Source organism: Puma concolor, chromosome B1 (assembly GCF_028749965.1).
Source record: "Puma concolor isolate L17-30 chromosome B1, mPumCon1.1.hap2, whole genome shotgun sequence".
Taxonomy (NCBI): domain Eukaryota; kingdom Metazoa; phylum Chordata; class Mammalia; order Carnivora; family Felidae; genus Puma; species Puma concolor.
The window spans coordinates 142,078,601-142,150,689 of NC_141670.1; the positions used below are offsets into that span (position 1 = coordinate 142,078,601).

General features: G+C 36.6%; 1 long non-coding RNA gene across 1 annotated transcript; it reads right to left on the bottom strand.

Annotated features, from left to right (window-relative positions):
- Positions 1 to 29,158: 29,158 nt before the first annotated feature.
- Positions 29,159 to 38,301, bottom strand: LOC147581910 (uncharacterized). Its single transcript, XR_015249786.1, has 2 exons — positions 38,026 to 38,301; positions 29,159 to 29,331 (listed from the first exon to the last, which is right to left on the bottom strand). It is a non-coding gene; the product is annotated as an uncharacterized LOC147581910 (long non-coding RNA).
- Positions 38,302 to 72,089: the final 33,788 nt, after the last annotated feature.

Genomic DNA, 72,089 nt, shown 5'->3' on the forward strand with positions numbered 1-72,089 from the left:
ATTAAAAAAAAATCAGAGTTATGAGGGTTATGGAATTGCTGAAGGTCAAAGAAGAGATGGTGAGACAAACTAGAGATCATTACCAGCAATAGATCATTCTCTGCTAGAGCTAGAGAAACAGAAGGAGGAGGTGGTGTTTCCAGAACCCATAAGCCAGGACCATTCAGCAGAGCTAAAACCATGTGAAGGTTGCCCATTGGGAGCTGGAACCACAAAGAACTCTGTACAGTCAGAAGTGGCACCGTTGAGGAGGACAGACACTTCTGGAAAGGCTTGTGGGGAAAGCCTTGACTTCCCTTTCTCACCTTTCAATCTTCTATCGGATTTGCAAGAGAACAAGAGAGTTTATAAGATAATGTTTCCTGAAATGTAGAGCAGAGAAAGGGTGAAGATTCATCTGAGAGTAGATGAACAGTTGGTCAACTAATTACCTCACTTAAGGATTCTCTTTAACACAAAATTCTGCATTTAAAAAAATCTGTTTAACTTTATTTGCACAAAAAGAAATTGGTCTTAATTTTAATTTTGATTTCTTCCCATCTAGAGTTCATTAGTAGGACTCTGTTTCTTTATGAGTAGCAGTCAGAAAAAATCATTTGGGGAGAGTAGGGAATTTAGTAACATTGGAAGTAAGGGTAAAGGGTAACATAAGCTGAATAGAAGAAATATTTTTGCTATTAACAAGCAGTTTCTTTTTGGGGATCCTGGACTCTCTATTTTCATCTACTTTCATTATTAACAGTTCGCCACTTTTCTTTGGTTTTGTGTAGAGACTCCTTTGAGAATATGATGACATCTTTCTGTATGCACATCCAAAAAAATCTTAAACATTATTTCAAGGGACCCCCTAACCCTGGCCTAAAGCCCCATGATGTATCTCTAGGGGGAAAAAATTGTTGTATTCATGCTAGACTTCCTTTTGTTCTTTGCTGAACTTTGTTACTCTTCTGAGCATCATAAAAGTTCTCCAAGCAAGAGTTAAGGTTATTGCACTTGAAAAATATGGCCCCGGGACACAGAGAAATTGTATGCAAATGATGTTCATGTGTATTTTTCTTAAGGGAATGTTCAAAACCCCCAAAATATTTAGGGACAAGTTTCCAGATGTTCTCCAAGGGACATAAAACGTTTTTGTGTGATAGGCAAGATGACTTTAGGTTGATAGAGTATACAAATACAAACAGTAGAAATATACTAAAGGTAGGAGGAAAAGTTTACATGAATCAATGGGAAATTTCCCTGTTATTGGCTCTTTTGAAGGTGCAACATTGGTTCTTCAAGAGTAGAAACTGAACCTGCCTTGTATTCTATGATGAGTTATGTAGTGGTCTTCATATGCTAGAAGTGAAGCTTCTATGTGGCTTCTTTTTCTACAAAGAAATATAACAAGCAGCCTGTATCTTTCTTTTTCTGAGTTATGATTGTATATATGAATTTTATAAATAAAAGCAATATACTAAGCCACAGTTGTGATCTTTACCATTAAAGATTCATCATGAGGTCATGGAATGTCAGCTTTGGAAGAGACTTTAGAGTTTATCTATTACAACTATTTATTTATACAGGAGGAAACTGAGACCTCAGAAAATATGATTTACCTACCACTAGTCAATTTCATCTATTACGTTCCCAGTTCCTTATATCTGTATCTTAATGGTGTTAGGTTGTCATTTTGCCTATTAGGGTAAATTACAATTGATAAGGATTTTCAATTTTCTACTGAAATTTTTTTTAATGTTTATTTTTGAGAGAGAGAGAGAGAGACAGAGATAGAGACAGAGACAGACAGACAGAATGCGAGCAGGGGAGGGGCAGAAAGACAGGGAGACACAGAGAATTTGAAGCAGCTCCAGGCTCTAAGCTGTCAGCACAGAGCCTGAGGCAGGGCTCAAACCCACAAACTGTGAGACCGTGACCTGAGCCGAAGTCAGACGCCTAACCAACTGAGTCACCCAGGGGCCCCTCTGCTGAACTTTTTGATTAAAGATACTAATTGAGCAAGTTCATAAAGAATGAAATTGCATATCCATCAGTGCATTGTCAATTTTCTGTCTGTACAAAAAGATTTCTGGGAAAGGCCAATTGGTTTCTAACTCTTGGTTTCAAAATCTGTCATGAGGGCCAAATGTGACCAAGGATGTACGGTTGGCAGCTGCCTAGCTTCTTTAGACCTCCTTTTCATTATAGATTTAGGACAATCAGAACACCTACTTCATGGGTCACTGTGGGAAATAAATGAGCAGAAATGCATGGAAAGAATTTAGACTATAAATGGCACATGGTAAGTTCTATTAGTAAATGCTAGCTGTTGTAGTATTAGATACTTTGGAGTCTGGGTTTACTGGGTGCTTACATCTTCCAGAAATAAAACTGAAAGACACTACCTTAATTGTGAGCAAATGGAGGCACTAAACTTTGCAGCTGCTAAAACTTAAAGCTGATTATTGATGGGCAAAAAGAAATTTCCATTTGAGAAATGGTTAAATTGAGTTATGAGACAAGAGCCTGGTGACTTATCAATGAATAAGTTCATAGTAAGTTTTAAGTGAGTTGCTAGGAACACAGTCCTGAAATAGGAATACACAAAATACCAAACACATAAATTCTTTGAGGCTTATAGACAAAAGCTCAAAGGCTGTCTAGACCAGAAACTTATAAGCATCCCTTTATAGAAGAGTGTAGAGTAACTAAGGTGCTTGGTGGTGCTAGGATAGGAAGGAAAATACCATTTTGTCTTGTTAGAGGCAGAGATCTTATTCAGATCTATTTTTTCCCTTGTATGATAGTTCATGTTATCTTCAGCTTGGCAGAATGTGGTCACAAAGATGCTTATCGCTTCTTCTAGTCTGCCTCTCCTTGCAAGGTTCTCAAAGCTTTAAATCACAAAGAGGAAAACTGTTGAAATTGTTTCTCTCAATTTTGAGATTTTTTAATATTACTTCTGCTTTGGCAAAATGCATTTATTCAAGCACAGTCTCGTCTGCACTCTAGAAAATGTGATACCATTTTGCACTGAATGTTTAAATGCAAAAAAAAAAAAAAAAAACTTGGCCGATTAACAAGTATAACTTCTTGTGATTCTGTTCCAATAATCTTGGAGAATTGTTATACTGTAAACCCAGAAAATTAACATTGCCAGATAAACAGTCTGATTATATCTGGCATGATCAAGGTTTCACAGTGAGAAAATGTAGTTTCCTAAGGCCTCTGACAGAAAACCACTCTCAGACCTTTTCAAAGATTTTCAGAAGTTATGACTTGAGATTAACTATGGCATGAGCAAAAAACAGGAAGTCGTGTTTATAGTTAGCCTGTGGCTCTGAGTTAGCAAGCTCTCTCTTAAATGATCAGTATTTGAGCTCTGGGTGCTAATGAGCGAAGGTTAGCCAGAGGGAATGTGGATGAGGGGAGAAAAGACCAAATCATTCTCCAGGGAGGAGGGAAAGTAAGCATTAAAATAAAATCTGAATAATTTTTAGAAGTCAAATTATGTTTTAATCAATGCCTCTAGAATAAGCCGAAGAAGCCCCACTGACGTTCCCAGCTGTAAGAGTAGAAGTCTGGTTTCACATTTGCATGATTTTGAAGGTCAAATGCCTGCTATCCAAGTCTTACTGATCCATATGGACTAGAAATGCCACAATATGCAATCATCATGAAGGCAGATTGTCTCCTGTAAATCTGTCCTTTCTGTAACACATTCAAAATGTACCGTATTGGCTGGATTATAAATCCTTTCAGGAAATGCATGCACATTTGTAGAAGCAGCTTCACGTTGATGGATGATGGCATTGGTGTTCAGAGAACCCTTAAAATAATTTATCATATGTATAAATCTGGCTCTCCATGTGTCTGGATTTCCTGTGGCCAGGTATATACCTGTAAGACAAAATCCTGTTCCAGAAATGAGTAAAACCATCTCTGGGCTGTTTCCATGTTTTCTATAGAAATGAAATCTAGATTTTGTATTATTCTGGACCCCAACTTTATGTGTTAATAGAAATTTACTTAAAAGAACACTTAAAGTTTGAGAAGGCTTCTATCAAAGGATTATTGTCTATATATTTTATTTCCATTAAATAATTAATTTCTCTAGTATGTTTAAAATATTACTCATTTTATAATTATTTAAATATATATACTATCTTCAGAAACTGAACTATTGTGTAAAAGAGGGAAAATGAATTGGAGGGTGATTCCAAAGCAATCCATTGTATTGTAGAAAATTATTAACTTCTACATACTTAGTTCTGTGGATCTTCTAGTATGTACTAAACATTATTAAACTCAACAACTTCCACTATTCTCTAAGCAACTTACCTCATTTTATTTACAAAAAGTAAAATATCATTCCTTCTGTCTTAGATATCATATACCTTTTATAGCATTGACGGAAGTAACATTTTCCAAGCTCATAAATAGATACATTAGATCTGTTACAATAACTACTTTTCTCAAACACAAACTAAAACAGAACCAATGTTGAGTTCTAATTTTGATTGCTTGAAAATATTATAGGACACCAAAATTAGAAAGGGTTGCTTTCTTTTTTTTAAATTTTTTAAATATGTATTTATTTTTGAAAGAGACAGAGCACAAGTGTGGGAGGGGCAGAGAAAGAGGAGACACAGAATCCAAAGCAGGCTCTAGTCTGTGAGCTGTCAGCACAAAGCCCAACGCAGGGGTTGAACTCAAGAACCGTGAGATCATGACCTGAGTCAAAGTCGGAGGCTTAACCGGCTGAACTACCCAGGTGCCCCAGAAAGGGTTGCTTTCTAAACAAATACACTTATTTGACAAACAGAAAATTTAAGTCCAACTTGGAGTGATCAAATCAAATCAAAAGATGAGTTTGTGGCTGCCTTGGAAGTAAGACTAAAATTTGTGTTGGTTCTCAAACTAGTGTATAAGCATTTCCTACCATGTTACAATGCCTCTCAACCTACTAAACAAGTAACATTTTAGAACAAATATCAGTTGCATTTTATATACTAACAATGAACCATATGAAAAAGAAATGAAGAAAGCAATCCCGTTTACAATAGCATCAAAAGCAATCAAATACTTAAAAACAAACTTAACTAAGAAAGTAAAACATCTATTCACCAAAAACTATAAGGCATTAATAAAATAAATTGAAAAGGACACAAATAAATGGAAAGATATCCCATGTTCATGGATCAGAAGAGTTAATAGTATTAAAATGTAATTACTACATATGCCATTTATAGATTTCAATGTAATCCCTATGAAAATTCGATGGAATTTTTCACAGAAATGGAAAAAAATCTTAAAAATCATATGGAATCATTAAAGACCCCAAGAAGTCCAAACAATCTTTAGAAAGAACAAAGCTGGAGGCATCACACTTCCTGATTTCAAACTATATTACAAAGCTATAGTAATCAAAACAGTATGGTACTGGCATCAAAACTGACACATAAAGCAACGGAACAGAATTGAGAGCCCCAGAACTAAACTCACACATATATGATCAACTAATATTTGAAAAGGGAGCCAAGAATACTCAATGGAGAAATGATAGTCTCTTCAATAAATGCTTCTGGGAAAACTGTATGCTCATGTGCAAAAAAATAAAAATTGGAATCCTATCTTACACCACTCACAAAAATTAGCTCAAAATGGGTTAAAAACTTAGACACAACACCTGAACAGTAAATTCCCAGAAGATAACTGGAAAGAAGCTCCTTAAGAACAATCTTGGCAAAGTATTTTTTGGATATGACACCAAAAGGACAAGCAACAAAAGCAAAGGCAAACACATCAAAGTATAAATCTTCTGCACAGCAAAAGAAATTATCAATACAATAAAATACAACTTATCAAATGGGAGAAAATACTTGCAAACTGTACATCTGATAAAGGGTTAAAACCCCCAAAATATAAGGAGCTCAAAAAACTCAGTACCAAAAAGCAAACAATGCAATTAAAAAATGGGCAGGGACTTGAATAGACATTTTTTTAAAGAAGACACATACAAACAGTCAATGGGTATCTGAAAAGGGGCTAGGGGCGCCTGGGTGGCGCAGTCGGTTAAGCGTCCGACTTCAGCCAGGTCACGATCTCGCGGTCCGTGAGTTCGAGCCCCGCATCAGGCTCTGGGCTGATGGCTCAGAGCCTGGAGCCTGTTTCCGATTCTGTGTCTCCCTCTCTCTCTGACCCTCCCCCGTTCATGCTCTGTCTCTCTCTGTCCCAAAAATAAATAAATGTTGAAAAGGGGCTAAACATCACTAATCATCAAGGGAGATATAAATCAAAACCATGATGAGCTATCACCTCACACTTGTTAGGATGGCTATTACCTGAAACACAAGAGATAACAAATACTGGTGAGGGTGTGGAGAAAAGGAAATCCTGGTGCACTGTTTGTGGGATTGTAAATTGGTGCATACTATTGAAAACAGTATGGAGATTCCTCAAAAAAATTTAAAAAAATAGAGGTACCATATGACCCAACAATTTCATTTGTGGGTATGTATCTGAGGGAGACAAAATCACTCTCAAAGAGACATCTGCACTCCTATGTTCACTGCAGAACTATTCACAATAGTCAAAACATGGAAACAACCTAAGTATCTGTTGATGAATGAATGGATAAAGAAAGTGTGGTATATATATGTACAATGGAATATTATTCAGCCATGAGAAAGAAGGAAATTCTGCCATTAGCAACAACATGGATAGACCTTGATGGTATTATGCTAGGTGAAATAAGTCAGAGAAAGACAAATACTGTATGTCCTCACTTATATATGGAGTCTAAAAATATTGAACTTATAGAAACAGACTAGAATTATGGTTTCCAGGAGCTGAGAGGTAGGAGAAATGGGGAGATATTGGCCAAAGGGTATAAACCTTCAGTTATAAGATGAATAAATTCCAGGGATCTAATGTACAACACGGTGGCTATTGCTAATGGGACTGTATCACACACTTGAATGTTGCTTTGAGAGTAGAAGTTTAATGTCCTCACCATTACAACAGCAATGGTGACAAAATGGTAATCATGTGAGGTGAAGGATGTGGTAAGTAACTTTATTGTCTTTGGTTTGTTTGTTTGTCCTCTTCAACGGAGCATGCAGCTTTGGGAGGGACACGTGTGGAGTGGTGAGGGAGAAAGGGGATACCCACCTAGCCAGCCAGATCAGCCAAATCAACCCCGGCGACCAATGGGGTGACAGATGTCACAGCCAGATCGCCCTCACATCTTGAAGTAACTTTATTGTGGTAAATATTTTGCAATAGATTCACGTATCAGACCACCACACTGTATACCTTAAACTTCCATGATGTTATATGTCAATGATATCTCAATAAAGCTGGAAAAAAAAGAGTAAATGAGACGCTGAATAGATGTTTCACAAGTTGTTTTTTGTTTGTTTGTTTGTTTTGCCCAACTGATGTCTTGTTTTGCACTCTAATTGGTTTACTTATGGCACTTCCCAGAAAGTAAGATATCATTCATTCATTTATTCATTTATTCCACAAACATTTCCTGAGAACTGGATATATGACAGGCACTCTAGTGGGTGATACAAGAGAATTTACAATCTAGTAATATAACCCAGTGTAGAGCGACACAAGCACAGATGCACAAAGGGCTTCTTAATCTAATCCTTGCATTTGTTTCTCCAAAAAACCCTAAAACAAGATGCAAATTCTGGAGCCATACCACCTGGTCTTGATCTCGGCTCCACTACTTTCTAGTTTCTGGCCCTTAGGAAAATTACTAAATCTCTCTCTCTCCATTTCTTAATATGTAAAATTATAATACTTTCCTTATAGAGTTGCTGTCATAATTAACTAATTGGGTGACTAAACTGACATTATGTAAAGATTTTAGAATCATGCCTAATGTATAAGAAGCATTCAATAAACTTTACGTAGAATTATTGTTATTATGGTTATTATTATTATTTTTACAATAATAAAAATCCTCTCCACAGCCTCCAGGCAGCTATGATTTAAACTCCATCTCATATTATTTTAATCCATTCCAATTCCCCTCCTCTTCTTTAATTCCCACAGAGTATCCCATTTTAAGATAGATTTTCATGGCTATTTCTGCAATCAGAACATTTAGCAGTTTGGTGATGAAATCAGGGCAGTTTGAGATGTCACACTCTAACTAGTTACACTGCACAAAGCCTAACAGTTTGCTTTCTGTTTTTAAAGAAGCGTTTCATTTAGCCATACTTGTGGCGGCACATGTAATTGAAAAGAGGCATATGGAGACCAGCATGGAAGCCTAACAAACACTTCAGAGTGGCTTAAAAACTATGCTAATCAGTTTGGGAAACGATGTTTTCATCTTAAAAAAAAAAAAATCAAACTCCTCAAACCTAAGGTGACTTTTAAAGAAATGAAATCATTGTTAATATCATCTAGCACGGATTTATTTCTCTCTGCCCTGAAATACTGAATATAAAACTGAATCATATAAAAAGGAGGAAAGGAAAGCACCCCTGACCGCTAGTTTTATGGCGCAGAAATGAACTTGTAATGGCGGTAAACCAGGACATCGGTCCCATGGTCGGAGTCAGCGTAGACGGCCTCTCCCACGGGACAGGGAGAAGGGACACGGGCTCAACAACACTCCTCCCCCTGCAAGAAAGCGCTGAGCATTACCTGAAAACACGGAAGGCATCAGATGAACAGACCTTTATAACAGAATGTGCATCTGCCAAGACAAAAATACACCACAAGCTTCTGGTGTTGGCACGCTGACAGTATGAGCAAGCTGTCTTAGTAGTGATTTTGCAAATCATTTGAGTTTCAATTCTATATAGGCCGTAGGGCCCCTGGAGCATCACTTTCTATATTTGGCCTCCTCATTTAGCTATGTTTGGAATAAATAGGCTATGGGTAAAAATCATGCCCTTTAAGAGTTTTGCATACACAGACTAGTTCTGCATATATATGGTATGTGAACGGAGTGATTGATGCAAGTCTATGCTTGCACACACACACACACACACACACACGCACACACAGAGGCTTTCTAAATGTATTTTTAAGTTGTTTTCCTATGTGACTTTCTCTCTCTCTTTTTTTAAGTTCAGCTCTCTGGCATTTAGTAACCCACAAGCTGCTGTTTCTTTTTCCAAATAAGTTCAGCTTGATGGTGGGGCCAAGAAAAATGAGCCCAACTGATGATTGCAATCTCGAAAGAAAATATGCTTTTTATCAGAGACCACATGTTGCCAATGCCAATTAAAGTAAAACTGGGAGATTTTATCAGATACCAACCTGGAGAGGAGAAATGATAAGCCAAGTGTAAGAAAGGAAAAGTAAGCGTCAGGTGGAATTGCTGGGATGCCCGCTTAACATGAAATGGAAAAATTTAAGGTGGAGAGTACAGCACACATTGCAGATGGAGCAATCTGTTAGCCATCTAGATAAACAATTGGACAAAGGCAATGTCATGGACTTTGATTTAAGCTGATCTGGTTGAATCCTGGCCCATTGACTACCTGAATCACCTTCACCTCTCACTTACAAAACAAGACTCACAAAATCTTGTTTGGATTTTAAAAAATTAGAATGTGGACTAAAGCACCAGTTTCATAATATTCACTTGATAAATGTTGAAAGAGAGAAATTAATTGATTAATTTGTGGACAAATGCTTCAACAAGATCTTTTTTTTTCTAAAGTGTTATACAACCATTTTGACACATTTGTCTTGTAAATTATGTATTGTGTGCACTATTTTACCGTCCTTCAAAGGTTGGCAAGGAGGACTGTAATTATGTGACATGTTCTTATAGTTTTATTTCTGACATCATTTAATAACATACTCATGAGATCATACGATTGCATTCCGTGGAAAAAGGATCACTTTTCCCACTACTAGGAGGTGCCAGGTATCAAGATTAAAAGCTTACTTAGGAATTTCTCTGCCTTGGTTTCCATCATCCCTAAAATGTTTATGCCACCGTTGAAAATTTATTGTAAGGGTCAAATGAGAGGAACAAGGAGAAACTGCTTGCATCCAGAATATACAGTAAAAGTTACTTCCTTTTTCCTTTTCCTTCGGGGAGTTGAGTAGCTTTTATATTGTTAAGAAGTAGTAGGAATTTGTTAGATGAACGGGCTGAGTCTTTAATCCTGAAAAGTGGGTACAAATGCTGAAATTCTCAGATGGAGGCCTGGTAATATTTTTGCACTCAACAAAGTATTGAACTTAGATATTTTTAGAACTTGGTAAAAATAATTATTTAAAAAGGAACACCATGTCAGATGCAGTAATGATATAAAACAGGTATTGAATATATCTTTTTCATATTAAAACATGTTCTTTCTGTAAACCTACCACTCCTTACTTTTACATCTTTTCAAAGTTCATAGTAAATAGAAGATACTTGTACTAGACTTATCCATGATTTATTTGAATACTGTATTCTGTTAATCCTAAAGTTCCGGAAATTGTTCATCTCTTTTTAGAAAGATTCCTCATGCACATTTATCTGAAGTAAGAGACCAAGAATCCCATACTCAAATAAATTTTCCTTAGTCTCTGTAGGTATATTCTTTACAGCCAATTAAGGAATTTGGAGTTTCAGGAAGCAGATAACCAGGTCATAAATGTACTATTGACAAAGCCTGAGGCAATGTTAAGGTCAATGAAGGAAATGGGTTTGTATTAATGTGTCAATTCCTCATATTTAGATCTAATCATAATAATCATGTGCTTTCTGGCAACTTTCCTGGGTATTCAGCTTTTACACCTGGGGAGTGAATGCAGACTTTAAAAGTTCAGAGAACTAAATATAGTGCAGCTGGACTGTAACTTTTTCTTTTCTTTTCTTTTCTTCTCTTTTCTTTTCTTTTTCCTCTTTCCTTTCCTTTCCTTTCTTTCATTTTCTTTCCTTTTGTTTTTCTTTCTTTCTTTCTTTTTGTAGACTATAACTTTTGTTGAAAAGAACGTCAGTTTCTTGGCCAAGAAGTTCTTCTGTATTTTCCTATTATATAGACCCTTATGAGTATTTTATTCCTCTTCCCACATAGCTCCAGCTTTCTGAAATTACATTAAGACATTGTCAAGAAAACCGTACACATTTCATTTGTACTATTCATCTGAGTTAGTCATGAAAAGAAACAGTTACAGTTGACTCTTGAACAACATGGGTTTGAACTGCATGTGTCCACTTATACATTGATTTTGTTTTTATGAATAGAGTATAGGACTGTAAATGTATTTTCTTTCTTAGGATTTTTAAATAGATATTTTATTTTATTTTATCCTATTTTATTTTATTTTATTTTAAGAGACAGCATGAGCAGAGGGGGAGACAGAGAGAGAGAGACAGAGAGAGAGAATCCCAAGCAGGCCCCATGTTCAGGACATAGCCCAACACAGGGCTTGATTCTACGACCCTGGGATCATGACTTAAGCTGAAATCAGGAGTCAGATGCTCAACCAACTGAGCCACCCATGAATCCTTTCTTAACATTTTCTTTTAGCTAACTTACTTTATTGTAAAAATACAGTGCATAATACATATAGCATACAAAATTTGTGTTAACTGGTAAGGCTTCTGGTCAACAGTAAGCTATTCGTAGTTAAGTTTTGGGGGGGGGTCAAAAATTATATGTGGATTTAACCCCCATGTTTTTAAAGGTTCAACTGTATTTTATTTCTACTAATGTGGATTCAAGTTAGGTACACACAAAGATAATACAATAATGCTCACTTTTCAAGCAACCTGGACGTTGCCATTACCAGCTGCTAAAGCGTTTATCTGAACAGAATGTAATTTGTTTTCACAGGGTGCATATGTATGTGGATCTATCAGTCTATTATTGTTCATCTCGATTGTTACCCTCTGTAGGTGGACTTTGTTAAAAATAATGAAAACACACAGTTAACATAATTATTTATTGTAGAAAAACAAAAAGCAATGTAACTATTCAATACAGTTAAGATGATTATGAAACATTGTATAATATTATTAATATCCAGGTGATTAATGTTTTTAAAATTTGACTTATAAGCAATTGTAAAAATATTATTGGGCTGTACTTCACACCTATTAAATTATCTTTCTGGAAAAGGACGAGATAATCTGCATTTTTAAGAAACAGATCAAGTAACTTTGGAGAATGTTGCACTAGAATGTAAGCTTAATGTGAAAGAAAGGAGTGTTATTGTTTGGCTTGCAACTATAATGCTCTGTACATCATAGGTATTCAATAAATTTATGCTGAACAAATGAATTTGTTATTATTTTTTTTATTTTTTTAATGTTTACTTATTTTTGAGAGACACAGAGACAGTGTGAGCAGGGGAGGGGAAGAGAGAGGGGGAGACAGAATTTGTAGCAGGCTAGCAGGCTCTAGGCTCGGAGCTGTCGGCACAGAATCCAACATAGTGCTGGAACCCGTGAACTGCGAGATCATGACCTGAGCTGAAGTTGGATGCTTAACTGACTGAGCCACCCAGGTGCCCCATGAATTTGTTATTATCTTCTATGGGAAATGAGTTATTTTCAATAATGAATGAGAATTTATAATAACACCAAAAGGTGCCCTTGATGAATGAAAACAATCAAAAATGGCATGTATTCTAAGGCTACAAATATTTAAAAAGTCATTTTAAATAGAAAAAATAAGTCAAGTGCAACATCTATATGAGAAAAAAATAAATAAAATTTGATCAAAATTAAAATCTTTGCAAAAGACTTTATCAAGAAATGAAAAGACAGGAGGGAAAATATTTGCAAATTAAATACCAAGTAAAGGACTGTATCAAGAATATGAAGGGGCGCCTGGGTGGCACAGTCGGTTAAGCGTCCGACTTCACCCAGGTCACGATCTCGCGGTCCGTGAGTTCGAGCCCCGCGTCGGGCTCTGGGCTGATGGCTCGGAGCCTGGAGCCTGTTTCCGATTCTGTGTCTCCCTCTCTCTCTGCCCCTCCCCCGTTCATGCTCTGTCTCTCTCTGTCCCAAAAATAAATAAATGTTGAAAAAAAAAATTTAAAAAAAAAAAAAAAAAAAAAAAAAAAAAAAAAAAAAAAGAATATGAAAAGGACACTTAAAACTCAACTATGAAGAAACAAACAGAATTTAAAACAGGCAAGAGATTTGACTAAAGAAGATATCTGGATGGCAAATAAGCATTAGAAAAATGCCCAACATCATTACTCATTAAGGAAGTACAAATTAAAACCACTAAGAAATACTACTGACATACATTACAGTAGCTAAAAAGAAAAAGTTGACAACACCAAGTACTGATGAGGATTCAAAGTAATTAGGACTCTCATACATTTCTTGTGGAGATGCAAAATGTTAGTCTCTTTAAAAACAGTTTCTCAGTTTCTTATAAAGTTAAACATACACTTACCACATGGCCCAACAGTCCCACTTCTAGAAATGAAAACGTATTTTCACACAAAAATCTGTACATGCATGTTTATAGCAACTTTATTTATAATCTCTAAACACTGGAAACAATGCAAATGTACACAAATTGGTGAATGGTAAATTGTGGTATAGCCATACAGTGGAATCTTCAGTAATACATAAAAAAAAATAATTATTTGATGCAACCACAACAATGAATCTCATGCATTATGCTAAGTGCAAGAAGCAAGGTACAAATTGATATAACCTGTATGATTCTATTTATATGACATTCTGGAAAAGGTAAAACTATAGGGACAGAGAATAGATCAGTAGCTGTAAGGGATAAGGATGAGAAGAAGATTTGACTTCAAGAAGGTAACATGAGGCCATTTTTTTAGGGTAATAGAACCATTCTGTATTTTGATTGTGGTGATGATTATGTGACCATAAGCATTCATCAAATCTCAGAGCTATGCATTAAAAATAGTGAATTTTATTATATGTATACTAAGAAAAAAACAAAGAGGAAGAAAAGTGAAAAGAGATGGAAGAAACCCTAAAATAAAAGACAATAATCATTGTGATATGGCAGTGAATTTCTTTTTAACCTTCACTTTCCAAATATTTCTGTGATGTGGTTGAAATAGTTACTTAAGTAATAAATTATTTTTGTATATAAAGTAAAATGTTTCACAATAACACCATGTTTGATTAGCAAAGTCACGTGTCATTATTCTTCCTCATGAATTGACATTGCATTTGCTTTGCAGTGTTAAGAGTTATTTGTAACTGGGTTTGTATAGCTGCAAATCAACTGACTGCAAAAAAAAACTAGTCAACACATCCAGTATTTTTCTATATGACAACACTCTGTTTAATTGCTATGTTTAATAAAAAAATAACCTCTCTATATATGCTGCTTCTTTGACTCAAGCTATTTGCCTCCCCCTTGTGTCTGCTTCTCCCACATCCACACCCATACACATGCATATATATGTATATAAACATTGCCACACTGAGACGTACTTCCAACCTAAAAAATCCCTGCATATTGTTCAAAATATGGCTCTGAGGTTATCTTTCCTGGAATACCTCTTGGATTCCTCTGCTCAACCTTCCCTCCAATGAGTTTCCCAAAAGACCACTTCTCTCTACCTTCATGGCAGAGTTCACACTGAATTTACCACATTGTATTAAAACTCCCTTTACAGGTAACTGGACGTACTAACTAGATTATAAGATTCTTACAGCAGCTTGTCTAATATATTTTTATAACCCCACTAATTAAACAAAAGCCTGGAATATGGTAGTATTTGGGTTATTCTCCCCATAGTTTTAGTTTTACAGGCAATCTTTTTTTTTCTTTTTTTAAGAAAGTCTTTTTTAAAGGAAAAAAACATCTTTCATTACTACAAAAGGGGTGGTTGGCATGTGTCTTGAGTTGGATAGATTCCTTGGGCCATATATCCTGCTGGGTTCATCCCTTGAATACTTACTATGGGCAACATCCTGATAGTTCAAGGAATGTACGTTGTAATAAGCCATTCAAAAATGTTAACAACTTGGCTGCTTTCTAAGACCTTGTCAGTTACGTCATTTTATCATTCATGAGAAGAAACTATTAAGGAACCAGGTAGAGCACGTTCAAATTTCATAGAAATTAAAGTAAAATACTACACAGAGACTCTGTAGAAATCATATAAGTTTAGTTTATCGGTAACATAATAAATCTTATGGTTTCCCAAAGAACACAAGATCATAAACTCCTAAAATCAAAATGGTTGTGAGAAAGCCACCATCTCATTCCAATAGTTTATTTATAAATTAAATCATACACACACTTTATCCAGCTAGACAGTAACAGAACCATAATCAAAATTTACAGTCACTGAGACATACATAATTTAGTAATTCTTTTGAATTTTAAAAATAGAAGAATGAGAAAAAATAAGAATGCATCATAGTGCAATATAAGCTACTTTCATGTTTCCTAAAACTAAAAACAAAAACTTAATATGGTTTTGATTTATAATGCTTGTGTCCAATATCAAAGGTGGAATAACAGCATAGAATGTTTAACTTTAACTTACTAGTATTATTTTATAAAGTGCTTAAGATAAAAAGTTTAAAAAGGGTTCCCAAGACATAAATTCCACAGTACAAGGATTCTTTATAAAAATTTTTTTTAATATTTATTATTTATTTTGAGAGAGAAAGAGCATGTGAGTGAACTGGGGAGGGGCAGAGAGAGGGAGACACAGAATCCCAAGCAGGCTCCAGGCTCCCAGCTGTCAGCACAGAGCCCGACGCAGGGCTCGAACTCCCAAATCGCAAGATCACAACCTGAGCTGAAGTCGGCCAGGCACCCCAGTACAAGGATTCTTTATCACAGAAATTAGCTTAATCCTATTCAGCAGAGCGAGGAAAAATCTAACATTTTACCAAGTCCTACCCTCTAGCAGACAAAGAGAAACTTGAATTACTAGAACGATCAGTGTCTGAAATATCAAAAAGACAAAATCTCTATATGTAAATTGGAATCTCACTATTCCACATCACCAATTGTCAACAAGGATGACTTACAAGCCTGTTAGCAGTGCATACATCCAAAGACAGGTAGCCCAGGAACTGTAGCACGAACAAGCTCTACTCCCTGCTCAGACCACAGAAACATCCACTCAGTGTGACATTTGCATTTGACCCATAAGCAGAGGGTTTCACCTGATACAGGGTGACCCTGTTAAAAATAAATACCTGTCTCTTCCATCCCAAGCTTCCTTGGTTTAGCAACACAGTGTCCATTAAAGATATTACAGGGGAACTCAATCACTTGTCCGAAGGAGATAATGAATTAAAAAGTGCTCTGGGGGTAGAGGTAACATCTCCATGGATAACAAGAGACTCATCAGGCTCAGCTCAAAAGAATAGAAGTGACAAAGCCAGTCCCTATTGACCATCAATTACCTCTAACTAAAATAGCAACCGTGCTTCTCAGAGAGACACTCTGCGGCCAGCTAGATTTTCAGCTTTAGCTTCAGTGCATGCCTTCTAAGCCCCACTGCCCTGTGAACTTCTGCAGAGATGATAAATATCCAAGCCTAAGTGGTTCATATACTTTTGATTTAAAAATTCAAACATGTTTTTCTGTCGCTCTTCGTGCAAGAAATACTCCTGTGTTTTCTTTTCTTTGTTTTTTTTTTAATTTCAATATAGAAATTGGATTAAACAGCATGCTTTGCAAACAGATAGGAATGCTAATTAAATTTTTTTTTTCAACGTTTTTTATTTATTTTTGGGACAGAGAGAGACAGAGCATGAACGGGGGAGGGACAGAGAGAGAGGGAGACACAGAATCGGAAACAGGCTCCAGGCTCCGAGCCATCAGCCCAGAGCCTGACGCGGGGCTCGAACTCACGGACCGCGAGATCGTGACCTGGCTGAAGTCGGACGCTTAACCGACTGCGCCACCCAGGCGCCCCTAGGAATGCTAATTAAAGGACAGACTTCACAGCCACATAAAAAGCAGATCCACACAAAAGTCTTCTTTTCCACCTCAAATGTGGTGTTAGTGACTTGGTCAGACAGAGCTTGTGCGAACCCTGTAGAAGAACATCAAACAGTCTTAGGAAAGAAAAGTCAAGTCACAAACTTAAGTAATCCTCTCCTTACATTTCTATTATGATTGGTGATATTTGGTATGGGTGAAAGCTAATGTCTTGATTACGGATGCCGGCAAAGAGAGTGTTAGAGAAGACTGGGTTCTGAGAAAAGCAAAAATACAATGTTGAAATGTGATCTGACTGCCGAAATTTTAATGCACTTTCAGTTATTGCTCACTGGAACAAAAGGTTTAATCAAACAGCACAATACAAACATAAATGCAGCATAATCCTCACTTTTATCCTTTTTTCTCTAATTTGAGCATCATTTATTCATTCAACAAACTGACACTGAGTATACCAGGCCCTATGTGAACACAAAGGTGAATAAGTCGTGGTCTCTAATCCCCAAATATGACAATCTAGGGATGATGTAGGACGCTCGAACAGATGGTTACAAAGTAAGTTAATAAAGGCAATGACAGCTAAATGCACAGATTATTCTGAGTATCTTAGTCTAAGAAGTATGTGTTGGAGAGTGGCTGCAGGGCAGGGAGGGGGACTGACCAGGGATAACTTCCTGGTAAAGGACAAAGAGGAGATCAAATATATTTCAGATGGATAGGGCCGGAAATTGGGGGAGTGTGTCAGTGCTCTAAGTAATTCGAAATTACTCGGAGGTACAGAATTCAAACGTGTTACAGGAGCTGATGCTGGGATTGTAGGCAGCAGCCTGATCAGGGAGGCCCCGGCACATAGTGCTAAAAAGTGTTCTCTGTCCTCTAGGTCAAGGTCAGAGTGTCAGAGTGGAGGGTTGATGTGTTCAGTGTGCAAAACAGCCCAGGTAAGCCTGTCATGTTCTTCTAGTTCAGAACCATATATTCATTTCCTCAACAGATAATTGTTGAGTGCTTACTTTGTGTCAGGCAATGTTCTGGTCACTGAGAATACAATATTGAACAAGGCAGGTAAGGTCTCCTTTTTGTAGACAGATTGAGAGTGAACAATCTGAGAATATTAAGTAAGATTTTAAAAATTTATAGCTGTTATGTGGAGGATGAATTTGATGCAAGGAGACAAGTTAGAGGGCTCTTGATAATCTGAGATAGCCTAGGGCAAATCAAAAGATAGATGGTGGGAGTAAGAATGGACAGAGGAGATAAATTCTAGAAATATGTAGGAAGCAAAATCAACAAGACATGATTACTGGAGGTAAGGTAGGGAATTGGGGCAGATGATGGAAGGAAAAAGTTTGAACCCTTGTTTCCTAGTTTAGGTGATTGAGTAGATGGCAGCCACAGCCATCAAGACAAAGAATACATTGGAAGTAGTCTATCCCCAAGACCACATTATAAAAGGCCAGGAAAGTATATATAGCTTTACATGTAGAATTACATATAGTACCTACATTTTATAGAGGACTACATTAAAGATGGTCACAAAGCTATTGATCCACAATGTGTGAGGGGAAGATAAAGCATTGGGCAATCTACCAAAAGAATTTCAGAAACAGGATATTATATTTTCTCATATAAATAAAAATGTGTTATCACATTAGCAAAGGGTTTAAATAAAGGATCTCAAAATTTCTGAAATTTTAAACTTCCCTTAATCAACACTTCTTTATTTCTATGTCGGTCATTGTTCATATGAACATTAACAGGAACCAACCATGGCTCAGGTGAGAAAACAATGCAACTGACACTTTATTTTCCTCTGCCAATAACTCAGGAGGGAAGGACTCCACAAATTAGGTTGACACATGGTGTCTAGAAAGAATTAATTCCCACTCGATTCTGGGCAGACTTACAAGCTGGGCTCCATCCATAAAGACTGATGGGAATTGTGAGGATTGGTTTGTGTGGTGTTATTTTCTATTGCCATCAACAACTGGACAGAAGAATACCAATCACCAAAGATCACCTTGTAGTTTTTGCTGCTGCATTATCCAGAGACACTTGGGAATTGTTCCACATTTAGAAGTTTTTCTTGACCTGCATTGGATAGTTTTGCTGTATTTGTCATGTTGATATCTTCTGGCGGAACACTTAGACATTTATTGTAAGAGTTTTATCAGAGGACAAAACTATTTTGAATATGCCAAATCGAATTATAGTGCACTTGAACAGTCACCATCCATCTTTTATCCATGATTAACATTCATTATGTAGCATCAGAAGGATTTGAATTAAGAGACATCAGGAGAAAAGAATATATGTATATTTATATATATATAATTTATATATATATAAAAATTTATAAATATATAAATATATAATTTAATATATATAAATTTATAAATATATATATATATAATTTTATATATATACATATATATATATATATATATATATATATATATTTAAGTGTTTCCTGCTGAAGCCATTCCTGGTTAAGGAGCACTTAACCAGCATATCTAGTAGATTAATTGTACCCACAGTACTCTCTTATACATATTGATTGGAATTAAAATTAGCTTTAGGCAAAAATCATAAAGAAAGCCAAATTTTATCTTTGGAATCCTTTTGTTTTCAATTTACTCACTTTACTGAGTGCCTATTCTGTGTTAGGTACTATTCTAAGCAAAAAGTTCCTACCCTTGTAGGGATTACCCTCATTCTTCTTCCAACTCTTCTCATTCCCAGGCCTCAGTTTGTCCCCTTGCTCTAATTTTCCCAGAAATAGAAAATACCCCTCTTGCCTCATTTCTCCATTGAAATATATCTCATTCCTTAGTGATTACCTTACTATACATGATTGCATTACTATAACACTTGGTAACTCAGTTATGTATGAGGCTGATGTGGGAAATAGGAGAGTGGAAATAATTTGTAACATCCATATCAAACCATAGCATCTGAAAGCTATGACACCTGGGCAAAGCAGTGGCAGCATAACCCAGCAGAAAGAGGTGAATTCTGAAGCCAGAGGTTTAACTCCCAGCTGCACCCCTGTTAACAGTGTGATTTAACTTGCCTGGACACACTTTCTTAGATTTTAGTCGTGAATACGAGCAAAGGATTAGAAATGATGTATATACCAGGGGCAGGAAAAGGTAAAAGGTCAAGCCATAATTATTATAGGGGTACCTGTGTGGCTCAGTCAGTTAAGCATCCGACTTTAGCTCAGGTCATGATCTCACGGTTCGTGGGTTTGAGCCCCTCATCAGGCTCTGTGCTGACAGCTCAGAGTGTGGAACCTGCTTCAGATTCTGTGTCTCATCTCTCTGCCCCTCTCCCCTTCATACTCTCTCTCTCTCTCTCTCAAAAATAAAAAAAAAAAATTAAAAAATTTTTACAAAGAAACAATTATTATAATTTTATTTCTTTGATGTCAAAATTAAGGAATGTTTCCACCATCAATCCTATTTATTCAGCGATCGTATTGTATGTAGGTTTGTCTTGGGGCTCATGGCATTATTAAATGCCACTAATTGAAGATCTATTGACTTTTCGCGGGGGAGGAGGGTTTTCGAATTTTGAAATAATTATTATAAAGTTGGCTATTTAGGACAAAGAACTCTACATTTTGCAAACCATTTGAAAATAAAGTTGCTGAACAGATGTGCTATTAACCCAACTTGAACATTTATTTCCTACAAAGATGTTTTTTAACATAACCACAAGACTATCTAAATCAAGAAGCTAATATGAATAAATTTGAATCTGCAAATTCTGAGACCCTATTCAAATTTCACCATTATCCCAATAATGTCCTTAATAGTAAAATGATCCCGTTCTGAACAACACATGGCATTTACTAGTCATGTGTTTTTAATCTTCATATCACAACTGTTCCTCAGTCTTTCCTTGCCTTTCATGACTGACAGTTTTGAAGATAACAGGACAGTTCTCTTCTTGAATATTCCTCAATTTGTTTGTCTGATATTTTCTCAAGTTTAGAGTTATGTTATACATCTTTGGCAAAGGTATCACAGAAGTGATGCAGCGCTCTTATTGTAGCATATCAAGGGGTACACAGTTTCAATCTGTCCCATTACTGAAAATTTGTGATTACTGTTGTATCTGCTAGGTGTCTCTACTATAAAGATACCCTTCCATGTTAAATTAATGCATATTTTGTGGGATAGAATTTTGAAACTGTATGTTTCCTGTTTCTCATCAAAATTTGATGTATTAATTTATTTGTTTTCATATAATATAGACTCATGGATTCCAATTTCATTCTATGTGTTATAATCCAATACTAGCATTCTTTATTTTGATGCTACAATTGTCCCAGATTTGCCCAGTGGGAACCCCTTCAAATAGACTTCTGAGTCCTTTGGGGATGTCTCCATTATTCTGTAGCACCACAGGATGCTCCTCATCTTTTAATTTCTCTGTCTCAGTGCTGAGAATCAACCATTTCTTCAAGGAACTCTTTTTCTATTAGTGCAGTATCCACAAGCCAATGTCTGAATGCTGCTATCATGGAGTCTCTTCTCTCAGGACCTCACAGCAGACAAATGGAGAAAATATATGTATGTAGGTATAGATTTAGAATTATTTCTGTATGTATCAAAAGACACTGAGGAACATGAGGTCACACCAACATTTTGAAATCCCATCTAACACCACAGGGAAGGAAAAGAAAAAGAATAGGAGGGAAGAAAAAGGGAACAGAAGGTGAATAAAGGGGAGTAAAGGCAAGGAAAGAGAAGAGAGAAAAAGAAAGAAAGGGAAAGGGAATTAAGGGGAAAAGGAAGGCAAGCGAAAAGAAGAGAAGCAGAACGCTGTCATGTTTATAGATATGCCTTTAGAAGACTTTAGAAATGGATGCCCGGGTGGCTCAGGGAGTTGAGCACCCAACTCTGGATTTTGGCTCAGATCATGATCTCAAGTTTGTGGGATGCAGCTGCACAATGGGCTCCACACTGGCAGCATGGAACCTGCTTGGGATTCTCTCTCTCTCCCTTTCTCTCTCTGTCCCTCCTCCCTGCATGCATGTGCTCTCTCTCTCTCTCTCTCAAAATAAATAAATAAACTTAAAAAAAAGAAGAGCTTGAAGAAAGCACAAACTCACATTTCAAAGGGAATGACAACACTTTAAAAATGCCTGTGTTTTCTATTTGTTCCCTTGTTATTGTTTTTGTCTTTATGTTTGCCTGCTTGCACTCAACAGTTGGGCTTACTCTCTCCTCTACCTCTCTCTGCCTTTTCATGAAGACATGAAGAAGAGTTGTGGGTATTCCAGGCCAACCATCAATCAACTGACTCCCAGGTTTGTAAGAGAGCCCAGCCAAAATGAGCAGAGCCATCTACCCAATCCATAACTACCCATAATCCATGTCAGTGCATGGGAAACCCAGCTGAGACTAGAAGAATCTCTGAACTAACCTGTAGTCCTGTGAACAATAATAATTTGGTTATTATTTTAAGCCACTGAATTTTTGGTTCAAGTGTTATATATCATTATTCTGGCCTGTTGAATTAAACTAGAAGTTATAGTATGAAATCATAAATACTCTTTCCCTATCAATTATATTTTCTGCAGTACTTAATATTCCACAGACATGGTTTTACTTGAAGATGGGCAAACGGACTATGATTAGGTTTCACAGTAAGTTAGATGCATACAACTGAGACCATTAGAGTAGAATCTTATCTTTGTATGATTGACTAAATAACCGCAGACTATAATCCTGAACCATGTAGTGAACATTTCAAGAGCACAGACAATGTATTATTTTTCTTTGTGTATCTAGCACCTGGGAGAGCCCCTACTGTATTTGCAAGAGTGTAAGAACTCATTCAGTAAGTGAATAAACAAAAAGACAAGTGAATTCTGGCCAGTTATTTTAAAAGTTGAGTATAATAAATATTTATTTAATGAATGAAGGAATGAGGATTCACATTAACTAAACAAAAATCCTTCTAATAAAATTAAGGAGTAGAAAAAACAAGCCAATAGAACTGGCTCTAGTAATGAAGAAGTATGTAAGAATAAAGGAGAGATGACAAATATTGATGAAAGGGACAGTTTTATAAAGCAAGCATCATGGCAAAAGAGTTAGGAAAGAGAGCATTTCATTTTCCTGAAAACTCAGCATCCCCAGACCTTCTCAGTGTATGATTTACATGTCACAAATTCCTAAAGAGAGATAGATGTGCCGACAATATTTTCAAAGTGAGTACACAAGAAGTATGCCAGGACTCCTGAGTTCTGTAAATGTGGCAACATTGCCTCAGCAGAGGGTGCACGTAGTTGTGTTTCTTGTGATTTCAACAGAAATTAATTTTGTTAGCATCCTTTAAAAACAAATGTAAAAGCTTGGCTTTCTTTTCCCATGTTCCAATTAAAATCAGGATTTTAACAATTATTTTCAGAAACCAAGTTGATGTTGATACATTACTATGCGGATAGCTCTGTGTTGTAGCAATGATGTTTTGTGCTTGGATGATAATAACTGTCAAAATGCAAGGGGTTAGTGAACAGGACCCATGGGGAATGGCAGGATGACACTCTATGCAAGACATTCTGCTAATAGGTCTGAGAGCAATTACTGTATGGTTTATGATCACAACATTTAACCCTCTCACTCTCAGACTGGAAGAAGCTTAGCTAGCAATCTGCTTGAGGAAATTTTCAGCACTCTATGTTTTATGAGTAAAGTCCATTTAAGGAACATGTTATGAGGACTGTCAAATATATCTGTGCATTAGAAACATCAATGTGGTCTATAACATGACTGTTGCACAGCAAATGAGCAAGCTCAGAGAAGACTGGGGCCTCTGACTTCACCCATTCCAGAACCAAACCAGCCTATTCAGATTACTTGCATTTCTAACTTTAAGTTCAGTTGATCAGTTACTCTTTCCTTGTTTTCATGCCCTGCTCCTTCACATCAGCATTAGGGTTTCACTATTTTTACTTGAGTGCTGTTATGGCATTATGCTAGCTCCTATTTTCTTTAAAGGAAGTATAATTGTATGAGTCATGTTTACAGAAAGACAACATAAGCCTATGGTAATCATCTCACTTACCCATTGAGTTAGTATTCTTTCTAAAATATTCCAAATGTGCTACCATCTCCTTTCCTGCTAACCAGTAGAGTACCTTGGTTTCTCAAATCCTTAATTTTTTCCATATACCAAATCATGTTCTATAACTAATTTACTCCATTATCTACTACCAAGAAAGAAAAGCAAGTGATTTAGATTAAACCATAACAAGGAGTGTGCGTGTGTGTGTGGGGGGGGGGGGGGGAGAGTCATAATATGATTATTGAAAGGAAGCTTCATAATTTGGAGATTTGGAGAAAGACAGTGACTATATGGTAAAGGTTAGATGTGACATTGAAACACATTTGATCTGGAGATAGTTTCTGAGCCTATAAGATTCAGATATAATAAGTTTCTAATTCTATTCAGCAGGATGTCCAGTGACTGGCAATTTGAATTAATGATTAACTAAAAATTATCTTCTAATTTGATCATTACATATAATATAAACATTTTTACAAATGACCTATGTGAGGTCCTTCTAACAAATGTATGTTTGGGATAAATGGATTACTTTTTTTCTCTAAAATCTCATATAACAAATTTAGCTTTATTTTGTGTAATACTTGCCTGAATCAATTTGCAAAATAGAAGTATCATTGCCAATAATAACTTTCATTATTTAATGCTTATTATGAAAGTTATTTGAGGTGTCTGCTTAGTTGCTGAGAACCCCAACCAGGGTTTATAGGTACATTTGTACAGCTTGTGAACCTAGGGAATACTATTTACATTTTATTCAGTATAAATTAATAGATATATTTGTTATATATATATATCCTTATAATAATTTCCACCAAATTTAGCACTAAAATTTTGCAAGGGAAGTGCAACTTTTCCTAATTCATACATAAGTATCACTTAGCCCAGGAAGAAGAAAATTCTTGAAATTTTCCTTTCAAACCCAAAATTTGATGTTTCCAACAGAAGTTCATTTGATATGACTTTGCCTCCCTGTCTAGAGATTTTTGGATTGGTAGTAGACACAGGCCTATGCTGGGCCAACAGAATTTTCTCCTGATCTGTTTCTCTGTCAAGTTGGAACTAAGGACATGAAAAACCAAGAGCCACAGAGAGGCCAACTTTTGCCCCATAGTGAGGTCAAAGAAACTAATATGCAAAGAGATAAGAATATTAAGACATGAATAAAGGAGTAGGGACACAAAAGGAAGGAAGCATAGTATCCAAGAAATGGTTGGCTTACTTGTCAATGTCTTTCCATCTCTTGATTCTACTTGCTTCTGTATTCAGCTGTCTTTTGTTGTCATGGGTTTCAGCATATATGCACACAACCTCCCCCCCAACTGAAAACTTAAATTATATTGAGTGAAGAATAGTAGCCTTATAAATAGAAAATTGTGATATTTTATAGTGACTGCTATGGTGGAAAAGGATAGGGTGATGGATCCCAGACCCAAATTTGAGTAACATAGAAGTTTTTCTGCAGGAAGTATCCATGGAGGGCATACAAGAAAGATGGAGTTAGCCAGATGGATAACACAGAAAGGATTCCAGAAAAGGAAATGGCATTATGAAGACTGTAGATGAGAAAGAGCAAGGGGAGTTGAGGGGAAAGGAAGTAATTTGAGCTGGTGAAAGATGAGACTGGACAGTTACACAAAGTTCAACTTTTAAAGGGCTTTTGTAAACTGTACTAAAGAGTTTGAACTTGGTCCTGAGAGCAATGCAGAGCACAAGATAAGTCTGCTAAATAGGCAGATGGAAACCATTTAGGGATTTGGGGGTCTTCTTGTGTTAATTATTTTGGTTTTTATCCAAATAGCATGTTTAAAACATGGGAGAACAGATTGAAATCTCAGGGAGAAATAGGTAACTCCAGTTAGTATAACTGGAAATGTAAGAAAACATAATGAGGAGAAACAGGAAAGGAGAGGAGGAGAGGGTCACATGCGTACAAGACATATTTCATAGGTAGCAGAGAAACTGAAGGCAGAGGGTTTGTGAGAGGAAGAATCTCAGAGGACAACTGGCAGTCTGAAATGGACGAAGCAGAACTTGTGTGTGATTTTTTTTTTTTGAGAAGCATGTTTTTCTCCCTTTCATTCACTGGCATGTTGTGAAAAGTGAGAAAGCAGGGTTATATAAGATAGGAACTGAGGAGATCTAAATAGCTATAAAACCCACTCTATCTGAGAATATCTAGCTGGTCTAAAGGAAATATCCAAGGGGCAAAATGATCTTTGGCTCAATATGAAAAGGTGGTGACATCCAAAACTTTTTTTTTTAACAAAAGCATGGCAGTATAAATCCACTTATTCTTTACATAAATATTTATTGTGTTCCTGCCATGTGCAAGGCACTATGTTGGGCATTGGGTATATATTGGCAAAGAAGATATACATTGTCCCTGCCCTCATGGAACTTACAGTCTAGTGGGGGGGGGGTAACCATTCAACAAATAACTTTAAAATTATTAGTAATTGAGGGTGTGTAACAAGGAGTTCTACTAACCTGTGTGTGTTTGAGGAAGCAGTGTGTGAATGGTACTGTGGACCAAACTATGTTCCCTTGAATATGTGTGTGGACGTTCTAACCCTCAATATGACTGTGTTAGGAGACAGAGCCTTTAAGGAGTTAACTAAACTTACAGGACTGGTGTCTCTCCTTAGTTGCAAATAGCCACTTCTTTCCTGAGCCATCTTTCTAGACTTCAAAGAGAAGGGAAGTCTCATTCTTCTCTTGTCATTATTGGTCATGAAGCAATACTTAGCAGCCCATGTAATTACATATGTATGCATGGAATCTTTATTGAATGTTTATTTTTGCAATGTCTATCATAGCAACATTTCTTCCTCACAGAAACATGATGAGGTAGGTAATATCATTATCGTAATTATGTAGACAAGGAAACTGAGGCACAGAGTAGGTGACAGAAAACTGGTATTTGTTTTGGAAGGTTGGTCTCCCTTCACCATGCCCATTATAATGTATTTAAGTTTTCTTCCATTTTAGATATTTAAGTGAGATAGCATTGACAAACTACACTCAAAAGACTCAGGTGTAAGACCTGTTTCTAGTCTCTGCTGGTTCATGTGAGCTCCCAGAATTGGGCTCCAAGGAAGTTGCATTACAGTCCCCACATTCTGGCAAAAAAAATCTTTGATTAAAAAAATAAATACACACAGCCTTTTAGAAGAACTCCAAGAATAATCCCTGGTAAGAATAGTCAGTGTCAGAAGACCCACACTAAAGAGTGATGGAGTCTGCTTAGACAGAGGACACCTACAGCCCTGGCAGGAGAGCAGAGCAAGTTGTCCTCTGGTAGTCCTACTGAGGGACCCAGGTTTTTACTCTCTGGCCTCCCACTTATCTCCATGAAGAAATGGTCTAGGGAGGTGTCTTATAAATCTGCTGTTTAGACAAGGCAGGTTACAGATGAAGGGAGAAAGCACCCTTGCATTCCCTGGACCTGCAGTGTGTTTGTGTTTCACAGCAAGATGTAGCCCCTGAAGAAATGGCACCTGCTGCAGGGAGCCATCTTGAAGTAGGGAGGAAGGTGGGGTCACAACCCATCCACACAGCCTTTAGTGCTAGGAGATGTTAGCTTCTGGTTAGCCATTTATAAAAGCGAGGTTGAAAGAGAAACTTAAAACTTTAAAAAAGTAGATAATCATAACTTGATCAAAGGGAACAAGAGAATGATAAAATGGTAAATAAATCAAATAAAGAAGAAAATCAAAATAGCCAAAATAAATAAACAGTATGGCACAAACGGGAAAAACCATTAGACAAAACAGATCTACAGCTTAATACAAGTGGCATGTGATGTATCATGAGTGAAGGTTGTGGCAGGGGACCAGGTGGTACTTTGCACTTTCCCCTTCCTGGCCCTTCTACCAGGTCAAACTCCAGTTGGTTTTCTAAGCCTTGAAGCATAAGACCCTTGGAGAGATTTTCTCCATTGAAAGCCTCAGGCAAAGCCCTGGAATCTGCCTCCCCTGCCTATAACCCAGATGCCTTCATACCCAAACGTTTAAAGGCTATCTAATCAATACGCAGAGCTCCAGAGGAGCCTCTAATATCTAGCAGTACAGTAAATACAGGGGAAAAACACAGAAATACCTACCGCCTTGGTTCCCATCTGCCCGATCTTACCTTAAATCTGCTGCTGTTGAAGAAGAACGTATAGTTTTCCTCTCAATCTTCACTTAGCTTTTCACTAAGAAGATTTCAACTCACCTGACCTGATAGTGCCAACTCACCTGACCTGATAGTGTTGGTGTTACAAACAATAACTGTGGCTTCGGTTGCATGGTAATTAACTGTGCATGTGTGTGTGCACATATGTGCATGTGTGTGTGTGTGTCTCTCTCTGTTACATTTTGAACATACTTTCTTTATCTTTCTTTACTTTTTTTTTTAATGGTACTGATTTAGGTAACCACCCGGGTAGGTTGCATTAATGGCCCTAAATTTTCACCCTTGCCTATATATAAGCACTTTGCCATGTGTGGAGATCCAATTAAAATATTAACCTCATCCAGAAACCACCATCAGACACACCAAGAATATTGTTTGACTAAATGTCTGGACACCCTGTGATCCAGTCTAGTTGACATATAAAATTAACCATCACATCACATGATGTTGCAGTTACTCACACTAAAAATATGTGCTATTTCCTCAACCTTTAACTTAGATGTGTCTACATGATTTGCTGTGACTTTTGCAGTGTTAGCAGGCTTACCAAGCTTTTTGGTGCTTCTACCTGTGCTCTTTCACCTCTGCCTGACTATGGGATAATACATCTGGAATAGTCTGCTGGGCCCGTGAGGAAGATGAGCAACTCATGAAGCAGAGCTGAGTTACCCCAGCTGAGCTCAGCCTGAGTGAGCCAATCTCTGCCAACCCACAACCACATTAACTAAGTGAAAGCTTATTGTTGTATGACTGAGAAGTGTGGGCTCTGTTATGCAGAGCAGTTGTGCTCAGTTAACCATTACACCATCCATTTTGTTTATATGGACCTTTTTTATCTGTTCTATATGTTCAGTTGTTGCAAACTTTCCTACACTCCTTGATCTTTTTTATCTGTTCTGAATGATGATGATAGTACAGATACTTTACTTAGGTTTAATATCACCCTTATCAAAAGAATGTAATACACATATGCAGTACTGAAAGTTAAGTGTGACAAATTAAACTCACACAGCTCTCTGAAAGTGTACAATGTAAGGGAAAAAAACACTTTAATGCAAAGAAGTGAAACTCTGTAACACACAGAAGTGATTCCGGTGGTCCCTGCTCAAAACCCGTGAAGTCTCTCCACCAGTTTACAGAGTCTCACAGGTAGGCTCTACGCCCTCTGGTCTAAACTCCTCTTTTTGCCTTGTGTAACCTGTAAGTTAAACAGCAGAATTAATGGGTGGTAATTATAAAAGTAACTTGCTTTTTATCTTTCACCATCCCTTTAAAACTGTTCAGTGTAAATATTCCTTCCCCTACCCCAAATGCAGACTTAGACAATCTGATGACCATTTTTTTCTCTTGGGTTTTTTTCCTTCTTATACTCCCTTTAAGTTATAAGCATGATCAGTGAATACATGTGCCAGTTCAATATGTCATTCAAAGCTCTAAAGTTAATGTAATGTTAAATTATTTCCTTCCCAAAAAAGAGGTTAAAGTGGGAGAGAGCCAAAGCATAAGAGACTCTTAAAAACTGAGAACAAACTGACGGTTGATGGGGGGTGGGAGGGAGAGGAGGGTGGGTGATGGGTATTGAAGAAGGCATTTTTTGGGATGAGCCCTGGGTGTTGTATGGAAACCAATTTGACAATACATTTCATATAGAAAAAATTATTTCCTTCCCCTAAACTGGGTCCTGGGATAAACTACTGCTTGCAGGAGGAAAAAGAGAAGATTCCCCTTTTGTTTCATTCACTTCCTCCTTCACTAGTCAGCTGCTGTTTTGACCTTGCCAAGGTAGGGGATGGAGTAGGAAAAGACAGGTAAGAGGGAAAGTTCTCATCTGACCAATACTGAAATAAGATGGCTCTGTTGATGGTTTCCTTCACTGAGAAAAAGCCTTTTATTTTGCTATAGTCCCAATCATTTATTTCTGCTTTTGTTTTCCTTGCCTGAGGAGACATATCCATAAATATATTGCTAAGGGCGATGTCCAGGGGATTACTATCTGTTTTCTTTTAGGACTTTCATGGTTTCAGGTCTCACATTTAGGTCTTTAATCCATTTTGAGTTTTTTTTTTTGTGTAGGGGGTAAGAAAGTGGTCCAGTTTTGTTCTTTAATCTTTGGCATAGCAAAGGAAACCTTCAACCAAATGAAAAAGTATTAATTGCATAGGAGAAGATATTTACAAATGTTATATCTAATAAGGAGTCAATACCCAAAACATATAAAGAACTTATACAACCCAATACTAAAAATAATAATAATAATAAGTAATCTGATTGAAAAATGAGCAGAGGACCTGAACAGACACTTTTCCAAACAAGACATACAGGTGGCCAATGGACATATGAAAAAATGCTCAACATCACTAATAATCAGGGAAATGAAAATCAAAACCATAATGAGATGATTTTGACACCTGTCAGAACCTGACACCTGTCAGAATGACTAGTATCAAAAAAACAATAAATAACAAATGTTAGTGAGGAAAAAGGAAGCCTTGTGCAGTGTTGATGGGAATATAAATTGATGCAGCCACTGTGGAAAACAGTACGGTGTTTCTTAAAAAATTAAAAATAGAAATACCATATGACCCATGAATTTCACTTCTGGATATTTATCCAAAGAAAATGAAAAAGCTAATTTGAAAAGATATACACACCCCTATGTTTACTGCAGCATTATTTACAATAGGCATGGAAGCAACCTAAGTGTCCACTGATAGATGAATAGATAAAAAAGATGCGATATATGGATAATAAAGAAGAAGTGGTATGTAGATAGATATGGATGTAGATAAATAGAAATATACAGAGGTAGAGATAGAGATATATAAATATAGATATATCACAATGGAGTATTAGCCATAAAAAAAGACTGAGATCTTGCCAATTGTGACAACATGGATGGGCCTAGAACATGTTACACTAAGTGAAATAAAATAGAGAAAGACAAGTACCATATAATTTTCCTTAGATGCAGAGTCTAAAAATGACAAATGAACAAACAAAACAGAAACAGACTAAAAAATACAGAGAATAAACTGTTGGTTGCTAGAGGGGAAGAAAGTAGGGGAATGGGCAAAATAGGGGAAAAGGATTAAGAGGTACAAACTTCTAAACATAAAATAAATAAGTCACAGATATGAAAAGTACACTACAGGTGTGGGGAATAAGCTTAGGAATTCCCTGAGGTTGCACCAATGGGTAACAAGGCATGAAGAATTAGAAAGCCATAGGATGTAAATAAGATCAGGTAAATGGGGAAAAGGACCCCAGTATAGGGCAAAGGAATAGGAATAGGAAATCTCAGGATGAAAACATCCAAGATGAGGTAAACAAGATTAGGTATTTAGGGAAGAAATGCCCCCCAACTTAGTACAATAGCAGAAAGCTGCTTTCACAGGAAGGAAGGGCGAAAATGGGTAAAAAGGAAAACAGGACTTTAGACCACAGCAGGGTGAAGTTGCCCAGAGCTGAGCTAATTGGCAAAGGTAAGGTGCCTTGTTGACCCTGAGGTAGCATGCTCTGTCTTTCTTGTCCCCAGGCCAGTTTAGGTAAATAGAGGTGGCACCTTATGTCTGCTGTAAACAGCCTTCCGCCCAGCACCAGAGTTTTGATTTGTATTGACCAAAACCCCTAACACCGCATATCTTCAAAACCCCTTTTCCCCCATTTCCATGAGTTAATGTTCACGGTTTCATTGTCTCTTTGTGCACAGCCATCATGCTTGTAAGCCTTCTGATCCTAATACAAATGGAGCAAGGACCCTTATTCAGGGGTCTTGTCTCCTCTGGAACATTAGCCTCTCTCGCATTTTAATCCTGCATTCTGTTCTCTTGCTGGACAAGAGAGAACTCCAGATCCAGAGTCTATGGAATTCTAGGGAATTCAGTCAATAATAGTGTAATAACATTGTATGGCAACACATGGTAACTACATCTATCATGGTGAACCATGTATAGTATATAGAATTGTCTAATCATTATGTTGTGGAGCTGAAACTAATATAACATTGTATGTCAACTACACTTCAATAATATATATTTTAAAAATAAATATATACTAAATAAAATAAGATTTCTCATGTACTCTAATCCTGGCCAATGTTTAAAACTGCCTTTTCCTTTGAGTGCAAAATCCTGTGTATAAGCAGGGCTTCTCCTTCAGCAGGCCACACCATATTTCTTTCAGCTTCCAGTGCTCCCCACAGCCTCTTACAAGCAGGGTCCACTTGTTTTGTAATGCCATTATCTGGGCAGGATCCTTCAAAGTAACAATCCTATATCTCAACCTCCATGCCTGGCCCTTCAAATTCACAAACATCTGCCTGGCTGGAGGCGGACAGCTCCATCCCAGATGTGACTACTTTGCTATATAAACTATTGGAAAAGTCCATATCCTCAAAAAGGCACACAATTTAAGCCCTGTGAGTTGCCCCATTAAAGTCCCCTTGCTAAATTTGATGCGAAAATAACATGACAGAGAGAAAGTTTCCCCAGGGCAGGTGTCTCCAAAGAAATTCTCCTCTATAATCTTCCCTTTTTCATTTTCTTAAGCCTTTTACAATGTGATGTGCTGAGTGAGATGTTTAAGAGTCAGACCATTGGTTTTCAGGCAAATCTTTTGAAATTTTTCATATGGCTCAGCACCTCTCTGGTATCTTAATGGCCCTGTCAAAATTTCTAATTTGTCACCTGCTTCACTTGATACTCATTATTTCTCAGGTGGCTGTTCAGTCACATGATTCTTGTGATTCTCTAAACTCTCATGCATCTGTCCTCTCTTTTGATAAATCTCTCTTATCCAACATTTCTGTGTAAGTCTAAACTCTAGTCTATTTTCAAGGCTTCACACAATTGTTTCCTCTTTATAAAGCCTTCTTTGATCTTCTGGTCAAAATGAATGCTTCTCTCTGTGTTCTCAGAGCATGTGGCACCTTTATTAAAGTTGTTAGTAGAGCAGAGCTTGCATTATAGTTCCAAACTACAATATTTCACAGATTCTAGAATAAATGGTTTTTCACATTTAGACATTTCTGAAATAGGCATGCATTTTATAGTTAATGCAATGACATCTTATAATTGCTTGGTGGGGTTTTGTTTTGTTCTATTTTTCTACTTCTTTGTTTTTTATAAAATGATGATACATCTCACAATTGGTAGCAACTTAGTAGTTTGTGAGCCCCTGGAATTTAGACATTTTGTCTCATTTCTCTCTATACAACCTTCAATGATGAATTCAGTGTCTTGCAGAAATTAGATGCTCAAAATTTGTGTTCTATATAGTGCTGGGATACTATGCTTTTCTTCAGTGTCCACAACATTCCCAATTACCATTTCATTCACATTAAAAGAGATTTGATGGGACATTCATTACTTAAAAAGTAACATTTATTAGTCTATGTGTTGTGATTAGAGCTTTAATATCATCAGGAAGAAGTTTAATCTGACTTCATTTTCACTCCATTAAAAACCTTGTAACAGTGTTAATAAATTAGATCTCCAGAGTCATAAAAGTATATGTCATAGCCCCAATTGCACATATTTGACCACATTGGGATATTTAGCATAGTTTTAAATTTGGAGATATTCACATTTATACAAATTAATGTTTTCCATGATTTTAATGAGGGCACACAAATGTATAAATTGTATAATTTTGGTCAGTCCTGTTGTCAATGATACTAATAAACTGGGGACACATTGTAGCAATTAGAGTTCATTTCTTTGCTTAAAATGAATGTTTTTTTATTTTGAGCTCACCATAGACTTGCCTTTTCTACACAGAATTATAATTAGACATCATAAAGAAACTCAGCTAGAATTATTGTTCTGGGAGAAAAAAGAGACTTAAGAGAACAAAATAAACCCAAGTACATAGTATTAAGATGTGGTCATGATGCTTAAATGCCCTCTTACACGCAAGATTTAATTATCAAGATTCTGAACTTAGAATCATTTGTGGCACAATATTTACTAACTTACAGGTTAAATGACTTACAGGTCATTTAATTTGTTTATAGACATGTACAGAGGCCTTATACTAGAGAAGGAAAACAACCAATAAAGAGATGAATAGTCTGTAGAAAAAGGCAACCCTACCAAATCTCAAATGTTCCCTTCCCTAGATGCCAGCATGACAATATTTAGGATGGGAAAACTTATTTCATGCATATACTGAATGAAAATCTTTTCATATGACAAGTAAATCTATAGCTTTCTGTATATCTATGCATTCATTTTTTTCATTAACTTTGTTCTTAAGTATTTTTCTGAGCTTCCTAAGAAACAAAAAAGAATTGTTGGAATTCTAAGAGACTATGAGGCAGTTCACCAAAAGATTGGTTTCAAAAATGAAACATACTATCTAGAAAATTCATATTGTCTCATATTTTCTTGTATGAGACAAATAAAAGGCCTTAGCTATGAATAATAATAGTTGTATTTCACAAAATGCCAAGTATGCATTTAAACTAGTAATCGTTGTTCAAAATAACCCTGAAAATAGGTGATATCGTTCTCATTTTAGATAAGCAAACAAATCCAAAGAACTAACATAATGAAGCCAAGATTTGAATTTGGGTCTCTCTATCTCTAAAGAGTATATTCTGTCCCCACTCTATCCCACTATCAATGTGAAATGTCGCCGTAGCACTATTTGCTCTAGAGTAGAAATAGGTGAGTCTTAAGTTTAATCTTAAGATTACTGAAGCATCACGCTGAGATCACATTATCTATTATTTCACTACCAGTATACGCTCTAAGTCAAATTTTGGTTTCATATATGAAAGAACATTCTGATGATTAGAGATCCTCAATGATGAGATGAAAATAGTTCTCAAGCAGGGACAGGATCACTGGCAGAGTTACTGAGCTACCCTATTTTGGATGAAAGTTTAGACAACTTAGATCTACAGGGACCTTTCCAATTTTAACTATTTATAACAGCACTTTATAAGTTACTTGTGGTGAGGCAAAAAGAAAGAATAACATAAAAATCACAAGTCACAAAGGTGGAGATCATGGGTTTGAGCCTTAACTTTTATTATAAGCCTATCTGACAGCTAATTTATCTTTCTTGGCCTTGGTTTATTCAACTAAAAAAGAAAATGGGGACAAAATTACCCACTTCACAGTCACTATCAAAATTAATCTGAGAAATTAAGAATAAATATACTTTATAAACTGTAATGTACTGGCTACCATACAGTGGTGCCTTATATGGGTGCCTTATATGGGTGATGTAAAGCATCCAGAAGTATTGTTTAAACTGAGTTTTATTAGGAACTTAATCCATCCTCAAGTGAGTCAGTCAGTTCATTACATAGTCCTAAATCTTCATATTTTCTTCAACCACTTTTTCTTATTCACTAGTTCAAATAGAAAATATAGCACTATTTATAATGCTATATTCTTGATTTCCTTAGAAATTCAATATGAGTTTCACCTTCCAGAATAACTCAAACTTCATTAAGTGCTTTCAGTAGTTGGTTCTTTCCAAAACCTTTCTCTCGACCTATAACTCTCCACCAATCTATAGATACAAATAAGTAGCTGTGTCCTTTGCTATTTTGACTTATCCTTTCTCACACACTTATCTTTTAAAACAATTTCTTGTTCAATGTCAAAATATACCTTAACTTGATGGTTAATTGTCATGAAGAAGAAGTAATTATATAACTGCCCACGCTTTAAGATAAATATACTCTACTCTTATTAAACTCTAATTATAAAAATTAAAATTGCTAAGATTTATTTTCTGCCAAACATTGTATTTAGGGGCTGTGTAAGATTGCTTTCTGGATCTTAAGCTTATTCTCTTTCTAACAGCATAAGGAGAATTGGGGTGGGGAGGGAATCCTTGGGCTTCATTTCATCCCTACTTATATATTTACTTAACTCTTGTAAGCATTGTAAGCATAATTTATAAACATTTTTCCCTGATCAACTATGTGAAATAATAAGACCCAGACCTGAGGTGTTACATAGGCAGTGCAAACAAGCAAGGCCAGGACTTGAAGCGAGGAAGGACTTGGAGGGCAAAACGTAGCTCATGAGGAGAAACAGGAATAAGGACAAGCCAGGATCAGACACGCTAAATGGAAAGAACAGTAGAAAAAAGTCAACATTCTTTAGCGAGCTTAGGATGAAACACAGAGGAGTCAGTGAGGAAATACTGTGTAGAAGCTGGGAGGGGACACGTTGAATCAGGACAAATTACCGAGTTCCTGGTAAATTCTAGCCCTGCTGTGCTGCCCAACAGCAGATACTGCTTACGTTCACCTACCCAAGACTGGCAGCCTCCCCCAAACAACTTCTGCAACAGAAAAAAGCACAGTAGGAGAGCAAAAATGATGCTTCAATGTATAAAATAGATCGTCCCAGATACCTCCTATCAGTTCTGCCTTGGTCAAGGGTAGACTGTGTTGCTTCAGGAAAAACAGGCAGTGGAAGCAGGGATATGGGAATTCCTCTGACCTGAAATGGGTCCTGAGACCGTGTATCCAAGTTTCATTAAGGAGCAAATCACCCAATGTTAATCCCATATTCCCTGAAGCACCAGAATGAAGTTAGCACTTTTCACAGAAAGTTAACTGAGTATCCTACAATAAAAATCTAGCTTTTCTCTTTTAAAAAGCATGCTGATAATTTCACGTTTAAGGGAAAAAAATGAGCAGGAAACTTCCGATCTGAAGTCTCTTAGAACTGGAGCAAATATACTTTTCAACCACATTTGTTAATATCTCTAAAAGAACAACACATACTTGCCATCACTTTGCAAAGTAGTTCCATTAAGTTATTCTACATGGATTCGTTCTCATTTCTCTTTTATATTACTGGTTTGATGATGCCTCCTAGAATTGTCATAGTGAACAGTCTATCCAAATCTTAAAAATAGACTCTTGCTGGGGCTCCTGGGTGGCTCAGTCAGTTAAGCGTCTGACTCTTGATCTCAGCTCAGGTCATGATCTCCATGGTTCATGAGTTTGAGCCCCACATCAGGCTCTGCACTGACAGTGCCTGCTTGGGATTCTCTCTCTCCTTCTCTCTCTGCTCCTCCTTCACTTAGTCTCTCTCTCTCTCTCTCTCTCTCTCTCTCTCTCAAAATAAATAAATTAATTTAACAAAATTCTTTTTGGCAAGGGTTTGTATCTGTGATTTGGGGTGGAATTTTGGCACATGGTTTCTTACATGATTTTGTGTGCATTTGTATGTATGATGAATTAGTTGTACAGAGTTCTTACATAAAGAGGGAATAAAAAAGTAAAAGCCATAATCAGATAATTTTTTCTATCTCCAAATCTGACATCTTAGGATAATTCTTTATAAGGCCATAAATTCATAATTAGACATGTTACTTTCTTCCTTTCTTTGTACTGGTATTTTTTATTATAATTATTTGGGACCTCTTTTTTCTTGTCATTAAACATACATACACTTACGAGCTGGGCTTTTCTTTTAAAGATCACTTAAGGACTAAAATAAAAATATATCCCTATATTGAGCAAGCTCCTCTCACACACACTTATATATTACATCTATTGGTGAGAATTATTATACAAGGTTAGAGATAGTCTACTATGGAAGTGGTAGCCAATAAAAATATAAACTCAGTTTATTATAAGTGAAATAGATGCATGCATTAAGTAATATCTGAGGATAGAAGGTTGCTCGTCTAAGACTGGGCCTGGCAGTCTGGCCTCCCAGAAGAGGAGGTGACTGCCCACGAATCTCCTAGGCAACTCCTAGGTTACTGCTGAGTCCTTAGGGCCATTCCTCAACATGCCAGAAAGTGGATAGAGTTTTTCACAAATAGAAATATTGATGTGGCAAACCCTACAGCAATCCTGCCTCGTCACTCAGCTCTACCGAACACCTGGAACCCCATCCCCTGGCCGTACCAAGGTTGGGGCTGGCACGCTCCCTCGCCACAGGTGCACTCTCTTGCTGGTAGAGAAAGGCTGGAGCCCAGGTTCCTCCACACCATACTGCTATCACATTCCGCCCTCCTCAGGCCAGGCAACGGATGGCTGCTTTTGTTAATTGTGCTGCTCAAGAGCCCCCATGACCGGAGGGAGTCTCGTTTCCAAAGCTGGAAGTCTGGCTTGGCTAGACTCTGGGTCTGCTCAAGAATGTGTGGACAACCAGAATCCCACACACCTGCTGCTGTTGCTGTCTCCAAGTTTTTTCCCTAGAATGCTGCTCTGGCAGGTCCGGTGTGTGTGCTGTCTAGCTATGTGCTCTGTTGCCATGACAACAATGACAATAGTAACAGCTACTACATAATAGCTATTTACTGGGCTGAAGACTATTTGCCTTCACAACAACATAAAGAAGTGATGAAATTATCTTCATTTTAGAGGCGGAAATTGAAGAGAGAAGCGGCAAACTGACTTGCCTTCATCTACTTCAATGATCATTGATGGTGTCAGATTTTTAAATGTGGAACGGACTTTGCTTTGGATCTTTATAGTATTACTTCAATTATTCAAACTGTTGAAATGGAGAAAACTTAGCCATTTTGTTAACTAAGTCCTAAACCAAAGATCCTTAAATCACTGTTGACAAACCATAGAGTTTACTGCAATGACTGAAACCTTTCAGAGTGCCAGTAGAGGTCTAGTCGGTAAACTTGAATAGCAAGAGAAAGGCAGGTGTCTGCCTCTGCTATTTGTGGGCCTGGAGCAAAAGAACAAATGGAGGATGCTGCAATACCTGTCTTACGCTTAAAAGTTATGAATCAATATACTAATTCATAAATAAAACATGCTATGTCCTTCTACTTTGATAAGTTTACTTTAACAAAAATAATATGGGTATATATAACGGGCATTTTGTATACAGCTATTTTTTTATATGCTGAAAAACATCAAAAACAGCTTAATTGAATTATTACTATTAGGCTTGTCTGCATCTTCTCTTTAGGTCTGTTATACTCAAACAAACAATAAAATTAAAAGATACATAATTCACTATGTATTATATGTTTTTGATAAGATTTATTTCTTTTTTGCTTTCGCTTGAGGAAAATCACCAGCTACGTTGTTATTATCAATATTTTCACATAATTTAAGTTCTATTTACAACAATGACAGGTTAGCTATTCTCTCTCAGGGCATTGGAGCTCTTTGGTGGTTCATTTTAATTAACTTCCATCTAGAGAATCTTTATTTTTCTGAAGGAGTGTGACCTGGAATTTTTAGTGCAATTTTTAAAGTATTCCTTATATTTGGATGTTAACCATGAATTTTACGAATCATTCTTAACTATTGTAATGAGGTCATACATGATAAATTACTATCAAAGAAATTATTGCCAAATATTTTAAATGTAGCATATAAATCACTATCACCTATATAACAATTTTACCTCTTCTTTAAAGCATAACTTAGTTCCATACACTATTGAAGTTCTGATTTAATGTTTTCAATACTAGAATATTATTTAAAACATTGCAATGGGTATCCCAATATTTTCATCCAGATCTCTCTTCAGTTAACACTATACTTTCTCTATAATTTCTGGAAAACAGTTCCTGTAGAAATTAGTATTAATACTAATGGATATAGATTCACTGGATGACAATGAATCTTCTTTTTCATAGTCATACAATATTTCCATGCCCTTCTTATTTCTATATACTTTCTATACATTTTAAAGAAATGTCATTCTTGTTGTAGAATTTATTTGCAGTTCCTTAAAATTAAGGGAGAAAACTTTTATTCTAAATTGAAAAAATAAATTCTTTCAAAAGTTAAATAACTTTTTTGTATCCCCTAACCATAAATAGAACAAATTCAAAATTAGTTTTACTATACATGAAAGTCCATGATTCACTTTTTATTTGAGGATTTTTTTTATTTTTTAGCTTAATTCTTCCAGTGTACCTCGTATCTTTTCTAAATGGATTCTAATTGTTTTAACAGTCTTGAGTTAACATTTCCTTATATATATATATCTGAGAATCCTTATGAAGAAATCAGAAGGGAGGGAGACAGTGCAATAAACACCTTGACCTCACTCTCTTCCTTCTTGCTGATCACGTGCTTTAGCTTTCATTGCTTAAAACCCTAGAGAAGTCAGAAAGTTCACACAGAAGCTGTTAGTTGCAGCTGAAATCTTTCTCAAGGATTTGGTTGGGGTGATGGTTCCCCAGTTGCTGCAGGTACTTCTGCTAAAGGCTTACACCTGCAACCTTCTCAAGAGGGCTTGAGTGATTGGGTGATTGAGGTCACCGTAAATGAAGGTGCCTGAGAGTTACACATCCTCTGTGACCGATGGGGGAGCTGCTTACAAAAACCCTGCACCATTGTCTCGTTGGAAAAGACTCTGTGTCACAATTTACATCCCACAGCTCCCCATGGGATCATTCCAAAGCTACAATTCACTTGAAACCACATTCTTCTGAAGCTCTTTCCCATTTCCTATCTGCTTCCTTCACTCCCCCACTGGTTTTTCCTGAGAGCACCCACTTGATGTATCTTGTGTACTCCAATCCCCACGTTAGGGTGTGCTTCTAGGGAATCTTAAGAAAGAACAGGGACATGTTAAATGTAGTCATAGAGATAAACCCGTGGAATAGAGAACAGAGTGAAGAGGGTAGAGAGTAAACCTGAAGACCTACTAATGGGAGACTGGAATATTAGGCATCTGTAGGAGACAGTGCTTAGGTGCTCATCAAAAATGCATTACCCAGTCTTTCTTACCAACAGATCATGACTTCAAGAGTAAAACCAAGCCTACTAAATCTCTCAATATCCCTTGGAGCTAGGAATGGCTATGTATCCTAGTTCAGGCCACTGAGATGTAGGCCGAAGTCTCAGGAGAGATTCTTTCTTCCTAATCAAAAACACAAAGTTTCAGTAGAAGAAAGACATTTTGCTATATCCCCTTTCCCCTTCCTCATGCCTGGAAAATGGTGACTGGCAGTCTGGAAGGGCAACAACCATCTGGTGACCATGATCTGAATGAAAAGTAGGAGGACACAAGACAATATGTTAAGATAACTTAATGAAAAGAGACTGTGGGTCCCTGTTGTGCCAGTCTGGACTGCCTACCCCTAGACTTCTGGTTGTGCAATAAAAATTACACCTCTTTTCAAACTACTTTTAGTTAGATTTTCTGTTATTTGTGACTGAACTCATTGTGTTATAAAAACCATTAAAAGAATAAAATAAAGCTGTACCAGAGGCTCAGAGGTTTTGTTCTGGCAGAGCAACACCCACCTATAACATAATACCTTTCCCCTCTAAGCATTTAGTCTAGTTCATGACTTCTGCATCAAGTGCACTAAACAATAAAGCCAAGCACCCTGACAAGACACATCAATGTTTTAGTCATGCACAGAGACACGATTCTAAAGCCTCAGACAAAATATCTGGAGAGTAGGAGGTCATTCGGCATGCAGAACAATGTTAACAGGTGCAGGAAAATTAGCCAAATGGAAATGGGCTGAGGCTGAAGGTAATTCTCTGTGTCTTATCCAAATATGTGTCTGAGAGTTATTGACCAGTGTAAATGCTCATGGCTCTGGTTTCAAATCTTACCCAAGAGAAGAAATAAGTCTTGTCCCAATAAAGTATCCAAGTGCCTTTTGGGCAGATATAGCACATATTTTCCAGGAGGAATAGTTTTCTGGGTCAAGTCACATTTATATTCTATGGACAGAGACGTAAGTGCCTTATTTAAATAGCAAAGTACAATGTGATAAGTGCTAATACTTCTGACAAGTGTAAAAACTGAGAATCTATGTTCTTAAAGCCTTGTGGGTAACATCTCTGTCTTAGTGATGATATATACATAATTTTATAGTCAAGCACCAGGAGCAAGAGCTCTGGGCTTGAATTGGATAATGTGGGGATCGGGGAATTAAAAGAAGTAACTAAGGAATAGTAACCCAAACCAATTTATCACATCAGGTATTAACATACAAAGGATACAAATTTCCATAATTTTCAGGCAGAGACAATGAAATTCCATTTGGTCCAAAAATATGCTATACAAGATATTTTCATAAGCCCTGTTAATATGAGAAATGGACCACCAGGATGCACACCACACACACACACACACGCACACACACACACACACACACACACACACACACACCACCCTGGTAATCATCCATCTATAATCTTTTACTTATTTTATAGTTTGAACGCAGTGTTCCCTCGAGCTTTAACATGAGTCTTGGAAACCAAATTCAGCCAACATTTATATGGAAAAGAATCAACCCTACATGATGTAAGAAACTTTATTCCAGAGATCATAATTTCTGGATGTAAAATACTATTCTGAGGAGAAAATTTAAACTCTATTCTTGCCAACTGCAAAAACAATGAGTCTGACTACATTTACTATGTTTAATAAAATAATGATCACATGGAGAAGCAATTTGTGAAGAAACACTCACTTTAGACAAGAAATGTTTGACTCAGTTTTTGTACTCTCTAACACTCAGAAAAGTTTATACTCAAGGTGTAGTTATAATGAACCACAGACAATGATTCATCTTCTAGCCTGAGGTGGAATGCCTAAGTCATGTCCCATTCATTCATTCAGAACAGATAAAGACATTTACTGTGTGACCAGCTAAGTACAGGAATTCAAAGTCATAAGTGGCAAAATTCCTCAAAGAGCTTACAGCCAATACAGTAGCAGAGACAAAACTATAAGAGAACACTGATAATTATAAACACACACATACAACAAGGAACACACAACAGGGCTGTGGCACCGTATACCTCCAGAGGGAAATGGGGAAAAGAAATGTTAAGAAAAGCTTCACAGAACTGTTTGGACAGTTTATTAGAGAATCGGTGAGAATTTGTCAACTTAATACCAAATGTAAGAAGGAAATACCAAATAAAATGCATCACATAGAGTAAAAATGGACACGAGGACAGTTGTAAGTGCGTATCTGTAAGGATAGAATAAAGCTTGATTATGAAAGCTTGTGTTTCATAAGGAGTTGGATTTTAATGGGTGATAGGGGTCCACTGAAGGATTTTAAGCATGGAACACAAGCAGATATCTATTTTAGGAACCTGACTCTGACCAACTTGATTATATTGGAGAAGAAGCAGGGTCAAGACACAGACAGAGATAATATGTAATACAAAAGGAATGGGGAGAAACTGGACTAAAACAGTGATTTACATAATAGAATAGACAATACTGTGCAATGCTGAGATGTGGCAATGGGTGAAAAAGAAAAGCTGATAATGTCCCTTAGGTTTTTACTCTGGAGGTTTAGGTGGATGGTATAGGGCATTTAATAATATTGGAGAGATATATGGAAAAGAATGGAGAAGATAGTTCACTTATGGTCATATAGGGCACACTGGTATAATTTTCTGGTGGACATTTGAAAATACAGATATGAACTTGAAAGGTAAAAAAGTAAAGTTGTTGTCAGTAAGAGTAGAACTTAAAGTAAAAGCATTGGAGACAACCTCTAAAAGAATTCATTATTGGGGCACCTGGGTGGCTCAGTAGGTGAAGTGTCCGACTCTTGGTTTTGGCTCAGGTCATGATCTTGAGGTTTTGTGAGCCCCAAGTGTCAGGCTCTGTGCTGGTGGTGCAGAGCCTGCTTGGGATTCTCTCTCTCTCCCTCTCTCTGCCCCTCCCCGACTCACACCATCTCTGTTTCTCTCAAAATAAATAAAAACACTTTAATTTTTTTTTAAAAATGCATTATTGAAGAGAGAAAAGAAACCATTACATTGTGTCCCTTTTTGTGTGCATTTGTTATTTGTTGAATTTTCCGATCTAGATTCAATTCAATTGACCAGTATAACAGAAAAAAAGCCTGAGTTCAAATATCATGTCAATAAATCGTACTAAACATTTTCAGATGAACCTCAATATGAACATATATTAAAATATTATGCATATTGTTTTGCATTTGCATCACCAGTTCTAAGAGTTTTGAAAGGAAAGAATTATCTACGCAGTAACTTTATGAAAATATCTCCAAAAAACTTTCCCAGACTATTCAAGAACTATAATACAGTGTTAAACAATTCTTCACAGTGTCCAGACCTTAAAGATTATAAATTCAAGAATGAAAAGCTGGCAATATGCTTAGGGGAATATAAAGAATATGTAAATCTGTCTGTGAAAAAAAAAAACCCAACAAACCAACACATCTCTAGGTATACAGGTTTCAAGAAATACTTATCACTGGTTTAATAATCATACATTTCTAATTTTCAGAGTTTCTTAAAAGAGATGAGATATTCAGAAACTGCAGCCTTCCTATCCAGAGAGTAGTAAGAACAACAACAAAATCCAGTGTTCCATCTATTAACTGAAAAAGAGAAATTTAACTGAAAGAACTACTTCATATATATGACACCAAGAAGTTTCACTTTAACTAAATTCACCTGCCAATCTAGAACAACGCAGTTTTATCATTGACAGATTGCAATAGCTAGATAAAAGTAACTGCATCTCAGTTTTACTTTCTTATAGTAGTAAACGTAAGAGAAACTGAAGATAAACATGTCTTCTGGAAAGACATTTTCTAAGCCTTAGCATTTGACAGTGTTTTCCAAGTATTTTTCTGTCCCCAAAAATAATTAATAGAGAAGATTTTTTATAGAGGGGCACCTGTGGGGCTCAATTGGTTAAGCATCCAACTCTTGATTTTGGCTCAGATGATGATCTCACGGTTTGTGAGTTTGGGCCCCGCATCAGGCTCTGTGCTGACAGTGGGGAACCTGCTTGGGATTCTCTCTTTCTCCCTCTCTCTGTCTCTGCTCCTCCCCTGCTCTCTCTCTCTCTCTGTGTCAAAAAATAAACTGAAAAAAAAATTTATAAATATCTAGTTTATACAGCACATTGCCTCATCTGATACTCCAAACAACCTGCAGCATAGACAAAACTAATGTAATTATTTCATTTTTAGAGGTGAGGAGGCTGAAAAGTAGTAATAAAGGTAAAATTAGTTAGAACTAATAACTTTTCAAAACAGCATGTTGCAAACACTATGCTCTGAACACTCCTTTACTAAGTTGTCTAATCTTCACAGACAACTGAGGAGTTAATACTAATTTTATTTTCAGTTTCCAGATGAAGAAACTGAGTTTTAGAGAGGTTTTCCAAGGTCACATAGCTAATGAGTGTTAGAAATGGGACCCACCTCAATCCATCAGATGCTAAATTCCATGTTCTTAACCTTTGTTCTGCTTTCTTCATGTGAAATGGCTTTGGAGAGTTCTTATCAAGAAAGAGTAGATCAAAAAAAGCTAGAGAATTGGGATCAGGCAGCAGTCATGAATCACTTTGAGGCATATGGTTTCTAAATGGGAGAATGGGATTAAATCCAGGTTCATGACTCCAAACTGTGGGACCTTGAATCCAAATCCTTGCAAAATACCCTGAATACAGAAACAGTTGACCAAGTTCTCAGTCACTCATGACTGCTTTGGATTTTAAATTTTCATTCCATTATATGATTATCTATGCTGAGACCCAGAGTGGTCAAATTTATTTAACACTGATATAGACTCTGTGTAATTTAAGAACAGTGGACAAAATCTCACATGAATGTTAAGCCTAGAAAAACTTTTGACAATATGATAATGTCTATTGAGTGCTTCCTATGCTCCAGGCACTGAGCTATATTATTTATAAATATTACCTTATTTAATCTTAAACTTCCCTGGGTATCACATTATAAGTTTCTTTTTCACATATTTACATTTCAAGAAGTTTCAGGTTTTCAAGGAACCCAATGTCCAGGAAATGAAATAGAGTTTGAAGTGTTAATAAAATGTCTAAGACTTTTCCAGAAGCAATAGATGAGGTTTTCCCACAGAGTCAACTGAGACCAAATTGCTGCGTGATGAAAATGTGTTCTTATCCTTCCTAGACTGGGAAGGTGACAAACACTGTGACATGCTCAGCCGAATGGCTCAGTGCAGCTCTTTCCTGGACAGAATGCATTTTATCCCTGTGCTGGCTGTGCTCTTGAACCAGAACCACATTTCCAGTCCAGTGAACCCCTGAGACAGCGTGCTGTCAGAGTAGTAGGCTGTAAGGTTTGGAGAATCTTGCATTTGGAACGTATTACAAAACAGTGCCACTATGAAAAACAAAGAGAAAACATTAAAACTCACTCTTACCGGGGCGCCTGGGTGGCGCAGTCGGTTAGGCGTCCGACTTCAGCCAGGTCACGATCTCGCGGTCCCGGAGTTCGAGCCCCGCGTCAGGCTCTGGGCTGATGGCTCAGAGCCTGGAGCCTGTTTCCGATTCTGTGTCTCCCTCTCTCTCTGCCCCTCCCCCGTTCATGCTCTGTCTCTCTCTGTCCCAAAAATAAATAAATGTTGAAAAAAAAAATTAAAAAAAAAAACAACTCACTCTTACCACAAGATATAAAGTACTAAAAAAGTACAGAGTAACTGTCTATTTTTGTTTAGTAGACAATTGCATATATGAAAGCATCATTTACTCACCTAGCGGTTATATATGAAGAGGAGTAATAGCTTCTAAATCAAAATAAGACTGTTTTTTGGGTGGGCGTACATGAGCATAATATTCCATGGAATTTTTTCCCCAGACAGTTAAATTAACTCATTGGAAATGTAGCATACTAAATGATTCCTTCCAAGAAGTAACATGCAATCACTTCTTTTTCAGGCTTGATTAAATTCCCTCTGCCTGTACAAATTTTATTTCTGTGCCCAAATTTTATGTATCTAGTTCTGATCATTGAACAGAGCACAGACCCTGCATGATCTATGTCTAGTATTAGACAAACTCAAATAACAGGAGTTTTCTTCTTCTAGGAAGTTGCAGGGCTCCAAGGGTTTACCATGCACAAATGTACCATGTCTGGGGTTGCACCCTAAGGAATGCAGTATACATAAATTATGTGAATGTGCCCCCTTCCCAACAAATTGTACAACAGGCTCTTGTCTTCATCTGATGATGGAAGAACGATCTAACAGAAGTAGGTCTTTGTTGTAGTTGAATGTAGAACCACTTTACTGAGCAAAATACATTAACTTATACCAGTCAGACTTGGTATCCATGGGATTCCTATGTGGAGTGGAAGACTGGGGCGGAATCTCAAAGTCCAGTAAATAGGTTAGATAGAAAGTTAGATTCCAGGAAGGTGGCAACAACCTTCAACAAGATTAGAAGCACTTAGATTCAGAGTCACCGTTTGCTCTGTTGGCAAGGTGGAGATAGCCTTTTACTATAAAGACAGCACAGGAGATACTTTTCAACTAAGGCAGCCTGCTTATGTGGCCATTTCCTTAATCGCTGCTCAGACTACCCCTTAGCTACATGGGGAAGGGGCTGGGGGTGCCAGGGAGCATTGCCAGTGCTTTGTTGAGGAATCAGACAAGTGACACAGAGAAAAGTAAATGTGAAAATCTACAGCACTTGTTAGCGTTGACTATTGTGTGCTCCTTTGCTGTGAAAGCATTACAAGCTATGTAGCAGGTTTATGAAAGTTATTTAGCTAGTTTATTAATCAAGTGAACATTTATGTTTGTTCAGATATATGGAATGTGAAATATTCAGGGGTATGCAAAATGTCAGAAAAAAGCCAGCAAAAACAAATATACTGTCTTAAAGAAAATAAAAGTCAACGTCAGACATTAACAGAGTATCTTAACTCACTGTAGTTTAAAACCCAGAAATAAAGATTGTGATTTTTTTTAAAACCATAGTTAACCTAAAATGAACCTAAAAAGCAGTACTACCTGATCTTTGGATTCTATAAGACATCCCTGTGTCTTTCTAATGAAGTCCCCTTCTTCTGCTTAACTCTGAATAGGGTTTTTCATTTGCAAATAAAAGAACACCAACTAACAAACTGGCATAATGACATTTGCCTTGCAGATGCTAATAAGGTTTGGGTTATTTTTTTGAAAAGGAACAGGCATACCACAAGCATTCCTTAAAAGTGGCTGTTACTAGCAGGGTAAATTGATTATCTTAGATTTACCTGGTTTGTGTCTTTATACTTTAGGCTCAGCGAAAGAAAGGCAAAGGCTATTTAATGTCGTAACCACGCAAGGAATGATGGATCCATGGGAGAGGAAGGGGGCATCGGCACGGAAGCAAAATCAATGCTGGTGGTCAAAAGGTGACAGATATTAAAGCTACATCACTCTCACGTATTACTCAGTTATCTTGCCATGTTAACTCCAGCTGTAGCTCTTTCACAACACACAGCACCAAGCTGAGAGGTTACATCTAAGAAAAATCTTGATTTCATACAGGCTCTTTTTTTAATTCATAAGAAAAAGGCAAAGGAAATTCGAGCCAATTTCCAAGGAAAATGTTAATTCTTTATTAAAGGGTAGATGATTAGCACTCTAAAAATGAACAATCTAGTAATCACGTTATGAGGGTAAGGAAGACTGTCCCATAATATTGGTAGGATAGCTGTGTTGAAAATAAACTGAATGGTATTTTTGATTATATTTTATTTTCTTCCACTGATTTAAATGATCGAAAAGTTGAACTATAATTATTTTGTAAAGACATGGAGTCAAAAATCAGGTATCTAAACACAAAAAGGGTATCTAAATACAAATATATTATAGGTCTTAGTATATATGAACAGAGTAGAATTATTTAAATGTGCATATTAAGATATAGTTCATTTAAATATGCTCATATGGGGGCGCCTGGGTGGCGCAGTCGGTTAAGCGTCCGACTTCAGCCAGGTCACGATCTCGCGGTCAGGGAGTTCGAGCCCCGCGTCAGGCTCTGGGCCGATGGCTCGGAGCCTGGAGCCTGTTTCCGATTCTGTGTCTCCCTCTCTCTCTGCCCCTCCCCCGTTCATGCTCTGTCTCTCTCTGTCCCAAAAATAAATAAACGTTGAAAAAAAAAATTAAAAAAAAATAAGTAAATATGCTCATATGAATTAATTGAAATTATCAATGTTAAAATTGTCTTTTCTTCTCTGTTTGAGAAAAATGTGTAAAATAAAAAATACATTGGCCAGGGAAAAATAATATATGGTAAACCAAAGTAATAGGCAAATGCTTTGGTGATTTCTGTCACAGATTTTCATTATAGTCATGTGCCATTTGTGGTTTAATTGTATCATAGTCATAGCACCTTTACATTAAAAGGTTGAAGAGTAAATGTAGATAGACTTTTTCAATAAGTGGGAGGATTTTACCTTAAATAGAAAGAATTACATGTACTTGTGTGCATATGATAGCTGACATCTATACTTCCTTTAAAAAAAAAACTCCTCTTGTGATTTGTAAAAAAGATAAGCAAAATGCCTGACTTTTCTGGGGACTCACAAGCAATGAAAGAAAAGCAACCCTCTACAGTTTACATCTAGTACAGTTTCTAATCAGTAGAGGGCTCCCTCGTCTGTACAAGACCCACATTACAAACGCACGGTCTGTACATGTAGCCAGTCACACATTGTGCACACACATGCACACACACACTCTTACACACACCATCTAGATTAATAAAGCTGTCATTTTTCATTGTTTTCAAATCACCTTTAATATCAGTTGATTTTAAACCTCAGGGAAATGAATGCATAGGCAACACCCACCGGCAATATGTTAGAACATTCTCTACCTAAAAATACTGATAGGTGTTTACAAGTTTCCTTCATTTCACTGTGACATTCCTCAGCTCTGATGTGCATTTGGCTGCTTTCCTGAATTCACACATCTCTATGTTTGCTCATGTGCTTGTGCATTTTGCAGAAGTGTCACTACCCAAGCTTTGCAAAATAACTAAATCTTCTAAGTGATGCTGTTGAGGCTGGGTCTTTATTATGCCCTCCAAAACTTGAGAGTACAAAAAAAAAAAAAAAAAAAAAAAAATCCCAACTAGTGATGTTTGCTTTCGATAGAAGTCACTGAACCCAGCTGTATCTTTCTCCCACTGAAAAATTGATGAAGACATCCTAACTGGGTTGACTTTCATTTGGGAGGCTTTTTCCTCCCCTCTCCTTGGCCTGTGGGCTAGCTGACTCACTGATCCATAATGAAAATGCCAAAACTATGAAAACCCCACTGGGGCAGAAATTTGTAACAGAAAGGGAATTTCTGGCTGTGTGAAAGCAGGGCTGGAATAATCTCAGGTTGTACCCCCAGGCCAGTTTTCATGATATAGTTAAAAACTAGCTGGGCCGCCAACAGAATCAACTGTGTAAAGATCTTGATGATTTTTTGTTGCAGTGGCCCAACAGAAGCTTAAAAACATTAGTTTGCATGGACTGCTGGTGGAACCCACTTGTACCCAGCTGATCCTAGGTTATTACTCAGATATTTGCTCAGCAGCCAAATCCAAGAATTCATTTAGATGCTCTTAAAAGAGATAGAAGGGAAAGTGCCTGTGTTTTTCTTTACTTCTTGAACCACCAGGCATGTAAAACCCTTCCAACCCTCATTTCATTCAGAATAGAAGTGATTTATCCTCCCTCCTTTATGCCTCCACTAGGTTATTTACTTCTGTGATCATTTTGCTTGCTTCTTTTGGTATCCCATGTTTCCATCAGCCCCTCCATCATGGAGTTTAACATGGGACCATTTTGATAGCAAAAGGCTGCCTCTTGCCCTCTATCCCATTTACTATTGGCGAAGTTGAAACTTTGAAATGCCTCATCTTGAAACCTAAATATTTCTGGTCATTTCCAGATGTCTGTCTTGCATATAGGCATGAAAGAAGTCAGTCAGCTCTCATATAGTAACTATTGAATACATCACCACTTCGGTTCAGGATTAGGAAGCTTGACTATGCCACAGCTCTGAACCTTGCTTGGCAGTGAAGCTGATATTTTGATCTCTTCTCTAAATCCTGTGTTACTCTCTCAATTGGTTGTAAAATTAGAGTAGAAGAAAGAAACATGTTTAATTATAACCACCTCCGCTCCCCAACCTCAGCAGCTATGCTATATTATCCGCATGGAGAAACTACAGTTCAGAGAGCTAAGTCACATATAAGAATCATTAGTTAGTAAGTGGCAGTCCCAGAATTCAAACCCAGGTCTTTCTAATTCCAAAGTCCTGTGCTTGTTCCACAGCTCCCATAACTTTAGATAAGAAGCTTACCCTCACATAGCAAGGATTCATGTCCTGATTATTATACCTCTGCCTACAAAACATGAGGTGAAAATACAATGGCTTCATAGACTGAAATGACTCCCATCACAACACACCATTCTGAACAAACCCCTGCGTTTGACATTCAAATGTCACCCACTCTCCATGACCATGACCCCCCACTGTCGATGCCTGTATTCTGATACACACTGGTCTGCTCAATAAGGCATATCTAGCCCCTCTTCTGAGCCTTTGCTCAAGCTATCCCTCTCAACGTTCCCTTTATTCTCACTTCTCACGCATCTCATTCTCGCTCACACTTTAGGACCTTGATTCTGAAGACTTTCTCCACTTACCTTGGACTTTCTCTGCATTCCTTGAACAGTTAATGTTGTAAATCGCATTCTTTGTAACTCTCACATTGTTTCAGAATATGTGGCAAATGCATATGCCATTTTCAGATAGCTGGAAAGTAATCTTTGGAGATCATTACTACTCTTTACTGTATGTGTAGCTATTAGGTAAGTTTATTCATATTGGATATAGGCAGCACATCTCATCACTTACCAATGGTTTTCACTGTACTGACAGGTAAATGACCTTCCTCACCTCAAAACTACTCAAACTCTAGAAATCATCTATCTAGAAACAATGTATCATATATCCCTGCCATTTCCTTTTTAAAAATAATTTAAAGGGGTGGTTAAGGGGTTGTCTCTAAAGATTTGATCTTGGGATGGAAAAGAGGAGAATGAGGAGAAAATACTTAAACATTTTTTGGAGATTCCATCTTCATAAAATGTTTTAATGTAAAATTTTGAGATCGGCAGCAAGATAACATTCTTTTTTAAGTTTATTTATTTATTTTAAATAAATAAGAGAGAGAGAGAGGGGAAAGAAAGATCCCAAGCAGGCTTCATACTGCCAACACAGAGCCCAATGTGCGGTTCGAACTCACGAAGCCATGATATCATAACCTGAGCTGAAACCTAGAGTTGGATGCTTAACCGACTGAGCCACCCAGGGACCCCAAGATAAAGTCCTTTGATCAAGATGAAGAATGTTAAGATTGGGTTGATTTAAGTTAAAAAAGAACACATACATTTCCATTGACTACCAGGGATTATATAGTCCCTGGTAGTCAATGGAAATGTATGTGTAATCAACATTATATATGTATATATGATATATATATATATATATATATATATATATATATATACTGTACCGACAGTCACTTATATATGTATGTTACATGTACAATATTATATATGGTATACATACATATATAATGAGGCCTATATATGTGACATATATATATATATATATATATATATATATATATATATGATTAATCATGGGTAAATATCAATCCATGAATATGAAGTCTTTAGTAAAATTATAAATGTCAAAATACTTTGTATAGCAATCAATACTCAATTGATTATATCAGCAAGGATAGCAGCTAGATTTCTGGTGGCAAATATTTAAATTTTCAGAACAACTTAAGTTTTCCTTTGTAGTCATCATTTTAAAAATATTTCTATAACTTAGAGAAGAGCTATAAATTATACTGAGTGAAAATATAGGGAGGAATAAGAATTTTTAATTCTAAAAAGGGTGGTAAATAATTTCATCTCTTTTGCTGAATCTCAGTGGTTGTCAGTGGCTGTCTAGATTCTAAAGTATTAGGTTGAGAAGTGTCTGTCATGTCACGATCAATTAGTAATGTCTGCAATAAATGTGGAACAGTAAGAGAGAGCATGTGTGCCATATGGTTCCCTCCCTTTTATAAAAGGACTCCCTGACAGTCCCATTGGTGAGATTTTGTTATTTTGGGTTCTTCTTTGGGGTCCATAATGGGTTCATTCTCATTGATGTTGACCTCATAATGCAATATGGGAGCATGAAGTAGAGATGTATAAAATCCTCAGTATTTGGGGGATATGTTCATAATGGGACATAATGGTAGTAGATTGCCAGCAGCGTGGTAAAAATAAACCATATTTCCAAGTGGTGGGGCAAGGAACGTGGGAGAATTTGCTTTCCAGGGTGGAAATATTTCTACCACAGCTGATTTCAAGTTACCAATGTGAAGCCATTAAACTGACAGCTGGGAAAAAGTGTGCACAATCCAAGTTAGTATGAGGGGCTACAGCATACCACTGATTATAGATACATTTCTAGGATTGAGGGTGCTGAGTAAATGGGCCATAGAAGAGAGGATAGGCACAAGGACTCAGAGAAAGGCCAGAAGTCCATAGGTAATCAGCTACCTACAAATGGGCAACAGTATCAGTTATAAATCAGAGCTCAAGTCAACATTTTGGAATATGATAACCTAAGTATCAGTTTCAATGCCATCCTGCACAAAAATACATTGTACCTTATCCATTGACATGGTGTTCAACTGTTCTGGAGCCATATGCTAAAGCAGCATAGCATATCAGTAAAGTACATGGCTTCTGGAGCCAGACTCCTTAGAGTTAAATCCTAGTTATGACATATTTTAACTCTCTAATCTTGATAAAGTAACATCCATTTGGGGTCTTAGTTTCCTGATTTTTTAAAATAGGGGTATTAGGGGTGCCTGGGTGGCTCAGTCGGTTAAGCATCTGACTTTGGCTCAGGTCATGATCTTATGGTTTGTGAGGTCGAGCCCCGTGTCAGGCTCTGTGCTGACAGCTGAGAGGTTGGAGCCTGCTTCAGATTCTGTGTTTCCCTCTCTCTCTGCTCTTCCCCTGTTCATGCTCTGTTTCTCTCTCTTTCTCAAAAATAAATGAACATTAAACAAAAATTAAATAGTAATATTAATAGTACCTATTCCATGGAGTCATTTTTACAATTAAATTAGTAATTGTAAAGTACATAGAATAATATTTGTATATGGTGCATTGAGAATACTATTTAAGTGTTTGTAAAATAAAGGTGCATAAAATGCAGTTTGGGAACTTTTATTGAAAAACATCATTATCAGTATATTACTTGCCTTTGAACTTAGGACAGAGCAACAGGATAGCCATGATAAAAATGCTCATTGGGATAACTGATTAACTTCACATTTATAAACATAACTTTATTTGCACTTTTATATTATCCCAACAATTTGGGAAGATAACTGGGAATAATAATTATAATAACAAACATACAGTAATTTTTTAAAGTTCTTTTATAGTTATTTAGAGTTTTATTGAAAATTTAGTAACAAAACCAAAATTTATTTTTTTATTCCTACAAAGAAACTCTTTTAAATTGTGAATTGGAATTTCTTTTTTATTTTTAACATATTATTGAACTTCATGATTCAGAAATTCATAGCTTTTAAATCTAGAATATATTACAAATATAATAAAGGGTACTTTTTTTTCTATTAGGAATCTAAAAATCTCCCATTTTCCAAATATAAACTCATGACAAGAAAAAAAAATTCTGGCAGTGGTCAAGCTCATTATATCACAGTGATCTTTTTTATCTCAGCACTAGATATCTCAACTTCTAAGTCAATGTAAATTCTACATTTAGTCAAGTTTTTAACTAAAACAAGTTAGAATAAAGGAGAAAGAACCTTTCCTGCCAGTTCTATTCAGTAGCATGTTAATCAGATTGCAGTAATAAGTATGAAACAATGCATGCAATTAGCAGTGGTTAATTTGAAACTACTGCATGTCAGTTTCTTTCAGAGCAATACGTTAGTAGAGTAATTATTTATTACCCTGAGGACATGATCAATGATATCCCTCCATAATAATGTCTGCAAAGAGAGTAGCATCTTCATCTGCATAAAAAGGAAGCCATAGAAACTGGTATTTTTTTTCAGCTAAATAAAAAGCAGAAAACTGTTTCTAAGCTGTTTCCAACTATTTCATTAGTAATGATAGATAAGCAAACCATTTGTTACACTTCAATATTTTTATGGTAACATAATGCTGAGGGGAAAAAAAAAAAACCCAACGAGCATTAGTGATTTAAATCCACAAAGCCTATCTTTATTGAGAAAGGGAAAAATGACCCATTTCTAAATGTCATTACAGTCATTAATGTGTATAGGCTAGGCTCTTCCACACACACAATAATTCACTAGTCCCTTAGCTGGAGCTTGGGGATAGAATTTATGGGAAGCCCTGAGTGATAACACATGGTCTACACAGCTGAGCCATGGTTGTCCAAAGACACGGAAGAGATGCCAGGTTAACCAGGTGGCTGCAATTAGATGGTGCATTTGAATAATTGGGAAGGTTGTATTAGGGGCTACCATTTTGGCTTTCTGACTTCACTGTATACTGGACAAGAAACCCTTTTTGTCTTTATATCTAATAATTTACTTCATGGTATAAGAAATTCTGAAAAGGACTAGAAAAAACTCACCTTTGGGAGTAGGTAGCCTGCAGAACGAAGGGGATGAAACTAGAGAATGGAGTAGGCTAGAAAGGACAATACCAGAAGTTGGACCAAGCAGAAATGGTTAGAATGATGTACAGATCTTAAATAGGGCCTCTGCATTACACAATTCCAGGAGGCTTCATTCATTGGGAGAATGGCACTACCAGGAGTTGGGTAGTTGACAGCCTGCACAGCTACATGTCAGGGACCCAACCTGAGATGACAATTTGGGGGAGAGGAACATTTTATATAGAACAGGTACATGTGTTTAGTATGACATCTGGGGGAGATATCGAAGTCAAAATCTAGAGTAAAGACCAAATGGAAGATGTGGGTAGGTTTGGGAATTCAGGTGAGGCAAGGGTCTATAAATGTTATTCAGTTGACATCACAAGTTGGCCATCTGGGGGCACAGTGGTGCTATAACTCCAGTAGCATCAAAGATAAAGCTAAACTAATAACATTAACAGATATGTACCTTATTACAAAGTATAACCATAATGTGTAGATGAAAGAGCAAAACTACTTTTCCAATGTATCAAATGGAAATAATAACTTTGTAATAAATTAAAAATATTTTACTTTTAAGGGGGCTTTATGTTTTATGTGAGAATTGTGTGGGTGGTAGATTTCTGTTATAACTACCCAGACCTTTTCCTTCTTTGGGAACAGTCTTCCCTTTTGTATGAGAACTGTTCTCCTTCCACTCCATATTGTAATTCTGCTGGGTAGCATCACCCATATATGACTCAGGTAACTTAACCATATTTTATTAGTCTGAGTGCGGGAGCTATCTGCCCTGCTAGGCAGTTTGAGTTCTTTTTTGTAATGTTTTGCATTCAAATAGGAAAAGACAGTAGCATCTGGTGTGGTACCCATGAAATGTGAAGCTAATATCTGTCAGAGGCCATGTTCCCCACCATATGGAAGAAGTTGGTCTGCAGAAGGACAAAACAGAGCTGGCACACAGAGAAGACAGAGAGATCTTGATGGCTTTCGGGTCCCCGCTTTTTTTGTTCTTGAAAACCAACTGAATCCTTGGTCTTCCTGAAGTATATTTAGTCAACTATTCCTTCAAAATCACTATACACTTTGGTTTACTTCCAACAAATTCCTTTCTTGCCTTAAGCTAGGTTGAACCAGGTCTCTGACCAAAGCAGAATGTAATGTACTTAGCTTAGCACTGAACACACACTAGGCTTAAAAAAAAAAAAAAAAAAAAAAAAGGTAGGGAGAAAAAGCACCACACATTGAATGTAACATCCTACTGAGCTTATAGCACTTTGTAGGTGAGTACTTAATTGTCTTTTAATTATTTCAGGTATATTAGTTGTGCCTTCTAAGTATTTTTTGACTCTTTGAAGTAAGATTCAAAGTAGATTGTGTATGCTAGCATCACTAACAATATCTACTATGGTTCCAGGTTAAAAATAGTAACCCCTAAAATATTTACTGGGTTAAATGATCAAATAATTTGCTTTTGACCATTCACTTTTAACTTTTTCAGTGTTCTGGGTTACCTCTTAGTGCACTCTAAGTAATGACTTGTAATAGACAAGATTTAAGGTACCTCTGGGGAGTCATTATCACTTTTTCCATCAGATTGGGCACAATATTGGAATCATTTCATGTGTTACTAATTTGGCAAGAAAGGTTTCACTTCAAGAAACTCTAAAGAATAATGTGGAATTTTAGGCGTGTTCTTAGTTTATCTGTCAACCAATCAACTTGGTAAAACCTAGAGTAATAGTCAAATCCCAGACATCTAAGCAGAAAAGTCCTGGGAGTCAAGTTGTTGAGATCTTTTAGACTTCTCGACTAGTAAATGAAATAAGTACAGTTAGCAGCAAAAGAGAAATGTTTCCTATTTGATTTTATTAACTGATTGATATGAATTAATGCATTAGGATATTTGATTGTGTCATAAAATGTGTATATGAGCATCATGATTCAATTTAATGTACCTATTACTGGTTGATGTGCCATTATATTAGGCTAAATTAAAAGAATTTTATGGAAAAAAAATTACAATTAAAGACTCAAAATTGATTGCATTCATAACTTAAAAGAAGATATTCTGTTCCATTAATATTTTGAATAATTATAATAATATATCAGAAAACAATGTGGGAAGCTCAGGAGGTAGACAAAATAAAGCAAAGATAAATAGATTAAAGAGTCAAAAATAGAGTCCACTTTCTGTGCTAAATTCAATATTGTCTCTTTAGCCCAAATTTTTAAGAACTGAAGGAGCAAGAAAAGTCACAGAGTTAATAGCTTATCTCAGCAAGTAAGTTTTAGGTCACACTGTCATAAAAGAGATTAATTTTCTTTCATCCTCGAAATTGAAAAAATAAATTATTTCCAAATAAGGCATTTTAATTTTTTAAATGATGTTTTCATAGATAATAAGGTGACACTTTGAACAGACCATATCAATTCTCATAATGCAATATGTGCTTTCTGAATGGTGACCAACCATCTCAGTTTGGCCCAGATTAAGAGGTTTTGGGGCCATGGGACATTCAGTGCTAAAAACAGTACAGTGTCCTCTTTGGTCACCCTATATGTGCAAATTATTTGGCTTTAGATACAAACTTAAGTATCCACAAGCTGATTTGGAAAATGCTGTGATTTACTTCTAAAGACTTAAGTATGCTTCTCTCTTATTATAAGAAATGAAAGATGATTATAAGTTGATGAAGTATGATTCTATCAGGAAACATGGCACTGATATATTGGAGGGTTTTTTTTTTTTTCCTTAAGAATTCTTATTTCTCTTAGAACAGAATTCTCTGTCTATAGAACAGAGAAGGATTTCTGATCAGGAAACATCCTACCCTTCTTACCTACAGGGAGTATGGACCAAGAACCAACAACATCAACATTGGCTGGGAGCTTGTTACAAGTTCATAATCTCAAACATAAACCTACTGTGTCAAAATCTGCAGTATTAACGAATTCTCAGGCAATTCATTTGCACACAAAAGTTTGAAAAGCACTGCTCTAAACTCTTTTGCAAGAATTTTCTAACTGGACTCCAATTTTTCTCTATTATCAGCTTACTTCTGAATTCCTGTCTAGTCCACTACAAAGCTAGTATAAGCTCATTAGCTCAGCTGCAATTAATTTGGGAGTGGTAATCATTTGACCTGGGTTGTACTGACACTTTTGCCCTGCAACCTTTACCCTACATTTGAAGAAGGGTTCTCTAAGCAAGAAGGCATCCTTAACCAATTTAGGAAAGCCAATTCTTTTTAACATCCAACAAATTAATTTTTTATAAAGTAATAGATGCTATCTTACATTAAAGTAGACCGGCCTGTCTAGCAGGACCTTTATTTGGAAATTTTTTTGTTTGCAGGCAAATCAAACTTAGTGAAAAAAGGAAAGCTGCATGGGATTGACTGTAATTGACACAGTCTTCCCTCACCCCAACTTTAAGCTTTATCGAGCATTTTAGCAAGCTCTTGTCTCACCTCATTTCCCATACTTTTTTGGTATGTTGAACTTCAAACTTGAGTGCATTTCTTCGAGCCAGCCCAGCTTTTTGGGGTTTCCTTGCTTTGCCAGTTTCTTATGCTTGGAAGCCCTCTCACCACCACCCTCGACTCCCAAACTGTTGTCAGACTGGAAAGTTCACACTCATGCTTCAAATGTCACTGTAAATACTATGTTCCATAACTTAAGTGTCCAGGTTTAGGTTTTTCCTCTGTGTGGCTACCTCCTCCACTAGCTTTAAATAATTATTCTATTGAAGTATTATGGTTTTAGTATGGGAGGTCTTCCAAATGGAAAAATTGAGAGTCCTGGAGGTAAGATTCCCTTTGTAGGTTTAACAACTAACTCAGACAAGAGGCTCAATAGATACTTGTTGAATGCGCGAATGAATGAGAAACTGAGTGAGTAAATACATGACTAAATTTTAAATGATGAAACCTCGTTAAGAATGAACATTTTAATGTTCTTACATCATTTTTTTTCAGTGAATTCCGACTGCCCTGGAAGAACCAGAAGAGAGAGGGGATATCAATACCTATGTCTACAAACTTGATGTAGACCCATCGTTTCAGTACACATAACCACATCTTATTTCTGAGGCTGAAAGTGAATTAAACTGATGCTCCTTGTACTGTTTCAGCAGTTTCCTTTGTTTAAAGTCAGCCCATTTCTGTACCACAATACAAGCTGTTCTATGGTTTGTTCCAATTTCCACTTGTCCTGATCAATGACAGTATGGCATACATAGGCCTGTCTTTTCCATCACATTTTAAGTTAATATGTGTTTAATCTTCTAATGGGTTACACTGTTGCCTGATTGAAGACTGAAGCTTGAGATTTGTTAATGTGATTAACAATTGATTGGACAATCAATTGGAAATTGATTGGAAAAATGCCATTTAAAATTCATAAACAGGAACTTTGACGACGAGACTGGAATTTAATTTCAGAGCAAATTACACATTAGGAGAGAATAACCTTATTGTAAGTTGTTAGATGCAAATACAAATCAAGTGCTTGCCCTTATTTTTCGGAGAAGATCTAGAAGTAGTAATTTTGAAATAACCAAACCGTACCATTCCAGATCAAAGAGTATAGTGCTCTCTATAGCAGTATAAATTGGGTATATCTAAGTGTATCTATACCATTGCAGATTTTGGAGCAATGGGTTGAATCTCAAATGGCTTCTGAGGTCAGTGGATAAGTAAATGAGTAAAGTGGGCCAGGTAGGGCCTGGAGTAACCCAACAGTTCACATTCATATTAAAGGGGCACCTTATACTCTGCCTCAACAGATTATGACCCTGCAGGAATATAACTTAGGGTTATATATTTTAATTTCCCAAAAGAAGCTAATATTCTAGATATTTATATGAAATATCCAATTGTTTAAATGTTGGCAAGTAATTTAAATTTTTATAAAACACTATATGAATTAGGGGCGCCTGGGTGGCTCAGTTGGCTAAGTGTCTGATTCTGGCTCAGGTCATGATCTCACAGTTCCTGAGTTCGAGCCCTGTGTCAGGCTCTGTGCTGAAAGCCCGGAGCCTGGAGCCTTTTTTGGATTCTAGGTCTCCCTCTCTCTCTGCTTCTCCCTGACTCATGCTCTGTCTCTGTCTTTCTCTCAAAAATAAATAAACATTAAAAACAAAATGAAAAAAAATGCTGTGAATTAAATAAAAGGTCTACAGAGTGGATATGGTACATGAACCAACAGTTTGTAACCTGTTTTAAAGAAATATTTCTCTTTGAACTCTAAAGTTAGCCTGCTTTATCTCCATAAATAATAGGGTGCTACTGAGGGGTGGGATGTGTTCTGTGAGCAGGTCTTTCCAAGGTACAATGCTTAGACAGAAATACTGCAGAAAGGTCACACAGACTCTGGAAGGGAACTAGACAAGGGTCCATGCAATGCAACCTGGAGTGAATTGTTGGTGGGTCCTGCATAGTGTCGGCCTGCTACTTACAGCCGTTCATTGAAAATAAGTAATCCAAACTTTGTAAAGTGTATTGTGGGACTCTAGCAAAGTTTTCTTAGAGTATCAACATCTATATGGGTACTTCCCCAGCAGAGAAAAGTTGTTGTAAATGTGACCACTTTTAATAGGTGATGAAAGTTTCTCTGTGTTATACTTCATCATCCCTGAGTCTTATTTAAAGTTACTGTCTGGGCTCTTCCTGTCATGGGGAAATTAAAATGTGCCTACACCATATTTTCAAAAGAATAATCAATGAAAAAGTGGTGTCCTTTCCATAAAGCCATGCTGTGTATTTCAGCAATCACTGTAAGTAAAGAAATGTTGTACCCAACAGTGGAAATATATAAAGAGTTGCCTATAGGAGAGGCAGCAGTACAGTAAGTAACATGTCAGCAAGGCAAGACAAGCCAAGAGAAAGAACTCCCATGCATAAGCCCTTTGGGAATTCTCTGTACCTTTCTCCCAAAGAACTTGGAGTATGCTGACAATCTAATTTCTGGCAATTATGCTTGAAGGGGAGAAATACCATAATCGTGTATGGATAAAAGGAATTGTGCCTTATATTGTACTGGTAAGACATAAATTACATGAATTACCCTATACAACATACATACAACATTTTAGCTTCATGTTATAATGCTTTGAATTTTGTGAAAGCTCACTAACAATTTTCTATAACTGCAAACTAACATCAACATTTATGAATACCCAGCATAATTGCTGTTGGTTTTATAAGAATGAAGTATGAAGTATGTGGTACATCACTCTTGTCCCCTCTTTTCCAAGTTCATTGGTGCTACCTTTACTGCTTATCACTTTGATGAACCAAAAAAATTCTTTTTTTTTCTTCCTGTCTTCCCAGAATCTCCTCTATACCACCGCACATCCAAGTCTGCAAAATTTAATAACATTTTACCAAAATAAACTGAATAGATTTTATGAACTCTATGAATAGAAACAGCTTAGGATGACAGGTCCAAATCAAATCATTCTACTTCAAAATATTGGCATGATTATCTATTGCTTCTTAATAATCACAATATTCTTAAAAAGAAAAGGCATCATCACAAGATGGTCAAGAATATGGGATCTATGAGTGTTTTGTATTGTTTTATTTATTTTCTTCAGACCAGATCTATTTATTGCAAAGTACTCACTCTCTCAGGAATTCCCTCCATCTTATTCCTCCAGTTGTTCTGCAGACAGCCATTCTCTTTTCCACTCTTGGGTATCAAAAGAACCCTGAACCTTAGTTCTCACATTCTCATAATACAGAGCCTTTCTTAGAATAATCGGAATGACCCAAACAGACAAATAAGAGTTGGACAACCACAATTTTTAATGTTTTCTCATTTGTCCACTTGGTCAAAACACAAGTTGACCAATGGACTCTTACATCTACACATCAACTTCTGTTGCATGAGAGAAACAGTGCATTGTCCAAAAAGTTGGCACAGGTGGTCATGTGGAGTATTAACTCACTCTTGTTAAATCTTCCTCTCTCAGTCTACATTTCTTTCCTGTCTGTCCATTCTTCTAACATATTAATAAGATCTCCATGTTATTCAGTTGATTGCTGATTGTCCATTTTCACATCTTCAGTGAATTTCAATTTTAATGTCACTTTATTGAGAAGCAGCATATGGCCTACTACATGAGCTTTGGAAAAAGGAAGCCATCAAGGAAAATCAATCATAATAGAATGCCTCACCTTCTGGTATGAAGTAAGAAGGAAGTGGAAATACACATTTTGACTTCTATTCATATCATGCTGGCTCTGTTCCTTTGTTTCTGCATGATAGAAACAATTAAAATAGAAATCTAGCCTTCAGTGGAACCAAAAGTGATAGGTCACGATTCAGCACTCCACATATTCAAATAGTAGTTCTACAAGACTCATCTAGCCACGTTATAAAACCAGATCCTGGAAAGCTGAAGTCCTCACACACCTCTAAATGATAATTTGTATTACATTAAAAGGCTAGTATTACAGCACCCGTATTAATTACCAACCATATCAAAGTTTAATTATTACTCTGTTTTCATTTTGATTGAGGGAGGGGGGTACACATGGAGGTTCTTTCCATTCTAGCAACCAGAAAAGACCAAGGTGACTTTGGTGAGCAAGTTGCCTTGTGATACTATCATTATCAGTAATTAGCCACAGTTAGTAAGCTTCTATTAATCAAATCCACATCTGGAAAGACTTTCACAAATTCTGTGAGATGAACAGTGCTGTTTGCAAAATTTAAAGCATGGGAGATAACATTGCATAACTTTAGAAGCCCACACAAAGGAAAGAAGAGAGAACCTTATCATTAATACTTAGATAATCTTAATTAATTAAACTTATTGCTTATAAAATGATGTATAATGTCTATATGCACATATAACAGAATGGTTAAAAATATTCTCCTTGACAAAATTGGAAGTTCCAAATTAAAATGTTTAAGCATTTCTACATATATTCCTCTCATACACTAGTTAACAAGATGCCATAGTAAATGTCTAAGCATATTGTAAATAAACAGGCAAACATGAAAATCTCAGTTTTAGGGCCTGTAAGTATAAATCCTTGGCATTTCTAGGAAAGGAGAAAAATGTCCAAATTCTGAGGAACAATGAAAGGATGAGGAAATGATGTTATTATTTCCAACCCAAGAAAGGGGAGATAAAACTCGTAAAGAAGAAGCTGCATAGTGCCTCCTCTCCTGTGCCCCCAGTCAAATATTCATGGAACATAGGCACCTCTGTAGGGACCCACCAGAGGTTAGAGATGTAGAACTCCCCAATGATAAAGAGAAAGAAAAGACTAAAGAATGACAGAATTCTTTCCAGCTCTAGAGAGACTGTTGCAGGTATTAAAAGAAAAAGATTCCAAAGAGGTAACTATCCATTAAAAAAAGTCTAGGATTAGGAATATATTTCAAACATAGATCACTTTCATCTTCTGGAATAAATCGGGTCCTCTCACTCTTTTTTTAAACTAAAGTATAAATGACATATAACATTATATTAGTTTCAGCTGTACAATGATGATTTGATATCTGTGTATACTGAGAAATGGCCACTATAATAAGTTTAGTTAACATCCGTCACCATACATAGTTACAAAAAAAATCTTCACTTGCAATAAGACTTTTAATATTTACTCTTTCAGCAACTTTCAAATATGCAATACAGATTATTAACTATAATCTTCATGCTATACATTACATTCCCATGATTTAATCTTATAACTGGAAGTTTGTACCTTTTGACTTCCCTCACCCATTTCACCCACCCCCTGCTGGCCATCTATATATCTTCTTTGGGAAAATGTTGACTCATCTTACTATTACCCAATCACAATGCTCCATACTTTATTTAGTTTTACTAGCTCCTGGTCCAAATCCTTCCAGGGAACTACATTTAGGCCTAAATGTGGTACAGCACCTACTACATATGTTTCATGTTCTAGATAGAATGGAAAGAGTACAGGCTGAACTCAGCTGGCCTGGGTAAAAATCCTAAGGCTACCATTTTCTAGTCAGGACACTTTGGACAATTAATTATACCTTACTGAGTATTGTTTTCTTCTCTAGATCTTCTGCAAAGGTCAAGTCATGTCATGCTTTATAAATTTCTTTACAAATAAAAGAATGATGTCCTTATAAAAGGAAATAAAGGTCTGAAATTCTTCCAACAATCTCAGCAATGGATCACCCACTGTTGCACCCCCTCTTTTAGGCAACTATTATTGCTTTTTCTCTGTGAGAACACATGTCAATTAATGCAAGTTAGTGATAACAATGGATTCAATATTCCTATTTTTAATTCATTGATTAATACTCCTATTAAACCATAGCCATTCCAAAAACTTAGTGGTGCTAATTTTATTGTTAGTAATATCATTTTATGATAAATATGTCAATATACCTAAACTATGTACTGTGCTTTATTCACAAATTCAATTGGGGTTAAAAAAATTAACCTGGACTAACCAACAGATATCATTATAAGTCATCCCATTCCTGGCACTAAAATATTTATAATGGGGCTCCAAATCATTTAATGTAGTAAAAACACACAGTGAGATGTGTAGTAACTTTCCAAGGTAGCTTTCACTATGTGCCACACTTGGAAAAAAAAAAATCCTCCTCCTACATGTCAATGGTTTGTAGACAGAGTTCTTGAATGGTCCACTAAACTCAAACACTTGATCCCAATTTCAGTGCCTATCTATGATTTGTCCCTTCATCTCTTCCATTTCACTCAGTAGCTCAGTATTTCTTGGCATCATCTGCTTTTCACTTATATACCTTTTTGCTTTGTCCTCATGTCTTGGCATGTATGCAAAGAACTCTTAACATAACACCACTTTCAATTCAATCTGATCCTTAGGACTTTCACTGCCATATTATGCCTCTATTCATCCATTAAATAATTGGGAGGTAACCAAGTAATGCTTTAAGGACCAGATATGATAGTGAACAAAGCAACAAAGATTTTTTTCCCTTATGGTGTATTCAGTCTCTGGAGGAAGTGGGGAAAGGTACAATAAATAATAATCTAATAAGTAAGTAAAACTTTTAGTATATTAGATGATAAATACTATGGAAAATAAATTAGAATAAGAGCATTAGGAGTGCCAATTTGAGTAGTAATAGGAGGAAACAGAGTGGTCAAGTCTGAGTTCTGAGTTCTGGACAATGCTTTGAAGCAGTGAGGAAGCAGATGTCATAGATATTTGGAGTGAGAGTGTATCTCCTGGTAGGCACAGTGGTGAATATGATAAAGAAAGAGTGGGAAAGGTAATTAAGAATAGATAAAGTGGAGCGATTTTAGTAATTTGCAGATAAATATTAATTAATGAGGGAAGTATGGGGTGTTTGGGTGGCTCAGCTGGTTGAGTGTCCAACTCTTGATTTCAATTCAAATCATGATCCCAGGGTAGTGGGATTGAGCCCTGCATTGGGCTCTATGCTGGGTGTGAGCTTGTTTAAGCCCCTCTCATCCCTGCTCATGTTCTCTCTCCCTTTCTCTAAGTAAAAATTTTAGAAGAAGAGGTAAATAGATACAGGAAGAGTGAAACTTGGTAAAGCAATAAACTGTAGATCACAGTGAAAATGAAAGAGTATAGAAGTTGGAAACATTGAAGATGGAGACTGAAAATACAGAAATGGTAAACAGAAAGTGACATGCTTAAACCTCAGATAACAGAGGGATTCTTGGTATTGACAAGATCTAGGGTGTGACCATGTGCAAAAGTTGTAAGATGAGGAAATGCCAAGCTTGCTCACGAAAAAGCAAAAGTCAACTCAAGAAATCTTTAAGAAATGAAGTGGAGTGGGTCTGAGGGTTTAGATTTGTAATTAGTAGCTTATGGCTTGTCTTTCCTGAGTGAGAAACAAGATAAGTTGAACCCTGATATCTCAAATATTTTCTTCTTTATATCTAAATATTCACCTATATTATTTTCCTTTTACTATTTCTTTCCCCTACTAACTCTACCTGAAACTCAAATTTTTCCTGAAGACAATCCTTTCCTCAGAGTGCTGTTTCCTTCAACCCTCAGTATCATGATCATGGAGATGTAATAAGTGTCCTTCTTGCTTTTTATGGACAGTTATAGACTACAGCTTCTTCCTCCTCTCTAAAATCTCCTTCTTCGAAGCTTATGCCATCAGAATATCTCACTCGTATCCTTCCCAATGCACTTGCAGACCCTCGGCTCACTTGCCTCCATTCTTTAAAGATTTTAGTCCTTAGTTCATTGTACTTCTCCTCTATCGTTTGGCTGCACAATTCTGGACATTTTAATATTCATTAAAAGAACATTTCCAATAACCTGGCCATTCACTTATTAATCAAATATTTATTGAGGACTTAAAATATGTCAGGCACTATTGTAGGCACTGGGTCTATAGTGGTAGATGAGGATAACAGACATAGAAAGTGACATCAGCAAGATGGCAGAATAGGAAGCTATGGTCCCTCCTTCTCTACACGATCACGCTGATTCAGCAACAATTCATGGAAAAATGAACTTTTTGAAAAATCCAGAAACTAATAAAATCTCCTGCACCTCAGATGATCATGAAACCAAACACACCAAAGTTTTTAGGGAGATTTAGGAAACCCTCTCACCAAAATCCCTGCCTCTCACACAGCATTATACTATTGGGAAGAGGTCCCTGAGCTCCCAGCTTCTCCTGGGGGAGGGAAGAGGTTAGTTCATGTATCCAGCATGCCAACTTTTCTGAGGGGATTCCCCAGAGGACTGACCTCTAATTTGCCAGTCTTGGAGATCTGATGGGTTCACCACCTGGGAGAAGAAAGATAGCAGTTTGTGTTGGTAGATAACATAGATTTTCCTGCCTGCTCAATATAGAGAGAACAGACAAAAAATTACTATCTTTCATCTTCCCCCTATGTAGGGAAAGAGTTGATCCATGCATCCAGCATCCCAACTACTCTGAAGCTGCCTAAAGAATTGTCATCTGTCTTGCCAATCTGAAGCTGTGAGGAGTGTGACTCAGTCTAGTCACCTGGGAGAAGATAGAGATGAAAGTTTGGACAAGTAAACGTCCTAACTCTCCTGATATCCCAGAGCATTGTGGAGCAAGCAGACAAAACCACAGCTGGAAGCTTCTCCTCAGGAAGGAAAGAGTTGGTGGAAGCTCCTAGAATCTTTGCCCATACTGATTGGTGAGGATCCTGTCCTATACAAAGGCTATATATGAGAACTGAAAGAGGTGCCTGCTTCATCTACTGTACAGACACTAGCACAGAATATAAGGAAAGTTAAAAATCAGACAAAGATGCTCTAAACATGGGAATAAGATAAATCTCAAGAAACTGACCCTAATTAAATGAAGTTATATGATTTATGAAATATAGAGATTCAAAATAATTATCTTAAAGATGTTCTTTGAGTTCAAGAGAAAAATACATCAACAAAGCAAGAATTTCAAAAAAGACACAAACAAATATTAAAAAGTACCAAACAGAAATCATGGAGCTAAAGAACACTATCACTGAGCTGGAAAATTTAGTAGAGAGGCTCAATAATAGACTTGATCAACCAGAAGAAAGGATCAATGGACTTGAAAATGGATCACTGATCTCTTACACCAGAGAAGCAAGAAGAAAAAAAAAAAAAAAAAAAAGAACACTGAAAAGAATAAAGAAATCTTAAGGGACTTAAAAGGCATCATGAAACAGATCAATACACACAAGGCATATATACTGGAAAGGAAGAACATCACAAAGGATCTAAAAAAAACAAACAAAATTCATAGGATGCGTTTAGTAATGTCAGAGGACATAAGATCAACACACAAAAATCTATGGTATTTCTGGGACACCTGGGTGGCTCAGTCGGTTAGGTGAAATACTTGATTTTGACCCAGATCATGATCTCAAGGTCATGAGACTGAGTCCTGTGTCAGTATATCTCCATGCCCAGCATGGAGCCTACTTAAGGTTCTTTCTCCCTCTCCCTCTGCCTCTCCCCTACTCGTGTGCATGCTTGCTCTTTCTCTCTCTCTCTCTTTCTCTTTCTCTCTCTCTCTCAAAACAAAATGCTATGGTATTTCTATTTGAAATATTAAAACTAGTCTTAAAACTCAACGATAGGAAAACAACCCCATCAAAAAAATGGGTAAAAGATTTGAATAGATACCTCACCAAAAATATATATATTGATAGAAAATAAGCTAGAGACAGAAAAAGACCAGTGGTTGCTAGAATTGGGGGCAGGGAAGGATGAACAGGTAGAGCACAGAGAATTTTTAGAGCAGTAAAACTATGCTGTATAATATTACAATAGTGAATGTATGTCATTATTCATTTATCAAAACCTATAGAATGTAAAACACCAAGAGTGAACTCTAATGTAAATTACAGTCTGTGGGTGACAATGATGTGTCAGTGTAGGTTCATAGACTGTAACTCTCTTGCAGGATGTTTATAGTGTGGAAGACTTGGGGGTGTGTGCAGCAAGTATACAGGAACTCTAATGTTTACCCAACTTTGCTGTGAACCTAAGACTGTTCTAAAAAATAACGTCTATTAAAAAAAGAAGTCAATGGGCACATCAAGATTTAAAAACATCTGCTCTTAGGAAAATACTGTTGAGAGACTAAAAAAACAAGCCATGAATGTGTGTGTGTGTGTGTGTGTGTGTGTGTGTGTGTGTGTGTGAGAGAGAGAGAGACAGAGACAGAGACAGAGACAGAGACAGAGAGAGGACTTATATCTAGAATATATAAACAAACTCAGTAATAAAAAAACATTTAAAATGCACAAAAAATTTAAACAAATACATCATTAAAAGGGATATTCATGTATCACATTTGTCTAAAGGGGCTCAACATCATTAGTCACCAGGAAATAAAAATTAAATCCACAATGAAATACCACCGCATATCTTAGAATGGCTAACATTTGAAAGACTGACCATATCAAGTGTTTGCAAGGATGAAAACTCAAACTTTCACACATTAGTGCTGAGAATGTAACATGGTGCAGTTGATTTAGAAACAGTTTAGCAGATGTATACCTCATATGATGTAACGATTCCTTTCTAGGTATTTACCCTGGAAAATGAAAACATTTCCACAAAGACTTATAAATTAATGTTCATGGCCACTTCAAAATAGCTATTTTAAGCAGTTAAAATAAAAAGGAAACATTCTAAGTGTTTATCAACAGGTGAGCAGAGAGGCAAATTGTGGTATATAATACAATGAAATATTACTCAGCAATAAAAAGATAAAAGGGAATGAAATAATATGTGCAGCAACATGGATGGCTCTCAAGAACATTATACTGAATGCAAGAATCCAAACACAAAAGAGTATATATATTGTATGGTTTCACTTACATGAAGCCCTAGAAAAGACAAACTGAATCTACTGGGCAGGGAAACAGGGGAACATCTTAGAATGTTGTACATATCCTTTGATTACCTCCTCTTTGTCTTTTGTGTATTTACTGAAGGTTTTTGTTTGGTTTTTACCATGCAGCTTACGTGAAACATCATTATGGTCTATTTTCAGCTAACAATTTACTTCAACTAATTTCAGCTACATACAACAACCCTACGTTTATATTTCTTCCCTCCCCGAATTTTGTTTTTGATGTCACCATTTACCTGTTTTTGTATTGTGTATCCATTAACAAATTATTGTAGCTATAGTTATTTTTAATACTTTGTCCTTTAAATTTTATACTAGAGTTAAGTGATTAACACACCACCATATTACAGTATGAGAGTATTCTGGATTTGACCATATGCTTACCTTTACCAATGTGGTTTATATTTTCTTATTTTCATGTTACTAACGACCATCCTTTTATTTCAGCTTGAACAACTCCTTTCAGCATTTCCTGTGAGCCAGTTCCAATGGTGATGAATTTCCTCAGCTTTTGTTTGTTGGGAAAGACTTTATCTGAATGTATCTTAAACTTGAGCCACAAAGAAATTTCTTGGTTCATATGACCGAAACATAACTCACAGAAACAAACTATAGGAAGGCAAGAAGGAAGCCTACCTCAAATAAAAGTAGAACCAGGATTTCAAATCTTGGCAGGGTGCTCCATTTCTCTCTTTAGGAGTAAGTCTATTTGCTGACCTTGATCTCCCAAGCTGGAAGAAACAGGAAAAGCTTACAGCTCCTGGAGTTAAATTCTTACAGCCTCATGAGCAGGAAAAGATATTTCCTATTGACTTGACTCAAATTTAAACATCTGAGAAAGGACTTTGATTGGCTTAGCTTGGTCCATGTGGCCAGCTCTGGACCGATCACTGTAGCCAAAGGTTTAGAGTACTGTGCTTGGCTTCCTTTGAGTTAATTGGTGATTTTTTAACTGAACACTCTGATGAGAAAAGGAAAGTCATTTAAAAAGGAGAAAATTGGTACTTTTAGAATATACATTATGCCCAGAAGTAGGGGAGAAGCATTTTTTTCAAAGATAAAAATAGCATAAACAAATTTACTGAATAATTTAAAACTAAAGATCTATTCCTATTTTTTTATCCCGATAGTGGACATTAAAGAAACATATTTTAATTAGCTTAGGCTTGTATCCAACTGGGATAGAAAACCCATAATACACTTATTTTCCATCTCTAAATTTCTTAACAACCAAGAATATGAACATTTTAGTTTCCCAAAAGTTGGTAAGACTTTTCTACACATGTTATAAAAGAAGAGGACAATTGTTCCTATAATTGTATAATTGCTCAGTTCAAATAGAGATGAATCCACGAGACACCACAAAGTCCCTTCTTACTTGCATATTGTAACATTGCTACACTGCTGGATTCCTTTTCATATGTTGGGTTACATTCACTACAGATGGTACATATGACTTTAGAGCAGGTGTTGTAGCAGGCCTGGCCCACAGCATCCTGATACTTATCACCTGGACAGTTTCCAGCCACAGATTGGTCTTTGAGTTGTTGAGGAGATTGTCAGGGAGATTGATAGTATAAGCCATATTGGAATTACCTATGATAAATGACACATTTTCCTCCACTCTTCTCAAAAGACAAGCTGTGAATCACAAGACCATTCAGTTAAACTTGATGAGTATTTCCTTCCGTGTGGAAGGTGCCTAAAAACACATTCACATCCAGACTGGGGTCACCTGAACAAATCAGAGCACCTAAGCTTCACTGACTTACTACTGGGGTATGGAAACCAACTGAGTACAGTCCAAGACTTGCAAATTTGAAAGTATTTGCTGTAAAAATTCTTTCTGTGACTCAATTTGGCAACAGTTACCTCTTTCGAGCTCAGCGCCAAGCCAGGTTTTATTAGTTAGGCTAAGCTAGCCTGCAGTAGCAAATAAAGTTTGAAATCTCTATGGCAAGTGCAATACAATTTCAATGCTTGCTTACTTAACAGTCCAATGATATTGATGAGGTGAGGAGAGGAGGGACAGTGGTAGAATCTGCTTCAAGCAGTAATTCAGAGACACAAAATTCTTCTATTTCAATGCCTCCAAATTCAACAGGTTCCCAGAATCACTGTGTAAGATGAAAACAATGACAGATAATGTGTGAGAG